The sequence below is a fragment of the Zonotrichia leucophrys genome, unplaced genomic scaffold (genome assembly GCF_028769735.1).
Source record: "Zonotrichia leucophrys gambelii isolate GWCS_2022_RI unplaced genomic scaffold, RI_Zleu_2.0 Scaffold_130_127662, whole genome shotgun sequence".
NCBI lineage: Eukaryota > Metazoa > Chordata > Aves > Passeriformes > Passerellidae > Zonotrichia > Zonotrichia leucophrys.
This window is the reverse complement of record NW_026992335.1, coordinates 13,417-84,919: the sequence shown is the minus strand read 5'-3', so window position 1 is coordinate 84,919 and position 71,503 is coordinate 13,417. Positions and strand designations below refer to the sequence as shown.

General features: G+C 48.4%; 1 protein-coding gene and 1 pseudogene across 1 annotated transcript; one reads left to right on the top strand and one right to left on the bottom strand.

Annotated features, from left to right (window-relative positions):
- Positions 1 to 11,864: 11,864 nt before the first annotated feature.
- On the bottom strand, positions 11,865 to 14,116 carry LOC135460936 (olfactory receptor 14J1-like). The gene is made up of 2 exons (XM_064737911.1): positions 13,619 to 14,116; positions 11,865 to 11,906 (listed from the first exon to the last, which is right to left on the bottom strand). The coding sequence occupies exons 1-2, from the start codon at positions 14,114 to 14,116 to the stop codon at positions 11,865 to 11,867; spliced, it is 540 nt and encodes a 179-aa protein (XP_064593981.1).
- A 24,229-nt stretch (positions 14,117 to 38,345) lies between these two features.
- LOC135460935 (olfactory receptor 14J1-like) lies at positions 38,346 to 38,918 on the top strand (annotated as a pseudogene).
- Positions 38,919 to 71,503: the final 32,585 nt, after the last annotated feature.

The window sequence follows — 71,503 nt, the reverse complement described above, 5'->3', positions numbered from 1 at the left end:
CCCAGTACAGACCAGTGCAATGCCAGTACAGCTCAGTTCATCCCAAGTAGAACCCAGTTCAACCCCAGTGCCCCTCCAGTCCCTCCCAGTACAGCCCCGTCCCTCCCAATAACCCTGAGTTTATTCCCAGTCCCTTCCAGTTCCCTCCAGTGTCATTCACAGGATGCCCCAGTGTCCCCAGTCTTCTCCGCAATGGCCCCAGTGTCTCCAGTATGTCCCAGTCCTCCCCAGTGTCACTCCCAGTCTGTCCCAGTGTCTCCCACAGCGTTCCCAGTCTGTCCCAGTATGTCCTAGTCCTCCCCAGTGTTTCCAAGGACAGTTTCATTTCTCATGGTGGCCGTGGCAGCCAAACCCAGCAGTGGGCTCAGTGCAGTGCCCATGGCCACAGCCCCTTGTAGTGCCCAGTGCAGCTTGGGCTGATGATCCACCCTCACAGCGGGCCCAGGGCAGATCTGCAGTGCCTTTGGTGGCCCCTGGGGCTGGCACACACCTGAGCAGTGTGTCTGTTTGCACTGAGGAAACTCAGCAGTTTGAGATGGCTGCAAAAAACTCCAAAAAGCGAAAACCCCTCTCAGGCTGAGTGCAGCCAGCTCTGCAAGCACAGCAGGGCCCAGGGCAGGGAGGACAGACAGGATGGGGCTGGGCAATGCTGAGCAAGGTTGTCCACACTGGGTCAGAGCTCCAGGCACAGCTTCTGTGAGCAGGCCAGAGCTGCTGAGGAGAGACCCTGGGTCAATATCAATCACAGAGTGCTGCAATCACCTCTGCTCTAAAGGGAAATTTAATCAAAGACACCCTTTAAAATAGGAATGTATATTTTATTACTGCTCTTTGAAATCTTTCTCCATAACTGGACTAGGAAAACTTTAATGACCCTCTCAGGGCTTTGCTGTTGTTTACATCACACTCAGTCCTTAAAAGTGTCTTGAAAAAACTTCTCAAGAACTCAAAGTTAAATTTAAACTCCAAATTTTCTTGAAGTTTTAATGGCTGCCACTGAGGGACACGACTGCCTGCCTCTGCCTGCCCACACAAAGGCTCCTTCTGGGGGCCATGCTGCACTACAGCCCTGCCCTGGCAGGGAAATTCCTTTCTGTTTGGGTCCTGTCTGGCTCTCCCTATCTGCGCTTTGCATTAATTCTTTCTTTCTCTGGCTGTTCTCTATTGTGCCAAAAGGATCCACATCTATGAAACTTCCCTTCAATCCCTCCCAGGTCTCCTCTGCTGTCCTCAGTTTCCACTCCACTGAGCACAGAACTGCTTTGTCTCTGTACATGAATTTGCTATTTCAGACGGTGTCATTTACTCAGGCCTGAGCTCTAGTCAGGGATAACTCCCAACCTCACATGGACATGTGATCTACCAGTGTGTTGCTTATATACAGCCACTTAATGTGAATTACAATTCATCCATTTCCATAAAACCCACCCCAAGTTCCCAGATTCAGTCCTTGTTTTCTCTATCCCTGCACCCTTCAGCCAGATGTCTTCATCTTCTCTTCCAAAGCAGCCCCTGCATACCTTGTTCCTGTGCTGAAAGTTCACAGGCAGGGTAAAAATGGAATGAACCCTTTTGGTATCAGCCCAAGGCTTTGTGTGGGCAGGCAGAGGCAGGCAGAGGCAGAGCTGTCAGCAAAGGAAGGGCCCAGCCAGGTGGGGCAGCCGGGGGATGCCGACAGCCTGCAGGGACAGAGGCGCAGGGCAGGGACACCGTGGGACAGCCTGGGCTGCACAGGGCACAGGGATGGGCAGCAGCTGCAAGACAGCCCTGCCAGAGCCACCTTGGGCAGCACTTTGGCCATGGCTGCTGGGCCTGGGCCTGAGGCCACGAGGGGACAAGTGACCCTTGCAGGGCTGGGGCCTCATTGCCTCCTTGTCCCTGCTCAGCAGCCTGGCAGGGGCCGCCCCATGCTCCTGCCCCTGGCATTGCACATCCCCACATGCCAGTGCCCTTCCCGGGAAGAGCCCTGAGCAAGGAGGGAGGGACAGGATCTGCCTGGCCAGGGGCTGGGGCTCAGGCCTTGGCCCTTTGCATTCCTCAAACACATCCAGCTTTGCTCAGCACCAGAGACACCTTTGCCTTGTTTGTCCCCAGCTGTCATCACTGCCTCCAGTGTTCTGCTCTAACTGGAACCTGGGGACACTTTCCCAGTGGTGTCCCTCTGGGGGAGCCATTAAAACTTCAAGAAAATTTGGAGTTTAACTTTGTGTTATTGACTCTCAAAGATTGAGTCTGATGTAAACAACAGCAAAGCCCTGAGAGTGTCATTAAAGTTTTCCTAGTCCAGTTATGGAGAAAGATTTCAAAGAGCAGTAATAAAATATACATTCCTTTTTTAAAGGGTGTCTTTGATTAAATTTCCCTTTAGAGCAGAGGTGATTACAGCATTCTGTGATTGATATTGACCCAGGGTCTCTCCTCAGCAGCTCTGGCCTGCTCACAGAAGCTGTGCCTGGAGCTCTGACCCAGTGTGGACAACCTTGCTCCACATTGCCCAGCCCCATCCTGTCTGTCCTCCCTGCCCTGGGCCCTGCTGTGCTTGCAGAGCTGGCTGCACTCAGCCTAAGAGGGGTTTTCACTTTTTGGGTTTTTTTTGAAGCAATCTGAAACTGCTGAGTTTCCCCAGTGCAAACAGACACACTGCTCAGGTGTGTGCCAGCCCCAGGTGCCACCAAAGGCACTGCAGAGCTGCCCTGGGCCAGCTGTGAGGGTGGATCATCAGCCCAAGCTGCACTGGGCACTGCCAGGGGCTGTGGCCATGGGCACTGCACTGAGCCCACTGCTGGGTTTGGCTGCCACGGCCACAGTGAGAAATGAAACTGTCCTTGGAAACACTGGGGAGGACTGGGACATACTGGGGACACTGGGAACACTGTGGGAGACACTGGGACAGACTGGGAGTGACACTGGGGGATACTGGGACTAACTGGGGACACTGAGGACATTGCAGAGAAAACTGGGGACACTGGGGCATCCTGTGGATGACATTGGGAGGAACTTGGAATGACTGGGAATGGGCACAGGTGTATTGGGAAGGACTGGAGGGGTACTGGGGTTGAACTGGCTTGTACTTAGGATGAAATGGGCTTTACTGGGGTTATACTGGTCTGTACTGGAAATGGACTGGACTGTCCTTAGAGGGACTGGACGAGGGTGGTTTGGCTGTTCCCGCCTCCACCGCATCCCATTTGCCAAGGCTCCCGCCCATCACCGTTCGCAGTCAATCAGCACCGGGGACACGGGCCATGGGGCGGTGCCTAGGTAGGCGCCATATTTTCTCTTTGCATACAACGCCCGTCATGCCCCGCGCTCCACAGAACACCCTGGCATCCGCCCCCATCTGTCCCATCAGTGTCCCCCAGACCCTCCAGGATCCTTCAGTGTCCCCTCAGGGCCCATTTGAGACCCCCCAAAAGCGTCCCCAGACCCCCTGAGTGCTCCCAACCCCACAGATGCCCGGTACAGCCACTTCTGGGAATTCATCTCCTCTCCTCCACCGCGGCCCCAGAGCCCCTCAGAACACAGTCCCGCGCCTGAAACTCCTGCCATGCCCAGCGCCCTAATTGCCCAGTTAGAGCTCCCCGAGCTCCCCCCAAGGGCTCCCGAATTAAGTTCCCCCGAGGACTTGAAGTCGAGGCTCGGACGCAAAAGTGTCCCCCAAGTGCCTTCTCGGACCCCCAAACATCTAGTTCAAGCCACTTTCGGGACTACAGCTCCCATCATGCTCCACGGCGCACGCCCAGCCCTATTCCAGCCGGGATTTATCTCCCATCATGCCCGGCGTTCCTCCGAGAGCAATTGCAGCTGCGCCTCCAACTCCCGTGATGCTCTGCGGCCTCGTTAAACTGTATGATACCCGCGCCTACAACTCCCATCACCCCCCGCGCCCCAGAGAGCCCCGTTCAAGCCCCCCAAGGGCCCGCCCAGACCCCGAAGGGCCCCAAATTCCCCTCCCTGATCTCCAAGGGCTCCCCTGAACCCCCAGGTGCTGCCCTGGACCCCGAACTGTCCTTCGGAATCCCTGAGTGCCCCTCCAAGTGCCCACCCGGCTCCCCCAAGTGTCCTCCAGGTCCCCAAGTTCTCTCTGAATTCTCTCCCTGGACCCAAAACTGCCCCAAATGTGCCCCAGAAATGTCTCCACGGACCCCATAGTGCTGACCCTTGACCCTGTGTGAGAAAAAGATCATAAAAAAGGTGACAAAAAGACTACAAATATAACTAATTACCATAAAGAGGAAGAAATAAGTCGCCAATATTAATTAATGGAATTGTCTTTCTTAGCATGAGAGACAAATCTTTTTTTGGTTGCTAAAAATGTATAGATTTTTAAAGAAAAATATTTAAATAATGTAATAAAAATAATGAAAAATACTATTATAAATTAGGATAATATAATAATAATTTTTTTATTAATTAAATTTTATTTATGAGGAAAAATAATTTTTTACATGTTTTGGGATGTCAGTCACAGATGGGCAATGTCAGAATATTCAGTCTGGGACTGAGGAGCAGCTTGTCCAAACAGGCTCAGCCTGCAAGGGGCTCATTCTTCTCCCTGCCCAGACCTGCTCAGGAGACATTCAGCATCAAGATCACTTGGGGAATGCTTCTGTGACCGCTTCTCTGAAATAAAAAACAAAAAATGCACCATTGATTAAAAACCAAAAATCAGGATGTGCACTTTGGAATCTCCCTCATGAAGAGAACTCCAAACTGACTCCAATCACTGCACAAGCCCTGGAGACTCAAAGACAATGGAAGGGAGACAAAGAGCTCCTGAGGGCTTTCTGTATTTTAATCAGCCCCACGCTGGATTTGGGGCTGGGTCCAGGACCCTCAGGCATGCAGAGAAGGATGAAGAAGCTGCTCAAGGAATCAGCAGCAGAACTCCAAGTGCCTTGGAGCATGGCTGGGCCCCAGGGAGGGCAGGGAGTGCCAAAGGCTGCCCAGGGCCTGGTGAGAGCAGATCCTTGAGGCCAGGATTGCAGGGAGCCCAAGGTTCTGAGCAGGGAACTGCAATGCTGAGCAAGGCCTGGCAGAGCTGGATTTTCTCTCCTTTCAAGGGTCTCTGGGTAGGCACTGTTGGTTTCAGGTTCATGGTCCCTGTACTGCTCTTGGCCTGCTCTGGGTTAGGGTGACGAAGGCAAAAAGCTCTGACCATGGTCCTGATGTTGTCTTATGTTTTCTCTGGTTAGAAGGGTTATTTTAATTCTTCATTTGCATAGTGGCTTGCTGTTCTAGTGGTTGTTGTAAGGTCATTCTTTTCTGCTAGGTCTTATAGGATTTTCATATTTGGTTATTGGGTGACATAATCCTCTTCTTTATGGTGTCGGGTGGTTCGCCATCTTAGATGAGAGTGGGAGTGATAGTAAAAGGTTTTAAAATCATAGCATTTGGGGAATTAGAAAGAAGCTAGACTTAGTGGGGCCCTGGAAAAATGTTAAAAATAGACTCTGAAAATGTTAGGCTTTGTGTTTGCCAGGTCATGTGAAATTGCATTTACTTAAGCAGTATATGATAAATGATATAATTGTTCAATGTTATGATTGTTTAGTAATTAAATATAATTATTGTATAATCATAAGAAGAGTAATGAGAAACTATGTTAGAAATTTAAGGGGAACTACGAGGAGCTCATGCTTGGATAAAATCTATGTATACCATAGAACAATATATGTTTAATAATTAACATGAAAGTTATATAACGATAGAATATAAAAACATGTTCATCCCGAATGCATGTTGGAGACAGATTTGGGTTTGTACCCCTGACACCCAGAACTCTTCAATAAAAGCACCTGCATAGAATCATTCTCGTGATTATGTGCTTCTGAACGCTAACAGGAGCAGTGGGGGTAACACCTGACAGTGAGGGGATTTACATAATTATAAATCCTTTAACTAATATTGGAATTTGACATAACTATTAAACATTCAACAAACAATCTATGACTAACATTGGAACTTTATATTAACTCCTTTAACAATGAGCTTTATATCAACTCCTTTAACAATCGATTCCCTACAATATCCCTCTCTAATTCTTCGTGAGGATTAAGCCTGCATCAATTAGCAATTACTTCTTCTTGAAAGTACAATTTTCTTACAATTTTTAATATTGGTTGTAAATTTGCTTGGCATCTTCACGTTCTTGATCATTCATTATCATGATTTTTTACTTTTACTTCTTTTAATTAAGCTCTTTTGGTATCATTAAACTTGCTTGTGCAGCAGATGTTATAACTCGGATTATACAGGGGAGCATGCAAGTAGGAGGATTAAACTAGCAATTTCACATAAGATGAAAAAAGGTTTTTTTTCCACCAATTTCCTTTTAATGACCAGAAATTGTCCCACCAGCTGGTATCGAATGTAGGGGTCCACTCTTGTGTTCCAACATAAAATAACTTCCAGATTTCCTTTGACATATTTCTAATTACTTCACTGCAGTCATCCATTTCTAAGCAGCACTTGAGGAGTTAAATTTTCCACATATGCTTCCTTCATCGACCAATAAATAACCTACTGCTAGTCTGATTTGATACACTACAGTTCTAGTCTGGGATAGTTGGTCATTTATGTGGTCTAAAGCTAGAGAGGTTCAGTTCGATACCATTTCAAGTACTGCTTGTAATCTTAGAATCCGATTTAACGTATAAATTTATTAGAAGACTTAGTAGGGGATGTGGTTGGTTTTGACTCTTCAGTGGGAGGTGGTACAGGTCCTTTAATCTGGGTTATATGTGTCCATCCCTTCTCTTGGGTCTGTATGGCTGTATTGGTGGTGAGTAGGACTTGAAAAAGCCTTCAAACTTAGAGGTTAAAGGTGCAGAGTTCCATGATTTAACTAACACCCAGCCCCCTGGATTGATCTTATGTACCTTAGTGTCTAAGGGAGAGGTTTGAGGGAGATAGCCCTTTTTCCTGAGACCTTCTAACATACTTCCTATACCCTTTAGATATTTTTGGGTGGCTGTCTCTCCTTCTGGATAAATTCCCATGCTATATGGGGTTGTCAAGAAGGGGAGTCCAAACATCATTTCATAAGGTGAGACTCTTATACCTGATCAAGGCCTTGTTCTAATTTGTAACAGTGCTAAGGGTAGACATTTAAGCCAATTCATCTGGGTTTCTGCAGTTAATGTAGTTAATGTGTTTTTGATGGCTTTATTCATTCTTTCTACTCTTCTGGAGCTCTGGGGATGCTAATGGGCTGTGCAACCTCCATTTCATTCCCAGGGCTTCAACAACTTGTTGTAAGACTTGGGCAGTAAAATCTGGACCTCGGTCAGAATCGACATTATTTATCAACCCATATTGGGGAATGATGTTTTTTAGGATTGCTTTCGTGTACTTGGGCTGTCTCTGTTTTGGTTGGGAACCGCTCTACCCAATGGATGAGGTGATCCACGGTCACTAATAAGTGTCTGTGTCCCTGAACTGGGGACATTTCTGTGATGTCTACCTGCACACTTTGGAATGGCCACAAGGCCAACTCTCTTCCCCCAGATCAGATAGCACACTTCTCATTACTTTCTGATTCATTTGTTGGCAAGTTAAACATCCCTTGGTAACTGCCTTTGCTATGGTACGTACTCCCATGCACATAGGATCCCTTGGAAAGTGGTCACATAATCCTTGTATTCCCCAATGGGTCAACTCGTGTAACTCCATCATCACCTTTCAGGCCAGAGCTTTATTTAAAATTTGCTGTCCATCAGGGGTCCACCATTCTCCATTTTCTTTTTGCTGTCCTCTCATCTTTTCTAACTCTCTTAATTCTTTCTTGTCAAAGATCGGTTTTTTCTTTTTTTCTTTCCCTACTAGGTGTTTTACCTATCTTAAGAATTTTAATTGGACTTTCCTGTTCCAAAGCTACTTCTTTCACTACTTGATCAGCTAATTGGTTTCCCTTTATTTCAAGGGTGTCCCCTTTTTGATGTCCTTTTGTGTGAACTTTGGCTATCTCTATTGGTTTCCTCAGGGACTCTAGTACTAATTTTCTTAGCTCTTCATATATTAAATTTTTGCCTTTAGAATTTAGGCAACCCCGTATTTTTCTGAATGTATGGATAATTTTGAATGCATACTGGGGAGTTGGGATAGATTGTTCCTTTATCTTTTTCTAGTAAATCTAGCCCTCTCTTCAGGGCACAGATTTCACAGCACCGGGTAGACCAATTTGAGGGTAGTTCTCCTTTTTCCTTAACTTGCATGTTCTGCCCATCTATGCTTGCATACCCTGAGACCTGTTTACTGGCTACCATTTGCGATTATCCATCTGTAAATAAAATTCTCTCATATGGGAGGGGTTCATCTTCCAAATTTTCTCTCACTTTAGTCTGCATTTCAATAATTTCAATAGGCCAAGTTCTTTTTAAGTTCTGGTAGGCTCAGTAAAGGCTCCTGGGCAAAGGACAATTTAGTTTTCAGATTCTGAAGCTGTTCCTCATCATTTGAGGTCCAGGTTACAGGCTCTGACTCTGTCAATTTGTCATATGGAAATTTAACACTTTTAGTATACTGATCCAGCCATAATCTGTATTACCCAAACAAACCTAGTAATTTTCTAACATGTCTTTTGGTCTTTGGGGCAGGGATGGACAGAATTCCCAAAATTCTCTTGGGGCTTGACCTTTTACACCCTTGGGTGATTATATGTCCTAGATATGTTAGTTCTTGTTTCACAAATTGCAGTTTCTTTTGTGATTATTTTAGACTTTTTTCCCCTAAGAAATTTAGGAACTGTATGCTAGAACTTCCAACTTTGTCTTGTTCTCCCCTGATACAAGTAAATCATCAATATATTGTAAAATATGTACCCCATTCTCAGGTTTAAACTGTTCTAGGAGTTCTTCTAGAGATTGCCAAAGAGATTTGGGGATTCTGTAAACCCCTGGGGAAGATGTGTCCACCTTAGTTGCTGTTTTCTTTTCTTTTCAATGTCCTCCCATTCAAAGGCAAACCAGTTCTGGCACTCTTCAGCCAGGGGACACGCCCATAGGGCATCCTTTAAATCCATGACAGAGAACCATGCATGCTTCTGAGGTACTTGGCTTAAAAGGGTGTACGGGGTTTGTACAAGGCACGGGGTGCCTTGTAACCATTCTTTTAATAACTTCTCTTGAATCTTGTGCTAATCAATACCTTCCATCAGCTTTTCTCACTGCTAGTACAGGAGTATTATGTGGAGACATGCATGGTTCTAAAATCCTTCCTTTAATAGCTGGTCAATTACTGGGGCTAGTGCTTTCTTTCCCTCTGGGGAAATTGGATACTGCCTTGCTCGAATGGGGGAGATGTCTTTCTGCATCTCTGCTTTAATTCGTGGCATATTCAAACAACCAATTTTTCCCTCCCCCACCCACATATTTGGGTTGATTTCATCTATGTCTCCTTTAGTTAAGACCATTATTTGTGCTACCATTTTTCCTTCTTTTGGGATTACTCCAGTTCTCAATTTGATTTGTAAATCATGTCCTAATAAATTTGGACAACCAAATTTACAACCAAACTTGGGGATGTAAATGAACTTGGCTCAACACTCTCTTGAATTTCCTCTAATTTCTACATTTTCTATAATCTGGGCCTCCAATGGTTCTCCTTTGGCCCCTTTGGCAGACCTTTTTACCGACTGTGATTCCTGTTGGTATTTTAGTCACACATGACTTGTCTGCTCCGATATCAACTAAAAATTCAAATTCATCATTCTGGGGACCAATCTTGAAATTTACAAAGGGCTCTTCTGGATGATTCAATAAAATTCCCCAGAGCATAGAACCCTTGACACCCCTATTCCGCATACTTCTCGTCTCTTCTTAAGATGTTCTCTAGAGTTTCTTGGTCCCTGGGTATGGCTTTGTCTAATAGGAGTTTCTTACAACTTCCCTTTAGGTGTCCTTTTTCTCCACAGCAATAACAATATTTGTCACTGGGTAGAGCCCTAGCCCCTTTTGGTCCAATAAAACTTTTGTCTCTTCTAAGTGGTTCTACTGGCCCATCCTTGTTGGCTCCTACACTTTCTCTGGCTATGGCTACCAAAATTTTAGCTTTTGTTTTTGTCTTCTTTTCTTCTCAGATATACTCTTATGGCTTCTCTTAGCAGTTCATTATACTTTTTTCCTGCCAGTCCTCTATTCTTTCTAACTTTCATCTGATATCTGGCCAGGATTTAGTTATAAATTGTACCTTGAGAAGGACTTGACCTTCTGGGCTATCTGGGTCAACATTAGAGTAAATCTGGAAGTTCTGCTTTAGGCTATTAAGCCACGGTGCTGGGGTCTCGTCTTTTTCCTGGGTGCTGTCAAACGCTAACCTGGTATTGCTCCCTCTAGGCACTGATTCTTTTATCCCTCTGGTCATCAGGGACCTGTGATCTCTCATATTCCTTCTCCCCTCTTCTTGATTAGGGTCCAAGTCAGGCTCCACTGAAGGCATTTTTTGGTCACCTGGGGGCCAGGGTTGGTTTTCTCGCTCCCAAATTTTCATTCTTGCAGTTCTTATTAATCGAGTCTCTTCTGGGGAAAATAGGATGTTAAAGATACAGCTCAATTCTCCCCATGTATAAATATTAGGGCTAAAAATGGATCAATTTGATTTGCTATTCCTACTGAGTCTTCCACTAAATTTCACAATTCATTCTTAAAGTTTCTAACTTGGGACGCAGTCAAGGGAGCATTTACAAATCCAATCTCATTGCCACCCGCACTATGGGAACTTCTCTGAGGGGGAACAATTTTTCCACTTTAGCCACTTTGGACGGGTGTTACAACATCAGCTGTGGAGGCTGACTGGGAAACTTCACTCTTGGGCATGAGATTCTGAGATGTTGTTTGGCTTCTTTGTTTGTGGTGGGGAGGCAGAGCAGGACGTGCTGGTGAATAAGGGGTGCATGGATGGCAAGGTAAGGGAGGTAGTGAAGGGTAAAGAGAGTAAGGAGAGGGTTGAGGGGAAGGTGGTGGAGGTATAACTGGGTTAGGAGGTGGTAAAGGAATGACAGCTGGGAGGGGAGGAGGAATTGGGTCCACGGAAAGAGGAATTGGAGGAAGGATTGGAGGTACTGCAAGGGTAGGAGGAGGTAAGTGGTCAAGGGGGGTCACAGTTTTTGTCAGCCTTCCCAGCCTCTTCTTCTTATTTTACTTTACTAGTTTGCTTTCCCTCTTTTAATTTATAGACTCTTGTATTTTCCTCCTCTGAGGTGTACTTTAGCCAACAGTCTGTATGTGATGGGCCTTGATGGAAATGTTTAGGGATGTTGTTAGGTCACGGAGAAAGAAAATTAGAAAGGTAAAAGCTTAAGGTTTAACCAGGCTACTCCTGTGAAGGATAATAAAAATGTTTCTATAAATACATTAATGGCAAAAGGAGGTACAAGGACAATCTTCATTCATTATTGGGGGAGATGTGGTTACCAAATATGAGGAAAAAGCTGAGATACTTAACCCCTTCTGAGCCTCAGTTTTCAAGAATGAGTCAAGTTGTCCTCAGGACAAGTGTTCTCCTGAGCTGGTGGATGGGCACAGGGAGCAGAACAGCCCCCCTGATATCCAGGAGGAAGCAGCTGGGGACCTGCTGAGCCACTCAGATGCTCACAGGTGTCACTGGGAGCAGATGGGATCCATCCCAGGGGGATGAGGGAGCTGTGGATGAGCTCCCCAAGCTGCTCTCCATCATTTACCATCAGTGCTGGCTCATCAGGGAGGTCCCAGAGGACTGGAGGTGCCAGTGTGAGCCCATCCCCAAGAAGGGCTGGAAGGAGGAGCTGGGCAACTCCAGGCCTGTCAGCCTGACCTGGGTGCCCGGCAAGGTTATGGAACAGATCACCTTGAGTGCCATCCCAGGGCACCCACAGGATGGCCAAGGGGTCAGAGCCAGCCAGCGTGGATTTCAATATCTGCACTGATGATCTGCATGAGGGGATTGAGTCCATCATGAGCAAATTTGCAGGTGACACCAAACTGGCTGTGAGTGTGGATCTGCTGGGGGATAGGAGGGCTCTGCATAGGGCCATGGACAGGCTGGATCCAGGGCCCAAATCCAACAAGGTGAGGTTTAACAAGTCCAAGTGCTGCATCCTGCCTTTTGGCCACAACAACCCCTGCAGCACTACAGGCTGGGGACAGAGTGGCTGGAGAGCAGCCAGGCAGAAAGGGATCTGCAGGGACTGATGGACAGCAGGCTGGGCATGAGCCAGCAGTGTGCCCAGGTGGCCAAGAAGGCACATGGCTCTGGCCTGGATCAGGAATGGTGTGGTCAGCAGGAGCAGGGCAGAGATTCTTCCCCTGTGCTGGGCACTGGTTAGGCAGCACCTCAAGGGCTATGTCCAGTTCTGGGCTCACTGGAGTGGGCAACAGGAAGAAATTTGTAGCTGGAAGAATAAAGAAAGCAAAGGTGAAGCAAAGGAATTGCTCAGGGCAGTTTGGGAGTGGCTGCCAGGCAGCCCTGGCTCTGAGCAACAGCGTCTGCAGTGGGACAGGAAACTCCCAGCTGATGGGAACAAACTTTCTGGCTGACTGCAGAGGCCAGGACAAACCTGAGTGGTTTCCCTGGTGTCCCCCAGCCCTTGCTGGCCCCAGGGGCTGATGGCATTTGTGTTCCCTCAGGTTCATGTCCCCACAGCAACAGCATGGGGGTGCTCCCCCTGCTGTGTGCAATGCAAACAGGGGCTGCTGAGCCAGTGCTGCCGTGTCTGTGCCTGCAAGGATGGGGCACCTGTGTGAGCTGGGGGAGAGGCCAGGGCTGCAGAGGGGGGATGTTGTTGGCAGCTCCATGAGGATGCTCTGGGACACTGCCCTGGGCTGTGCAGCGCACTGGGGATGGGTTAGCCCCTGCTCTGCTGCTCCTTCCCGTCTGCCCCAGGGCCCTTGCAGGGCCCCAGCCATGCTGTTTGCCCTCAGCCTGCCCATGGCCAGCCTGGGGCTGCTCACGGGGGTTTTCTGTGCTGAGCATTGGCCTGGGTGTGTTCTTGAGAGAGCCTGGGCAAGGAGCCTGGAGCCCCCAGGCCCTGGGCTAAGGCGCCAGCGCTGCCCCAGCAGTGCCCATGGCCTGTCCCTGCTGCAGTCCCGGCACTGCCACCCCCAGGGCTGTGCCCGGCCCCGAGAGCACTCAGGCCCTACAGCAACACCAGGGCCACCAGGGCAGCGGGGCAGGGCCATAGCAGCAGCACTGGCAACACCAAGTGCTGCTGCTGCTGGGCACAGCTGCTGGGCCAGCACTGATCTGCCCCCAGCTCTGCACACAGACATTGCTGCTGCAGCTCCTGAGAAGGGAACAAAAGGGCATCTCTGTAGAAAACTTTGCTGGGAGAGCACTCACATCTTTAAAGCCATCTAGAGCACAGCCCCTCCTTGACACAGTCTGCAGTCATAGAGAAGATGGAGAGAAACTAAAGGAGAAATGGCATAAACAATGACATTTCCTGTGGCACAATGTTAAGTAAAACCAAGCAAAAGAACCTCTAAGATAAAACCAATAAGAAGTACCAAAGATGATTTTTATTACTAGTGATATGCAGAAATTGGCCAGCAGTTTAATGTTCCTGAAAGCATCCAGTCATCAGTGTCCACACTGCAGCCTTGAGCTCCTGGTTCCTCAGGCTGTAGATGAGGGGGTTCAGGGCCGGAGGCACCACCGAGTACAGAACAGACAGGGACAGATCCAGGGATGGGGAGGACATGGAGGGGGGCTTCAGATGAGCAACTGTTCCAGTGCTGAGGAACAGGGAGACCACGGCCAGGTGAGGGAGGCAGGTGGAAAAGGCTTTGTGCCGTCCCTGCTCAGAGGGGATCCTCAGCACAGCCCTGAAGATCTGCACATAGGAGAAAACAATGAACATAAAACAAACAAACAGCAAGCAGGCACTAACTGTGATGAGCCGCAGTTCCCTGAGGCGGGAATTTGAGCAGGAGAGCTTGAGGATCTGGGGGATTTCACAGAAGAACTGGCTCAGGGCATTGCCATGGCACAGGGGCAGGGAAAATGTATTGGCCGTGTGCAGCAGTGAATAGAGAAAGCCACTGACCCAGGCAGCTGCTGCCATGTGGGCACAAGCTCTGCTGCCCAGGAGGATCCTGTAGTGCAGGGGTTTGCAGATGGACACGTAGCGGTCGTAGCACATGATGGTCAGGAGGCAAAACTCTGATCCAAGAAAGAAGAAAATCAGAAAAACCTGTGCAACACATCCATTGTAGGAGATGGTCCTGGTGTCCCAGAGGGAATTGTGCATGGCTTTGGGGACAGTGGTGCAGATGGAGCCCAGGTCGCTGAGGGCCAGGTTGAGCAGGAAGAAGAACATGGGTGTGTGCAGGTGGTGGCTGCAGGCTATGGCGCTGATGATGAGGCCGTTGCCCAGGAGGGCAGCCAGGGAGATGCCCAGCAAGAGGCAGAAGTGCAGGACCTGCAGCTGCCGTGTGTCTGCCAGTGCCAGCAGGAGAAAATGGCTGATGGAGCTGCTGTTGGACATTTGCTGGGGCTGCACATGGGGACCTGTTCATGGAGAAAGGACAGTGACAAGTCAGGAGAGGGTGCTTTGAGCCAAACCTGGGCCATTCCCTGCAGACTGTCCCACTGGGACTCACCCACCCTTGTTCCTGCTCTGTGAAAACCTTCACCCAGGTCCCTGCCTGAGCTCCAGTTGTGCTGGCTGAGTGTGCCAGGAGCAGCCAGGCCTGTGCATGGGGGCTCTCGAGGAACCATCCCTGCCCCACTGCCCTGGGTTTGTGGCCGTGGGGCAGAGGGACAAGGCTGGATCTTCAGGATTTGTCAATGGAATCACTCCTAACGCAGAAAGGCATGGTAGCATCTGCACTCCCACTTTTAAAGGATGGCAGGAATTTATTATAGGAATTGTTTTCCTACATACACATCATTCCTGGCTCTCTGAGGTCAGAAATCCCCAGCATTTCTACTGCACTTTGAGTTTGCCGCTGCGAGATAGGAGAGCCAAAGGATTCCCTGTGGATGAGGGAAGATGAGGGGCTGGATGGGCTTGTTCCCAACTGCCATGGCTTTGCACCTTTGGCTGCAATCAGAGCAAAATCACACTCCAGGTTCACCCTGGGATAAACCAGACCCTGCCCAGAGCAGAGGGATCCCTGAATGTCTCACCCTCTCTCAAGGTCCCTGGGCAAGGTCTCAGCACCCCCTTGTGCCAAGGACACTCATGGCTCCCTTGGCAAACCCAACAGCATTTCCTCAGCTGTGGCAGCTCTGCCTTTCCCTTTGGGACATTCAGGGAACTCCCAGAGGCTCTGGCACAGATTTGCACCCAGGAGGGCAGCTCAGAGCTTGGAAGGGCACAGCAAGGAGATACTTGGCTGTGCCCATGATGGGATCTCGGGGAGAGGGCTCAGCTCATTCCCCTTTCCCATGGACTGCTTTGCCCACAGCCCCACTGGTGCCAGGGAAGCTTGGACACCCCATTCCCATGGACAGCCCTGCCTGGCAGGAATGCCAAGGGCAGTGCCTGACTCAGCTGCTGCAAATGCCAGAGCCTCCCTGAGAGCAGCAGATAACAGGGCAGGGCAGAACCAAGAGAAGATGTTGTGGTGCTGTGCCTGAGAGGGCAGGGCAGAGACAGCCGGGCACTCAGGACAGTGTTCCCGTGCCCAGCTGTGCCTGGCACCTCCCACAATCCAACCGTGCCCTCATCCTGCCCCCAGCACTGCTCTCTTCAGCCCTCTCTCCTTCCCTGAGCATCTCCCTGGGCCTGGATGTTCCCTCCTGAGAGGAGCCTTGTCCCTGCCAGCACTCACAGAGCCCATCCCAGCCTGTGTGCCCTGGCCGGGGCCCTACAGAAACCTGCCTGTGTGCAGGGCCCTGGCCGGGGCAGGCTCTGTGTGCAGCTGGGCAAGGGCAGCTCAGGAGAGCCCTGCTGGGCCCTGCAGAGGTGATGCTGCTGCTGTCCAGGGCTGAGGAGTGGCTGAGGGCCCTTTGGGAGGCTCCCAGCAGAGAGACTGACCACCCAAAGTTACAGTTCTGCAGTCCCTGTAAATGTTCAAACACTCCTTTGATGATCCTGTGTGTCCCTTTCAACTCAGAATGTTCTGTGATTCTGGGATTACAATTCCTGTTCTGCTTCTCTCATCCCCCTGTTGTCTATAATCTAAAGAGAAAAAAAATCCCTTGCAACAGTGTTAGAACAGTAAAGTAAAACCCAGACATTTATTGGAAGATTCCAGGTGTCCCCGTGGGAAAGGGCACATCCAGCTCCTGATTTCAATAACTTATTAAGGTTGATAATTAGGATATTTAACAGGAATATCCAAAAGGAGATTCAGTTTTCCTAGTTACACACCCCTGGGTCAACCCATTGGAGTAGGTCCAAAGGCTTCTTTGCCTTCACTCTTTATAATGACTGCTCATATTCTGCTCATTTTCAAAACCCAAAATGTTGCTATAGGTCCACTTCCTATAAGACTATATAGTATTTCAGGACTATATAAAAGAATAAGACTATATAGCATTTTAGGAATATATTTAGACAGTCAGGGTTTTGAGAGAAATGTAAGGAAATATACTAGAGTTAATTAAGGATTAAAGCTATATAAGAATATAATAGTGGTTTAATGGAATTAAGAGTTTAATAGAGTTAAGTAAGTATTAGAGTATTATAACTATATAATAGTAATTTCGAGAGCTATGAATATATAAAAATGTATAAAATACAAAAATCTTTTTGTCACCACCCCAACATCCCCATCTTTCTCCAAGTAGGAAATTGAAAACACTCTCAGGAAAGCTCCTGATCTTTACATCAATCCCAGGCCTACCTTCTTTGGCAAGTGTCCTCTGGAGCTGTGCCCAGGCTGGTCTGGAGCTGGGAGCAGCCGTGCCCCAGCCAGCCCCTCTCAGCAGCAGCCCCTGCCCTGCTCAGGGTGGCTCCTTCCCCCCACAGCTTCTCTCCAGTGCTCGGAGCAGCTGCCAGGGCTGGCTGAGAGCTGTCCCTGGCAGGCAGCAGAGTCCCTGCCCCAGCACAGCGCCCTGGGCTGCAGGACCCTGCTCTGCACGACAGCCCTGGGCACCCCTGGCTGCAGCCCCGGCTGCTCAGCCCTGCAGCAGAGCCTGGCAACAGGAGCTGCCTTGGGCTGTGCCTGGGCTGGGGCAGCAGGGAAAGCCAGCCCTGCCCCAGGGCCGCAGCCCTGCCCTGGAGCAGCTCTGAGAGTCCTCCTGAAAGGTCCTCAAAACTGTGGGATGTGCCAGCTGCAGGAGATTCCTACAGGAACTGCAGCTTCTCTTCCCCCAGCCAGGGAATGACTGTTTCAAACCTGGGCTGATTTCTGCTCTAGTGAGCTCTGAGTGAGCACCGCTCTGTGCTGCCAGCCCAGGCTGAGTTTAACCCCTCTGTGCTGTGCCCGGGGTGGCTGCAGGCAGAGCCCCAGCCCTGCTGGGCTGTGCACAGGAGCTGCTCCTGGGCAGAGCTGTTTCTCTGCAGTGCTGCCCTTACCAGGAGCTGCCTCTGGGCCACGAGCCTCTCTGCAGGTTTTTCAAAGGACTTTGGCTTTGGCTTTTGCCTTGGAGTCTCTGAGAGGTTTGTGCAATCATGGCCTCCAATTACTGCTGTAATTAGTCCCTGGAGAGGCTTTGTCAGTAACAACACTCAGTGGGCTCATTAATGCTTCAGGGTACTTCCGTTTTTTCAAAATACTTGATGTTTCCCTTTTGATACAGACTCTGTGAGAGGTTTGTGCAATCATGGCCCCAATTATCTGCTTTAACGAGTCCCTTGAGAGTTTTGTACTGAAACTTAGCAGGGCTCATTAATGCTTTGAGATACTCAAGGTTTTTAAAGGTATTTTAGGGATTTAAGAATACTTTTAGGTACTTTTTAGGATTTTCCTTTCTTCACTGAGTCTCTGAGAGGTTTTTGTGCCATCCTGGCCTCCAATTCTCTCCTCCAAGGAGTCCATGAGGAGCCTGTGTTGGGTATCTTCCCCCTTTCTGTTTTACAACAAAGATGGAACTGAAAGAATTTTGTAAGACTTTCTAAAAGCATTCAAACAATCATGGGAAAATTAACAATACAACAACAACCACTAAGAGAATGAATAGTCCTGTTTTAGCTAGACATCATCCAACCCTTTAGTCCCTTGGATTGGAAGAGTTTATTGAACCAGTCTTTTTTTTCCACTTGAAGCTTCTTGAATCCTTCAAGTACCTGAATGCTCTTGTGGATTGACTCACTGTGGCTGGAGAGGTTCATGCAACACATGCCCTCAGAGTCTACACAGCCATGCCCATGTGCCCAGAGTAAAAACTCTATCGCTGTTCTGCAAGGTGGCATGTCTGATGGTCTCTATGTCTGAGAGTAGGCCACTCAATGTGAGGGATGTGGCATTGGTTTGCTTACTTAACAGGCACCCAAGATGGTCTAATTGTCCTAAAGCTTTAGCTGCAGCCACCCAATGTAGTCCACACTGGGGATGCTACCATCCAATACCTGGATTAAAGCTTGCAAAGCCATCTCTTTGATATCATCCAATACTTCTCTAGAGATACCTGCTGCTTGGTCATCTGGTAGGCTGTGTTGTCCTTCTCCAGCTAGATGGTTGATTCTGCCCTTGCCTCATTATTAGCATAGTCTGCTATTAATTGATTTAGTAAATACTTCCATCCCCCTTCCCCCAGGGTGTATTCTGTAGGTGACAATACAATGGTCATAAAATATTTTAAATCATAGGGAGTTAAGACATGTGCTGTAAACATGGCCCTCATTAGGCCATTAAAACAGGGGAAGTCCCTCCTATGGTCTTTAGCTGCCCTACACAGATCCTTGATTTTCCCGCAAACCAATGGCTGATACCTGGGATTCTGCCTCTTTCTTTCATAACATACCGGGGCAATGAGGAGTTTCGAGACTATTTGCCAATCTCCTTCCTTAACTGCTTCTTTCCAGATCATTTCCCAGGGATCTTTTAGGGCTAAAGGGGTGAGGTGGCTCTGGGGAATCCAAACTGTTTTCTAAGGAGGAAGAATAACTTGGAGGAGAAACATTTGGATTAGAAATAGTGTGACAGTTGGGCTTAGTATCTTTGACCATGGGGTCATATTGTTGCCGGAGGGTTAGGCAAAGGGCATTGCCATTTTGTCAGGTGTTGGGGAGGAAGGTCCTTGATTTAGGATGGCAAACAACTGGGCTGTCGTTCTGGAGGCATCGCCCAGGGTGGAGGTGGAATGATTGACAGTGGGGGTGTGACCCACAGTTTTGGGGGTGGAGTCTGGTGGTTCATTCAGGGCGGAAGAGAAGGTTGTGGTAGCAGGAAATGGAGGAGCCAAGATGGGAGGGAGGATGATCGGGCTCTCGAGCCACGTTCAGGCTCCTTCCATCTTAACTCTCCAGGGCATGATACTCCAAGAGAGCATGGCCATCGCCATCTTGGACCATTGTGGAACGTCTGATAAAGGCAGGTTTGGGGCAAGGTCCTGAGTTAGGAGTGACCAATGGATTGAGTATTCAACACACTGCTGGCTGGTGAAGGGTCTCAAGGGTGGTGTGGAAGATGGGGAGTATGTGGGATGCAATGGAGTCCCTTTTGATCAAAAGGTTGTACAATTTAACTTCCACTTAGTCTCAAAATTCAGTAGTATGGATTTCGACACCACAGATGTCTGGAAATTTTTTCATGATCCACCTCGTGATTGATTTTTATTCGTTCTTTGAAAATATTTCATCATGATCAGTGAGAAAGCATCCATATACACTCCTTTCTACTGTGGACATCTGGCTGACCATTTTTCTTTCTTTGCCTTATGGAGAAGAGCCACCGCAACACCTCAAATTAATTATGGGACATGGGTACATACTGTTAAAACACAGTGGCAAAATGGGCAATAAATATCTTGCATTTCCCCAAACCCACCTGCAATCCTGTGCAGGTGAAACCATCGTTGTCCCTGCCGATCCTGGGCAAGGTCCCTTGCAGCAACGATGAATCCGCCAGGCCTGGCACAATCCAAAATCCCAGGGTGCACTGGCCTATCCATCAGCTAACCCCAGCTGACATGACTGACACAGAGAGCCCTGAATATTACAGCGACCTGAGGGGGTCTCCATGGTGAGAGAAGGACGAGAATCTTGTTCCTTGATCAGAAGGCTTGATTTATTGATATAGAATATATAATACATTATAACTATACTAAAAAGAATAAAGAGAGAGGTTGCAGAGAGCTGCAAAGCTAAGAATAGAATAGAAAGAATGAATAACAAAGTTCTGTGTCCAGGGGACCTTTCCCTGAGCTGCTCCTGTGATTGGCCCTTAATGGTACACATGGAAGATGAGCCAATCACAGGATCACCTGTCACATTTCACAACAGCCGATAACAATTTGTTTACATTCTTTTTCTGGGGCTCTGCTTCCCAGTAGATGGACAAATCCCAAAGAAAGGATTTCTATGAAGAAATGTCTGCGACACCTGAATGCCATGGTGCCTGTTTGGGCGCCAAATGTCACAATGAGGGTGGCTGTGACAAAACCTCTCTGGCTCCCTGAGTTCAGGGTGAGTGTGGTGAAAATGAAAAAGAGCAGGATCAATGGAGTTGTTTAAAAGGAACTTTAATAACAGGGTGAAAAATAATAAACATGGAGAAGTCCAGCACAGTACAAGGGGCAGGATTCTAAAACCTGAGACAAAGGGGAAGCAACAACATAGACATTTGGGGCTAGAAAACTAGAACAATAACATATAGAAGAAATAAGTAACCAATAAACCAATAGGGATGTAGAATTTGGACAACTTAGCATAACAACACTAAAGGCTTATGGGGGATTTCTCAAGCTCACCCTAAGTTAAAAGAATGATTCCTAGGACTTGAAACTCATGCCCAGTTCTTTTGGGGTAAAATCTAGCTGACTCTGAGTTACAGCCGGGCTAACTCACACATTGCTGATTTGCACTGGCCCCTTGGGACCATGCAGCCCAACAGAGCCACAATGATGTCCTTGGTTCCACGAGGCTCCACAGTGTCACAATGGTCCCTTGGATCCATGGTGCTTTGCAGTGTTCCAATGGCTGCTTCATTTCACAAGGCTCCCAAATGTCACATTGGTCTGCATAGGAAGAAAGCCATGGAGCCCCCATGTTTCAGCAGCTGATGAACGGCAACCACCAGAGGCCAAGGCAAGCCTGACCTGTCTGTCCTGGCAACTTTGCTGGCAGCAATCCTTGCATACACAGAAATTTGGAGGTGGAATCCAAATTTTGCCCATGGACGCCTGGAAAAAATGGACAGTTCTTTTCCATGAAAAAGAAGAGCCCAGAGCCTCAGTGTTTCAGGGGCAGATGGGAGTGGCCTTCCACATTCCAAGGTCAGGCAGACCTGTCAGGTGACCCCTGGGAGACCAAGGCAGTCATACCTATTTCATGTTCCCTTGCTTCCACAGGGCCCTGCAGTGTCACAATGGCTCCTTGCTTCCATGATGCCCTCAGGTGTCATAATGGCCCCTTGGTTACACAAGTCCTTAAGGATCTTAATGGTATCTATGGCTCCACAAGGACCCACAGTGTCCTAATGGTCTTTGGGTGCCATGAAGCCCCTCTTTATCACCATGGCCTCTTGGTTCTATTGGGGCCCAGGCAACAATGATCCTCTTGGTTCCACAAGTTCTCATAGTGTCACAATGGACCCTTCCTTCCATGAGTCCCTGCAGGATCTCAATGGCCCTTTGGTTCCATGGAGCCCCACAGTGTCATAATGGTCTCCATGATTCCATGGGGCCTTGCAATGCTCTCCATTGATCCATGGTGCCCTGCAGGATCACAATGGCCCTTTGGTTCCACAAAGCCCCGCTGCTTCACACTGGCCCCTTGGGACCATGCGGCCCACCAGACCCACAATGATGTCCTTGGTTCCATGAGGCCCCACAGTGTCACAATGGTCCATTGCATCCATGGTACTCACAGTGTCACTGTTGGAGAGTTTTGTTCAGACATGGCTTATAGAAAAAGGCCATGATCACATACAGCTGGTTAAGCAGTAAAAAGCAGCTGTAAGTATTAAGTTCTCAGCCTTCTGATTGCAAGAAAAACAAAAACACTGTCCTTGGTTAAATGATGAGAAAAACATGGTGAAAACATGGAGTCCTTGAATGTAGTCAGCAGCAGGATAAAAAACAAGTATTAGTCTCAACAGGAAAGCCACAAGTATTAGCAACAAAGGAGGAGTTGACATGTAATCTGTAACCAATGATGAGCTCAGCTTTTACAATATGTATGAGCTTAATTAACACTACTATAAAATTATGTAAGCTGGATCAATAAATTCGAGACAAAGATCATCAATAGGATGTGTGCAAGTCTCCCTTCACTTGCCTCAAACGTTGACCTCGATCGTGAAACAGTGACAGACCACGGAGGAGTGAAGAACCAGGTCAGGTCCTGAAACAGCCGGGACAGCAGAAAAGCGTGGAGAAAAAAAAAAAAAAGGAGAAAAAAGAAGCTGAGACGCGCCGTGCTCCGGGTGGGGTGATCGTACAGGCAAGCCTGGCTGAAAAGTGCTGCTGCGACCTTGAAGAGCTGCAAACAGCGCTGACAATTTAGGTATGGAAAGACAAGCAGCATATGATTTATTTACTGCCTTTTTACAAAAACGGCAGGTTAGGGGAATAGATTTGCAAAAGGATTTACCAGGGCTTTTGGCTTATGGCTATGCTAAGGGAGTTCTTATTAACCCCCATACTGTTCATGAGTTAACGGAGTGGCATAAATTCGGTGATTTATTGTGGGAGGCTACTTTAGAGGACGGTAAAACTGCCAGGAAGTTAGGTAAATTATGGAGGGTGGTTCACAATGAGATGTTAAAGCATCAGGCTGAGAAAAAAGCAGCCGAACAGGCAACAGCTGCACATGGCCGTAATAAAGACTATAATCAGGAAGCGGGTACTCCCCTCGTGCCTGCAGCTAGGACGGTTTTCTTGCCTGCTTTGCCGTCCTCCTCTGCTTTGGCAGGACTGGGTATAGAGCGCACTTCTGAGGCTTCCACACCCGCTTAAGAACAGGACCCATGGCCAAGACCACCCACTAAGCTCCTGCAAATCAATGAGCCAATCCCTGGGGCGGTAAATGACCGAGCAGAGGCTATTGCAAGGGAGCAGAGGGGATGTTGGGCTGTGCTTGCAAGAGAAGCCATGGTAAAAGGGGATGATGAGGTTATCAGCGCTGCTACCCAGCTGGCTTGTCCTGTTGTATTCAATCCGCAGGAGGGAGGGGGCCTGCAGGCTACCATTACAGCCCTTGATTAGAAATTACTGTCTCAGCTGAGGTCTACTGTTAGTCAATTTGGAGTGAAAAGTGAGTCAGCCAAACAAATGTTAGACTATATCTTTGACACCAGTCTTCTCTTGGTAAATGAATGTTGGGGAATAGCCAAATTGATATTTACTCTGCCTCAGCAATTGTTATTCAATGCTCATTGGCAAGGGCTTGTAAATGAATGCGTAGCACAATTAGGGCTAGGCTTACAGGAACAAGCAGGGACCTCTCAGAATCGTGTGTTAGCTGCTCTTGCACCACTTCAAGCGTCAGCTGCACTGGAGAAATGCCACTCGGACACCCACAATATGGGCGCTTGCAAGCGGAGATTGGGAGGCTTAATCAGGAGCCCGACCCGCAGCGACCGTGCACCGACACAAGTCATCGCTGCAGCATCAGCACCCTCTCCTGTCTCCAACCCGCCACAACAGGGAGCCTCGGCTTGGACCTGGCAGCTGCCGTAGATGTTACGTTGATGAACCCGCACTCACGAAAAATCCCGACAGGGATTCACGGACCTATTGTTATACAGGGTCAAGCTGGGTGCTCTGCTTTTCGGAAGATCATCTGCGTCTATGTTGGGATTATTTGTTTTGCCTGGCGTCATTGATGTGGACTATATGGTTATGGTGCATACCCCTTTCCCACCACTCCAAATTAACAAAGGACTGAGAATTGCTCAGCTGATGCCACTTGAACAAATGACAAAGGGATTACCGGCTATAAAAGGACAAGAGAGGGGGGAAAATGGTTTTGGATCCACCGGAAGACTTGCCTTGCTGACTTTGAACCTTTCTGAGAGACCCAAGAAAAGGGTGGAAGTGGAATTTTAAGGACAGAAAGGATCATTTTCAGGCTTGCTGGACACTGGAGCATATTCCAGCATTATTAGCCCTTGCTGTTGGCCTCAACACTGGCCTTTGCAGCCAGCAGCCACCACAGTGACTGGGGTTGGAGGTTTTACCCTGGCTAGCCTCCGGGTTTGCATGAATGGGAAACAGCTAACAGCTTTCTTTTACTTAGTCCAATTACCACCTACCGTGCAATGCCTTATAGGGCGGGACATTATGGCTTGGTTGGGGGTGGTCTTAACCCTTTGGGGTAAAAGCCATTGCTTGGACCTAGGCTGAGGAACCTTGTGACATATGCTATATGGATACTAGGTGTGCTTTTAATGCTTTTGCATATTTTACCTTGTATTTTTATTTGTATTCAAAATATGATCAGTAGAATGATAGAAAAAACCTGGCAGACTAACCTCCTTGGCGCAAAAAGAAAAACGGGGAATATGTTGGAGAGTTTTGTTCAGACATGGCTTATAGAAAAGGGCCATACAGCTGGTTAAGCAGTAAAAAGCAGCTGTAAGCAGTAAGTTCTCAGCCTTCTGATTACGAGAAAAACAAAAACACTGTGTCCTTGATCAAATTATGAGAAAAACATGGTGAAAAACATGGAGTCCTTGAATGTAGTCAGCAGCAGGATAAAAAACAAGTATTAGTGTCGACAAGAAAGCCACAGGTATTAGTAACAAAGGAGGGGATGACATGTAATCTGTAACCAATGATGAGCTCAGCTTTTGCAATATGTATGAGCTTAATTAACACTACTATAAAATTATGTAAGCCGGATCAATAAATTTGAGACAAAGATCATCAATAGGATGTGCTCGTTTCCCTTCACTTTCCTCAGGTTTGATTAAAATAGAGAAAGCACTTCAGGGCTCTTTCTCTGGCTTCAATGGTTTTCAGGTCTTCGGGGCTTGTACAGCTCCCTGGAGTCAGTTTGGAATACTTTTCAAGAGAAAGATTTTAAAGTGCATCTCATGACTTTTCTTCTTTAATAGAGTATTTTTTTATTTTTTCAGTTCACAGAAGAGCTGATAGAAGCATTCCTGTCGTGGTTTGACCAGGAAGGAGTGGGAATTCTGGGAAGCTGTGGTCAAACCAATGAAGGTTTTGGGTTTGAGACTGGCGTCCGGTGTGGCCAGTGGGGTTTGGACACACCTCCGAGAATAAACAGGGGTTAAAAGCAAGGCACTGCCCTTGGCACTTCCTCTTTTGGACATCGTCGGGCGAAGAGGTCAGATCTCTTCCCCTGCCCAGCCCGCTGCTGCTGGGCGGGGGAGGGGCCGGCCATGCGGTAGGCCTGGGGCCTGGACAGAGATGGGGTTGAGGGGGCTTCGGGGGGGCTTCGAGGATGGAAGGGTGGAAGATCCCAGAGAGTCAGCCCTCGGGCAGCCCCCCCCCCCCCCCCCCCCCCCCCCCCCCCCCCCCCCCCCTTCCCCCAGGAGAGCAACCAGCCAGAAGGAGAAGGAGGGAGGAAGACTGCCCGGCCGGAGCGGCAGCGTGTGGGCAGCGTGCGTGGGAGTCGCTCCAGGACCGACAGCAGAGACTGAAAACTTTTAACCCTTTCTTGCATGATTGGGGCCTTGCAAAAATGCTAATCCTCCTCGAAGCTGAATAAGAAGGGAGATAAGAGATGAGATGTGGAGATGATTGGATGGGGAGAGATGATTTGGAGTGGCCTTTTGGCTGGACTTTTCTCGTGGCTATGGACTCAGTTGTTCCTGTGACACAGACTGCATTTAGGGGGAGGCAGTGCCTCAAAACCAGGAAGGTTCTTCGTGAGGACCCCCCGGCCCCAGGGGGTTGGAAAAATATGGGGGGGACAGATGTCCCAAAAGCAGAGACTGTGCCTTTTTGGAGTGAGACAAGGCATCCTTGAAAGACAACCCTAAAAGCAGCTCTGGTCCATGCCGTCAGTGGTGAGAGCACTGGGCATGGAAGGAAGATGTCACAAGCGGCAAAAGGACTTTTTTTTTTCCCGGGCGGTGCCGAAGTGACAAGGAAGCATCCGAGGTTTCAGTGTGTTTCCAGGAGAAGCCTATGGAACGAGAAGGACTCCTTTCCTCTTCATGAACTGATGTTTGAGTATACTAAAGTGTCGTACCGGGTGTTTTGGGAGAATGTATTGGATTGAGAAAGTCAGGGAGTGGGGAGGAGGAAAGTGGCTTTTTTGTAAGGTTTTCAATTTTTTTTTTCTTTCTTTTCCTTATAGTCTTTCTCTATTTTCCTGTAGTTTAAGTAATAAAGTGGTCTTTATGTTTAAGTTAGAGCCTGTTTTGCTTATTCCTGGTCACATCTCACAGCAGACACCAGGGTGAGGCATTTTCATGGGGGGCACTGGCTCTGTGCCAGGCTCAAACCATGACAATTCCCCAGGTGATCCTAATGCTGAATGTCTCCTTAGGAGGTCTGGGCACAGAGAAGAATGAGCCCCTTGAGGGCTGACCCTGTTTGGACAAGCTGCTCCTCACCCCCAGCCTCACCATGTCTGACATGGCCCACCTGGCACTGACATCCCTGTGACCTCCAGCAGAACCTTGTCCCCTGAGCTCTGCAGGTCCATGCCCCAGCCCATTGCACCATGTCCCACCTGCTCTCCTCAGGACTCTGCCTGCACACAGGCCCAGGAGAAGTTTTCCTGTTGGGAAGGAAAGAATGGAAAAGCCTGAGCAGGTTTCCTGAAAGCAAACCCCACTCAGGAACCACCTGCTCAGTCCAGGCTGCATGGAATGGTGTCACCTTTCTACAAGGGACAGTGTGAGCAGAAATGATATCTGGGAGCAGAATTCTCTGAGTCTCCCAGCTGAATTCTCTGTCCCTGTCCTTTCCCTGGATCTCTGTTGCAGATGGAAGCTCCTGGTGCCATCCTCACCTTTAACCTCTCTCTTGAATGCAAACAGATGTTCCCAGCTGTGTTCAGCAGGATTTGCTCAATGTTTCTACAAACTTTTGTGTTCCTCATGGAATGAAGGGGCCATTTTGGCACTGGAGCGGGCGATGTGGAAGCAAGGAGTCAGTTGTGATCCTGGGGTCCCATGGAACCAAGGGGCCATGGTGACACAGTGTGGCCAGGTGGATCCAGTGGTCCATTGTGACACTGTGGATCCAAGGAGACCATGGAGACAACCTCAGGACCTCATGGAACCAAGGAGTCCACGGTGACCCAGTGGGGCTGCATGGAGCCAATGTTCCATGGTGACACTGTCCATCCAAGGAGTTCATTGTGACACTGCGTAAGCTCATGGAGGGAGGGAGGCCATTGTGACACTGAAGAACTTCATGGCACCAAATATCCATGGTGACACAGCAGGGCATCATGGGAACCAAGGAACTGCTACTGTCAATATGGAAACTCATGGAACCAGGGGCCCTTGTGGCACTGCAGAACCAACAAAGGTGCTGGACCTTGTCCCCTGGCCCTGCACAGCTCCTTGGGAGGCATGGCAGGAGCAGCGCCCTGGGAACCTCAGGAATGCCTCTCTGGGATCCATGGCACACACTCCCAGGGGCTGGAATTCCAGTTCCCAGACAGGAAAAGATGTTCCTGCCCTTGAAAGCAAAGCTCTCAAGAAGGAGCCAAAAGCTAAGTGGAACAAGATCTTACAGTGACACTCACAGAGAAACAGAACAGGCAAAGAAAGGCAGCAAAGAAAGGAGGACACAAACACAATAATTTGAGAAGGTGGCAGGCTGAAAAATAAACTGGAAGTGATGGAAAATGATTGAGGCAGAAATAATTCTGGAAATTTTATTTACTATCAAAACAGATCCCATACAACCAGCTGTTGCCATTTGTCGACGGAAGGAGACCAGGACATCCATTGATCATCACAGGCCCAATTTTATTGATCATTACGGCGGGTTAAATACAGTTCATAATGAACTTCATGCATATTGCAAAAGTTGAGCTCAGGATTGGTTAGTTACATATCAGCAACTACACCTACTTCTGCATTCCTATGGTTCTACTTTTGATACTTTTTACATATTCTCAGGAGATATTCAGGAATAATCTCAACTCCCTATCCCCCTGTTGCAGCAAGGTCACTGATTGCTAATTGCTGACATCCCGTTTCAGCTTGCTGACTGCTGACTTCCCTCTCTCAGCTTAACCAGCGGCATTATCTCAGTATGGCCTTTCTCAGCTAGCCAACTATTAATAAAACTCTCCACACCCAGCCCCACATAATCCTGGTCCAACACCCAAGAATCTGGATCCCACTTCTCCCAGTCTCCTTCCAACCCCATCACACCCTGGAGGCTGTGGAATTTAATAATTTTGACATGGGACTGAGGTTTTTTTTAGGTGGGAATAAGACAATTTTAGGTGGTGTTGAGCTCTTTTGGGGTAAGATTGAATTGTTTTTGGTGGGACTGAGTCAGTTTGAAGTGACAAATCAATCCATCTTGGCTTTTAGAGTGCAAAGATATGGAGAACACTTCCTGAAATCCCCCAAGAATCCACAAATCCTACAGAACATGTCCCCAAACCATAAATTCCACCTGAAATAGCTGTGAAATCCTTGATCAATTACTTTCTTTTTAGTCTTATTTCATGTGTTTTTAAGTGATAAAAATGAATCAAGGGGAACTTGGGGCCAAACCAAAAGGAAAACCAGCCAGGTGTCCTCTCAGCGCAGATCACTGGGAATATGGGTCACCAGGGCTCTGACCAATGTGGATCCTTCCAAGAAGGATGAAGCTGGAGTGGTGCATGAAGCTGTTCCTGCAGTCAGGGCATTTGCAGGGCTTCCCTTATCATTGCCTTCATTGGTGTTTGGTCCAGTGAGAGCTCTGGGTGAAGCTCTTCCCACACTGGGGACATTCGTAGGGCCTCTCCCCAGTGTGGATGCACTGGTGCGAGATGAGGTTGGAGTTGTGCTTGAAGCCCTTCCTGCAATCAGGGCAGCGAAAGGGCCTTTCCTCAGTGTGAATCTGCTGATGCTGGAGGCTATTAGAGCTGCTCTGAAACCTCTTCCTACACTGTGGACACTGCTAGGGCCTCTCCCCAGTGTGGATGCGTTGGTGGATGACATGGGCAGAGCTGCATCTGAAGCCCTTCCCACACTCCCCACACTCATAAGCCCATTTCCACAGATCATCTGGTGGCTGATCAGGGTCCTGCTCTGCCTGAAGCTCTTCCCACACTCCAAGCACCTGTGGGCCTTCTCTCCATCATGAAGCTGCTCATGGACCACCAGCTCTGAGCTCTGGCTGAAGCTCTGTCCACCTTCCTGGCACAGGGTGGGTATTTCCTCCTCAGAGCACCCTGGGCTGGGTTTGCAGCCCCTGCTCCTGTGGGATCTCTGGGGATTTTCCTCCCCATTGGATTCCTGTGCTGTGGAGCCAGTCAAAACAGCCTCTTCCATGAGATTCTGCTGAGGAGATTTGTCCTTCCTGGTCTCCATCTTCAGCTCCTTGTCTGGGGCAGGAAGGACAAGGAAAGGATGAGATTTGCCTCTGTGCCAGAGGGAAGGGTAAGGAGATCCCCCCAGTGCATCCCCAGCAGGACGGCGTTGGCAGTGGGGTTGTCCTGCAGCCTGGGGCTGTGCTGGGTTGGGAGATGGAGCAGGAGAGAGGGGGAAAGGGGCACTGAATTCCTCCTCACCTGCCTGGTAATCCCAGGGCTCCTTCCTCTTCCTCGCAGCCTCCTCCTCCATCTGGTGAAAGTTTGGGGATGGGAAATCCTGTTTTGGGAGGAAAACAAGGGATGAGTACATTGAATTTTGTACTGGTTTCAAGGCAAATCTGTGGGAGAGTCTAAGCCAGAATAACAATTTAATAAGAAAATTTAGATCAAGGCAATGATACAGAAACCCTGCCTTAAACTGTTCTCTGACCCCAAGTGCCTTTGACAACAGAAAGGTTTCCTCCTTTGAGCAGGTTGTTTTTCTCTCTGGAAGAACTCTTGGAAACTTGGACACAGCTTCCTCTGAGCAACTTACGGGAGAACTGATGAGGAAAATGGCTGTTGTGGGTGGCCAGTGTAAAGAAAATATTTTGTTGTTATTCCTTGAAAAGTTTGTTAAAATCATTGGAGGAAAGGGAGCAAATGATACCAGCAAGACTGACAAGGTTTATTCACCCAATGGTGAGGAACACAAGGCTGTTAAAAGTCCCCCAAGAAGCCCAGCTCAAGTAGCTAAATTCCCGAAAACTACTGAATTCCAAGGCTTGGATTCTGTGCCTCAGATTCCCACACATTTAATATAAAATCCTTTAACTCTTAACATGTGAAGTCACCCCAAAATGTTCCAGGTAAGTAGGATTAGAAAGAGAAGGAAGAGAACAACAGAAAGACAGAAGATCCATAGAAAGTGCCAATTGCTTGGGTTCCAGCATCACCAACAGAGGAACCCCAGGAGAAGGCAGGATCCAGACCCTGGGCTGGGCTCATGCTGTGGCTTTTAACCCCCTGGGCCTTCGTGGCCCCGCCCCTGGGGTGGGACTGCCAGCTGCTTGTCCAATCAGAGTCAGGGTAGGCACCAGCTGCCTAAGTGTGATTGATTGATTAACAGCTCAGCCAATCAGAGCTGGGTGAACACCATCCTCTGCTGTGTGATTGAAAGCTCTGCCAGGCCAGGGCTGGGGGCAGGGCTCTGTTCCACCACAAACCAAGGCCTGACCCGGCTCTGACCCTACACAGGCATTCCGAGCATCGGGACATCGATCTCATCCAGACTCTGACAGCAACCACGGTGACACTTTGGAACCTTCTGGAACCACGGGTCAGTTGAGACAATGGAGATCCAAGGAAAAGATTGTGAGACAATGGAATCCAGGAATCATGGAATCAAGGAGACCATTATGCAACTCAGGGGCCCTATGGATTCAAGGGTCAGTGATAGAACTGTTTTGTCCATATAAAAAAGGAGCCCTTGTGACACAATGGGGCAGCATGGAGCCAAGGGACTCCTATGACTCTGTTGGGACTCATGAAATCAAGAAGCCATTGTGACATTGCCAGACCTCATGGAATCGAGACCATTGTGACAATGTGGGGTTCCATGAAATCAAGGGAACATGGAACAGGTCTGCCTGGTTTGGCCTCCTGGGGATTGTCTGACAGGTGCCACTGAATTTGACATGCCAAGGGCCATTTCCCATCTGACCATGAAGCACTGGGGCTCTGTGCTTTTATTCCTGTGGGAAAGAACTTTCTTTCTTATCTAGGCATCCATGGCCAAAATTGGGATTCTGCATCTAAAAATTCCTATATCCAGGGGTTACTCCTGGATGAAAGCTGCCCATACAGTCAAGTCTGGCCAGACTTGGCCTCTGGTGACTGCCTCTCATCTGATCATGCATCACTGGGGCTCACTTGTTTCCTTCATATGGAGACCATTGTGACACTGTGGAGCATTGTGGAACCAAGGGGCCATGGTGACACTGCAGACCCTTGAGGAGCCTGTTACTCTGTAGGAACTTGTGGAACCAAGTGGAACATTGTTACCCTGCAGAGTACCATGGATGCAAGGGGCCACTGTGACACTGTGGGGCCTCATGGAACCAAGCACATCTTTGTGGCTCTGTGGGGCCGCATGATCCCAAGGGGCCAATGTGAAGCAGTGGGGCTTCATGGAACCAAGAGGCCCTTGCTGCACTTCAGGGCCTCGTGGAGCCAAAGGGCTGTTGTGATCCTGCAGAGCACCATGGTTTCATGGAGAGCATTGTGGCATTGCAAGGCCCTGTGGAATCATGGAGACCATTGCGACCCTGCAGGGCCTCATGGAAGGAAGGGGCCACTGAGACACTATGGGTACTTGTGGAACCAAGGGAATCATTATTGCACTACTGGGCCCCCATAGAACCAAGGGGCCATTGGACACAGCGAGGCTTCATGGAACCAATAGATCATTATGGCACTGTGGAACCATGGAGACCATTAAGATCCTTAAGAACTTGTGTAATAAAGGGGCTATTATGACACCTGAGGGCATCATGGAAGCAATAGAACCACTGGCACTGAAAGGCCTCATGGAAGCAAGGAGCCAATTTGACACTGCAGAGCCCTGTGGAACCAAGGCAACATGAAATAGGTGTGGCTGCCTTGGCCTCCCAGGGGTCACCTGACAGGTATGGCTGACCTTGGAATGTGGAACGCCACTCCCATCTGCCCCTGAAACACTGGGGCTCTGGGCTCTTCTGTTTATGGAAAAGAACTGTCCATTTTTTCCAGGCATCCATGGCCAAAATTACTATTCCACCTCAAAAGTTTAGTCAATGAAAGGATTACTCCCAGACAAAAGTTCCAGGACAGAGAAGTCTGTCTGGTCTTTGACTCCTGAGGGGCAGCACTCACCTATTTTCCAAGCACTGGAAAGGGCTCTGTGCTTTTTTATGAAAAAAAAAAGAACCCCTATCCCTCTTTACCAGGCACAAATGTTTTAAATTGGGACTCTGCATTCATAATTTCAAATATCCAAGGGTTGCGCCAAGCAAACCTTCCAGGACAGACAGGTCAGGCTTGCCTTGGCCACTGGTGACTGCTGTTCATCAGCTCCTGTACATGGGTCTCTGTGGTTTCCTTCCTATGGAGACCAATGTGACACTTGGGAGCCTTGTGAAATGAAGGGGCCATTGTGACACTGCAGAGCACCATGGATCCAAGGGACCATTGTGACACTGTCACTGTAGAGCCTCGTGGAACCAAGGACATCATTGTGGCTCTGTTGGGCTGCATGGTCCCAAGGGGCCAGAGCAAATCAGCGGTGCGGGAGTTGGCCCAGCTGTACCTCAGAGTCAACCAGATTTTACCCCGGATAAACTGGATGTGAGTTTCAAGCCCTAGGAATAATTTGTTTAACTTAGGGTGAGCTTCAGAATTCCCCCATAAGCCTTTAGAGTTGTTATGCTAAGTTGTCCAAGTTTTCCTCCCCTATTGGTTACTTGTTTGTCCTGTATGGCTATTGTTCTAGAGTGTTCTACCCTGAAGTGTATATATCGTTGCTTTGCCTTTATCTCAGGTCTTTGAATCTCACCCCTTGTACTGTGCTCAACTTCTCTGTTTACTAAAGTTCTTTTTGGGAAACTCCATTGATCCTGCTTGTTGTAGCATTGGGCAGTAGGATGGTTGGGACAGATGGAGATGAGAGATCTCTGAAGCCAGGTCTTGGAGCTTGTGGTTTATTGCAAAGGGTTTTGGGTGCAGGGCCTTGTTTGGAGCTGCCAGCCACAGCTTGGAGGAGGCCCAAAAGAGGAGCTAAAAAGTGGAACTCAAAATGGATGCCCGAAAGAGGAGGGGAGTTCCCGTTACAATACAATAAATCTTCTTCTGTGCTGCATATTCTAATTTTCACTAACCAGTATAATACAAGATACAAATCTTATAGCATTTATATATAGCCTATAAGAATCATTACATTACCATACTGTGTTACATTTTAAACCCTAAAAACTACTCTTTCGACCCCTTTTTTGACCTCCTTTGTCAAGCTAGTACGGTCTGCTCTGACCCTTGGACCTGTCTGCAAGCAGAGGGTATTGTTTCATCAACAGAATGTTACCTTCAGCAATACCATTGTTTTCCAGTTGTTCAGTAACTAAGGCTTGGTATCGCAAAGCTTGCTTTCATTTCAGTCTGACTTATAGTTTCCATATTTTCAAAATCTTTTGCCAGGCAATCATATCTTTAAGGCTTTCCTGTTTCATCTTCCCCAGCATCTGCTCCTTTTCATTTTCACCACCCTTGCCCTGAAGTTGGAGAACAAGAAAGGTTTGTCACCGCCAACCTCATTGTGACTTTTGGCGCCCAGACAGGGACCCTGACATTCAGTCACGTCAGCTGGGGTTGGCTGATGGATAGGCCAGCGATCCCCAGGATTTTGGATTGTGCCAGGCTGGCAGATTCATTATTGCTTCGAGGGACCTCGGCCAGGATCCACAAGAGACAACAGTTTTACCTGCATAGGATTGCAGGTGGGTTTAGGGAAACACAGTAAAAATTATTGCCCATTTTCTCACTGCCTTTTTACAATACGCACTGATGTCCCGTAATTGATTTGGGGTGTTCCAGTGGCTGTTCTACCTAAGGCATAGAAAGAGAAAAATGGGCAGGTAGATGTCCAAAGTAGAAAGGTGTGTATATCGATGCTTTAAGTTAATTCTCACTGATCATGACCAAATATCTTCAAAGAACAAGTTAAAATCAATCCTGAGGCGGATCATTAAAATTTCTCCAAAGGCCCCTAAGCCTGACCATCCTCCCTCCATCTTGACTCCTCCACTTCCTGCTACCAGAACCTTCTCTTCTGTCCTTAACAAACATCCAGATTCCACCTCCAAAACTGTGGGTCATGCCTCACTGTCAATCATTCCACCTTCCCCCTGGGCCATGACTCCAGATCTCCACCCTGGAAGTTTGCCATCCTAAATCAAGGCCCGTCCTCCCAGCACCTGACAAAATGGCAGTGCACTTTGCCTCCCCCTCTGGCAATGATATAACCCCATGATACAACATACTCTGCCCTGCTGACAAAGTATTTCTAATCCAAATGTTTCTGCTCCAAGTTATTCTTCGTCCCCAGAAGACAGTTTGGATTCCCCAGACCCATCTTTTCCCTCAACCCCAGAAGATCCCTAGGAAAGGATCCAGAAGGAAGCAGTTAAGGAAGGAGAGTGGCAAATAGTCTCAACACTCCTCGTTACCCCCGGATGTTATGAAAGAAGGGGGCAGATCCCAGGTATCAGCCATTGGTTTACGGGGAACTCAAGGATATGTGTGGGGCAGCTAATGACCATAGGAGGGATTTACCTTGTTTTAATGGCCTAATGAGGGCCATGTTTACAGCACATGTCTTAACCCCCTATGATTTAAAATATGACCATGTTGTTGTCACCTACAGAATACACGCTGTGGGAAGGGGGATGGAATAGTTTACTAAATCAATTAATAGCAAACTGTGTTAATAACAAAGCAAGGGTGGAATTGAAAATCAACCATCTAGCTGGAGAAGGACAACACAGCCTAGCAGATGATCAAGCAGCAGGTACCCTCAGAGAAGTATGGAATGATATCAAAGAGATGGCTTTGCAAGCTTCAATCCAGGTATCAGATTGTAGCAACCCTAATTTGAACTACCTTGGGTGGCTGCAGCTCAAGCTTTAGGACAATCAGACCATCTTGGGTGCCTGTTAAGTATGCAAACCAATGCTACCTCCATCACATTGAGTGGCCTGCTCTCAGACACAGAGACCATCAGACATGCCACCTTGCAGAACAGCGATAGAATTTTTACTCTGGGCACATGGGCATGGCCGTGTAGATTCTCAGGGATGTGTTGTATGAAACTCTCCAGCCACAGCGAGTCAATCCTCAAGAGCATTCAGATACTAAAGGAAGGGTTCAAGAAGCTTCAAGTGGAAAACAAAGACTGGTTCAATAAACTCTTCCAGTCCTGAGGACTAAAGGGTTGGAGGATGTTTACTAAAACAGTTGGGGTGACGACAAAAAGACTATTAATTCTCTTAGTGGTTGTTGTTATCGTATTGTTAATTGTGACGTTTGTTTGAATGGTTTTAGAAAGTCTTAAAAAATTCTTTCAGCTCCATCTTTGTTGTAAAACAGAAAGGGGGAAGATAATCAACACAGGCTTTCATGGACTCCTTGGAGGAGAGAACTGGAGGCCAGGATGGCACAAAATCCTCTCAAAGACTCAGTGTGGGAAGGAAAATCCTTAAAAGTACCTAAAAAGTACCTTAAAGTACCTTAAAAGTACCATGAAGTACCTTAAAAACCTTGAGTATCTCAAGGGGTTAATGAGCCCCACTGAGTGTCAGTACAAGGCTCTCCAGGGATCAATTAAAGCAGATAATTGGGCCCATGATTGCTCAAACCTCTCACAGAGTCAGTATCAAAAGGGAAACACCAAGTACCTTAAAAAAACTGACGTACCCTGAAGTATTAATGAACCCCACTGAGTGTTGTTACTGACAAAGCCTCTCCAGGGACTAATTACAGCAGATAATTGGAGGCCAGGATTGTACAAACCTCTCAGAGACTCCAAGGCAAGAGCCAAACCCAAAGTCCTTTGAAGAAACTGCAGGCCCTGGGAGCATTCAGGAGTCCCCAGAGCCATTGATGAGCAAGGCTCCCCAGGGACTCCTTCCAGCAGATCCTTGAGGCCACTGGAATGTGGGCTAGGGGGGTGGTGAGGGCAGGACAAGGGGCTGACAGTGCCCAGCCCGGCTGGGGCTGTGCCAGGAGGCCCCAGGGCCTCAGGACAAGGTGTCTCCTCACAGCCCTTGGTGGAATAGACCCTGCTGCTGTGCCCCAGGGCACCAAGACTTGGCTTCTCTTTGTCCCCACCTGTCATCACTGCCTCCAGTTCTCTGCTCTGCCTGGGGTCTGGTGACACTTTCTCAGTCGTGTCCCTCAGTGGGACCCATTAAAAGTCCAAGAAAGCTTGGAGTTGGATTCTGCCTTGGAGTTCTGGAGAGGTTTCTTCAGCTCCCTCTCAGGGACTGATGTTCAGGGCCTGAGCACAAAGATCCAGAGGCTCATTAAAGTCCTTGTGCTGTGTCTGTGCTGCTGAGTTGAGCCTGGCACAGAGGCAGCTCCTGGTAACCAAGAAGAGCTTCAAAAGCACATTTCTCTTGATGAGCAGCTCTTCTGCCAGCCCAGCAGGGCTGGGGCACTGCCTGCAGCCATCCCGGGAACAGCACAGAGGCACAGAGAGCTTCAATCAGTCGGAGCTGGGAAGGTGCTGAGAAGTGCCTGGGGCAGAATCACTGCCAGCCCTTTGCACAGGAAGCTCTGGCTGCAGGACAATGCAGCTGCAGCTCCTGAAGCCATCTCCTAAAGCTGGAACATCCCAATGCCTACAGACACTGTGAGTACAATTCTGAGTATTTCTGGTGCAGGGGAGGTGAAATGTTCATAAAGCTCTGACATGCTGAGGGTTTTTGATCAGTCATAGAATATTTCCAAGACAAGGATTTTTTAAAAAAATGAGTAAATTTCTGAAGACTCTGGATTCAGTTTCCTACTATTGTACCGTGGCAGGGAGGGGAAGATAATTTTTTAAAGCTGATTATGATTTGTTTATTATTAATTTTGACAAGTGCCTGAGACATCCAAATTGTACCTTTTAGTGATCAGTAGTAGATCCCTAAAGTGCTTTCAGCCACTCTGCCCATCGACAGCAGCAGCATCACCTTTGATGGAGCCATCAGGCTCAGTCTGAGCTGTCCTTTCTCCAAGCTGCAAACAGAACCTGCCCCCAGCCAGTGCCCTGCAAACAGGCAGGGTTCTGTCAGGCCAAGGAGAGGGCACAGAGATTTGGGGTCTATGAGTGGTGGGCAAGGAGAGATCAGGCACAGGGAAACACCTGCAGGTAGGAAATCTCCAGGAAGCAGAGGGAAGATTGGGCAATGAGAGAAAACAAAATCCAGCAATGCTGTGGCAGGGAGAGTTTAGAGAGTTCCTCAGGATCCCCTCCAGTGCAGCCGCTCCCTCTGAACAAGCCCCCTTCTTCCTGTGTCCCAGCCAAGCCTCTGCCCTCAGGGCCGGGGCTCCAAAGCTGTCAGCCCCTCCTGTGTTACCATTCCTACTCTCTGGCACTGGCGGTGCAGATGCTGACAGAGCCTTCTGTCTTAACAGGGTTTCAAAGTGGAAAATGAGGACAGGACCCTGTCCTCCTCCCACATCTGCAGAGCAAGGCTGAATTATAAAAACCCTGTGTGTAGCTGCGCTGAACCTGATGTCCCACTAAGTCAACATTAGCCAGGGCTTCCCACTTGGAGCTAAAGGAAAAGCTGATAGAAAATTAGAGGGTATCAAAGGGTTACAACAGAAGAGTCTGTCAGAAAAGTCTTTAATTTTGCTGGAAGAATATTGTCCTAAAGTGTCACTGACTTTTCTCCATTAACATCTCCCCAAGGCCTGACACAGCAAATGTCCAACAGCAGCTCCATCAGACACTTTGTCCTGCTCGCAATGGCAGACACTTGGCAGCTGCAGCTCCTGCACTTCTGCCTCTTGCTGGGCATCTCCCTGGCTGCCCTCCTGGGCAACGGCCTCATCATCAGCGCCGTAGCCTGCGGCCACCACCTGCACACACCCATGTTCTTCTTCCTGCTCAACCTGGCCCTCAGCGACCTGGGCTCCATCTGCACCACTGTCCCCAAAGCCATGCACAATTCCCTCTGGGACACCAGGACACCAGGAACATCTCCTACACTGGATGTGCTGCCCAATCGTTTTTGTTTTTTTTTTCATTTTCTGCACTGCAACAGAGCTTTTCCTGCTGACCATCATGTGCGATGACTGCTACGTGTCCATCTGCAAACCCCTGCACTATGGCACCCTCCTGGGCAGCAGAGCTTGTGTCCACATGGCAGCAGCTGCCTGGGTCAGTGCCTTTCTCACTGCTCTCATGCACACAGCCAATACATTTTCCCTGCCCCTTTGCTAGGGCAATGCCCTAGGCCAGTTCTTCTGTGAAACCCCACAGATCCTCAAGCTCTTCTGCTCAAATTCCTACCTCAGGGAACTTGGGCTTATTGTGTTCTCCATATGTTTAGCTTTTGGCTGTTTTGTGTTCATTGTTTCCTCCTTTGTGCAGATCTTCAGGGTTGTGCTGAGGATCCCCTCTGAGCAGGGACAACACAAAACCTTTTCCACCTGCTTCCCTCACCTGACTGTGCTCTCCCTGTTTTACAGCACTGTTATGTTTGCCTACTTGAAGCCCCCCTCCATGTCCTCCCCATCCCTGGATCTGTCCCTGTCAGTTCTGTACTCGGTGGTGCCTCCAGCCCTGAACCCCCTCATCTACAGCCTGAGGAACCATGAGCTCAAGGCTGCAGTCTGCAGATTGATGACTGGATGATTTCAAAAACATTAAACTGCTGGTATTTCTGCAAAACGCTTGTAATAAAAGTCATCTTTGGTACTTCTTGTTGGTTTGGTTTCGGTGGTATTTTTTCATTTGTGTTAGGTATTCATATTGTCCAAAAAAAAGCAACTCTTTGTTCCATTTCTCATTTTGTTTCTTTCCATCTTTCCTGTGGCCACAGACTGTGTCGATGAGACGCTATGCACTTGGTGGCTTTAAATGACTTAAAGGATCTTCCAGCAGAGTTTCCTGCAGAGATGCCCTTTTGTTGCCTTCTCTGGAGCTGCAGCAGCAATGTCTGTGTGCAGAGCTGGGGGCAGATCAGTGCTGGCCAAGCAGCTGTGCCCAGCAGCAGCAGCACTTGGTGTTGCCAGTGCTGCTGCCATGGCCCTGCCCCGCTGCCCTGGTGGCCCTGGTGTTGCTGTAGGGCCTGAGTGCTCTCGGGGCCGGGCACAGCCCTGGGGGTGGCAGTGCCGGGGCTGCAGCAGGGACAGGCCATGGGCACTGCTGGCTGGGGGCCTGGGGGCTCCAGACTCCTTGCCCAGGCTCTCTCAAGAACACACCCAGGCCAATGCTCAGCACAGAAAACCCCTGTGAGCAGCCCCAGGCTGGCCGTGGGCAGGCTGGGGGCAAACAGCATGGCTGGGGCCCTGCAAGGGCCCTGGGGCAGATGGGAAGGAGCAGAAGAGCAGTGGCTGATCCATCCCCAGTGCACTGGACAGCCCAGGGAAGCGTCCCAGAGCGTCCTCATGGAGCTGCCAACAACATCACCCCTCTGCAGCCCTGGCCTCTCCCCCAGCTCACACAGGTGCCCCATCCTTGCAGGCACAGACGTGGCAGCACTGGCTCAGCAGCCCCTGTTTGCATTGCACAGAGCAGGCAGGAGAACCCCCAAGCTGTTAATTTGGGGACATGAACCTGAAGGAGCACAAATGCCATCAGCCCCTGGGGCCATCAAGGGCTGGGGGACAGCAGGGAAACCACTCAGCTTTGTCCCTGCCTCTGCAGTCAGCCAGAAAGTTTGTTCCCATCAGCTGGGAGTTTCCTGTCCCACTGCAGACGCTGTTGCTCACAGCCAGGGCTGCCTGGCAGCCACCCCCAAACGGCCCTCAGCATTTCCTTGCCTTTACCTTTGCTTTCTTTACTTTTCCCTGGTACAATGTGTTCCTTTTGCTCACCACGGGGGGCTTAGAACTGGACACAACACTCAAGGTGCTGCTGAAGCAGTGCTGAGCACAGGGGAGGAATCCCTGCCCTGCTCCTGCTGGCCACAGCATTCCTGATCCCAGCCAGGAGCCATTGGCCGTCTTGGCCACCTGGGCACACTGCTGGCTCATGTCTAGCCTGCTGTCCATCACTCCCTGTACATCCCTTTCTGCCTGGCTGCTCTCCAGCCACTCTGTGCCCAACCTGTAGCGCTGCAGTGGTTGTTGTGGCCGAAGTGCAGTACCTGGCACTTGGAGTTTTTAAACCTCATCTTTCTGATTTTGGGCCCTGGATCCAGCCTGTCCAGAGCCCTGTGCAGAGCCCTCCTACCCTCCAGCAGATTAAACTTGCACCCAACTTTGTGTCAGCGCGGTTCCCCTGAGTGTCCCAATGGTCTCCATGGTTCCATGGGGCCTCCCAATGTCACAATGTCCCTTTGGTTCCATAGAACCCCTTGGTATCACAAAATCGCTTGGATCTTTGGCCCTGCAGTGTCACAATGGTCCTTTGGTCCCCCCAGGCTCTGAAGTGTCACAGTGGATCCTTGGTTCCATGAATCATAGAATCACATAATTTCTAGGTTGGAAGAGACCTTTAAGATCATCGAGTCCAACCCATGTTCTAACACCTCAACTAGATCATGGCACCAAGTGCCACATCCAGTCTTCCCTTAAACACATCGAGGGATGGTGACTCCACCACTTCCCTGGGTCAATGATTACAGTATTACCACTCCTTCTGTGAAAAATTTCCTCCTTAATTCTAGCCTCTATCTCTCTTGGCGCAACTTGAGACTGTGTCCTCTTGTTCTGTCTGTTGTTGCTCGGAGAAAGAGACCAACCCCAGCCACCTTTCAGTAAGTTGAAGAGGGTGATAAGGTCACCTCTGAGTCTCCTTTTCTCCAGGCTGAACAACCCCATCTCCCTCAGTCGTTATTCATACGGCCTGTGCTCCAAGCCCCTCACCAGCCTCGTTGCTCTCCTTTGGACACGCTCAAGCATCTCAACGTCTCTCCTAAACTGAGGGGCCCAGAACTGGATGCAATACTCAAGGTGTGACCTCACCAGTGCCAAGTACAGGGGAAGAATGACCTCCCTACTCCCACTGGCCACACCATTCCTGATACTGGCCAGGATGCCATTGGCCTTCTTGGCCACCACAGCACTCTGCTGGCTCATGTTCAGCCGACTGTCAACCAGCACCCCCAGGTCCCTTTCCTCCTGAGCACTGTCCAGCCACACCGTCCCCAGCCTATAACGGTGCAGGGGGTTATTGTGGCCAAAGTACAGGACTCAGCACTTGGACTTATTAAACTTCATCCCATTAGATTTTGCCCATAAATCCAACCGTTCCAAACCCCTCTGCAAAGCCCTCTGTCCCTCTAACAGATCAACACACGCTCCCAGTTTAGTGTCATCTGCAAATTTGCTAATGAAAAACTCTAAGCCCTCATCCATGTCATCAATAAAAATATTAAACAGAACTGGCCCCAGCACAGACCTCTGAGGGACACCACTGGTGACTGGCCGCCAGCTGGATGCAGCACCATTCACCACCACTCTCTGGGCCAGGCCATGCAGCCAGTTCTGCAGCCGGCAAAGAGTGCTTCTGTCCAAGCCACGGGCTGCCAGCTTGTCTAGGAGTATGCTGTGGGAGACAGTGTCAAAAGCCTTGCTGAAATCCAAGTAAACAATATCTGCAACCTTCCCTGCATCCAATAGGTGGGTTACCTGGTCATAAAAGGTGACCAGGTTTGTTAAACGTGACCTACCCCTCCTAAAACCATGCTAGCTGGGTCTGATACCCTGGCCATCCTGTAAATTCTGTGTGATGGCACTTAATATAAACTGTTCCATTATTTTGCCAGGTAGTGAGGTCAGGCTGACTGGTCTATAATTACCATGATCCTCCTTTGCACCCTTTTTGTGAATGGGTATCACACTGGCCAGCTTCCAGTCATCCATAACCTCACCAGTGAGCCAGGACTGTTGGTAAGTGATGGAGAGTGGCTTTGCAATCTCATTTGCCAGCTCTCTCATTACCCTGGGGTGGATCCCGTCTGGTCCCATAGATTTATGAAAATCCAAGCATTTCAATAGTTGTATGACTGCCTCCTCTCGGATAATGGGGGGACCATTCTGCTACCTGACAGCATCAACCAGTCCAGGCGGGCAGGTGTCTTGAGGGCGAGTCATCTTCCCACTAAAAACTGAGGCAAAATAGGCATTAAGCACTTCTGCCTTTTCCTCATTTTCAGATACTAAGTTCCCAGCCCTTGTCCAATAAAGAACAAAGGCTGGTCTTACCCTTCCTTGTAGCATTAATGTATTTGTAAAAACATTTTTTATTATCCTTTACAGAAATCGCCATTCTAATTTCAAACTGAGCTTTGGCCTGCCTAATTTTTTGTCTGCATGCTCTAGCAGCCTTCTTGAACACTTCCTTAGAGACCTGACCCTCTTTCCAAAGCTGATACATCCTCTTTTTATTCCTAAGTTCCTCCAAAACCTCTTTGCCCAGCCAGGCTGGATATTTACCCCATTGACTGATCTTTTGGCACACAGGGACAGTCTGTTCTTGTCACATTTCTTGTCACAATCTTCTGCCACATTTCCCCAGCACAGGCACTCCTGTGTGCACACAGACACCAAGAGTCAGTGCCAGGCACCTGTGAGCAATTCCCCTGAGGGCAGGAAATGCTCCCTGTGGATCCTTTGGCATCTCCCCAGTGGGCAAAGGGTTGAGCCTGGAGGAGTGGGGGGATCGGCCGAGGCTCTGTGGTTGTTCGGGATCCCCGAGTGCAGCAAATGGGAGAGTTCCCAGCTGGGAGAGGCCCCACTCAGAGGGAGTCGCTGGGCCAGGAGAGCTCCAAGGGCTCCTTTTGGAACGCTGTTCGCAGGGCCCCAAGAGAGGGGCTTCAGGCCCAGCAATGGTTCATCCTGGCCGCACTTGGCACCAACAGCGATGTTGTGCCACTGAGGGAACAAAAACATTTCCCAGGGCTGCTTGTAAAGGAAGCAGGAGCTGGTTGGGCAACAGCAGCGCCTGGAGCAGACAGTGTTTGTGATGAGCTGCAGAGGAGCTGAGCCCAGGGGCTGTTGGCCAAGGCCGAGGCCCAAGGAGCATTTCTCAGCTGGCAGGGCAGCCTGAGAAGGGGAGGGGGAAATGCAGCAGCACAGGGCCCATGAAACCAAGGGACGATTGTGACACTGTGGGACCCTGTGAGACCAAGGAACCAGTGTGACACTGTGGGGCCCTGTGAGACCAAGGGACCATTGTGACACTGTCTGGCCTTGTCACATCAAGGGACCATGGTGACACTGTGGGGCCTCATGGAATCATGGAGGACTGTACTGATGCTGTGTGGCTCCAGGTAGTGTAGGGATTTATGTGACACTGAGGGGCCCCATCAAACCAAGAGTGCATTGTGACACCACTGGTCCTCCTGGAACCTTGGAGACAATTATGACACTTTGAAGTGTCATGGAACCAAGGAGCCATTGTTACACTGTGAGACCCCATGGAGCCAGAGGTCCATTGTGACATTGCAAGGCCTCATGGAACCTTGGAGAGACCATTAAGAGACTTCAAACCTCATGGAGTCAAGGGGCCATTGTGACACTGAGCAGGCATCATGGAACCAAGGAGATCATTGTTACTCTGAGGGGACTCATGGGATCATGGAGACCATAGTGATACTGTGAGGCCCCATGGAATATGCAAAGCATTGTGACACTGTGAGGCCTCATGGAACCTGTGAGACCCCTGTGACCCTGGGGGTATCCACAGAACCAAGAGGACCATTGTGATACTGTGGGGCCTGGTGAAACTAAGAGGTCTTTGTGACACTGCAGGGCTGCATGGAACCAAAGCTCCAGGGTGACACAGAGGGGCCTCCTGTAATCAGTGGTCCATTGTGACACTATGGAGCCGATGGAGACCATTGTGACGCTGCAAACCCCCAAGGTCCAAAGGTCCATTTTGGCATTGCAGGGCTAATGGAATAGAGGAGTCACATGACATTGTGAGGTCTGGGGAACCAAAGACACCATTGTGACACTAAGGAGCCTCATGCAATCATTGGGAACCATTGTGACACTGCAGGACCTTCTGGAACATAGAGGCCCTTGTCACACTGCTGGACCCCATGGAATCAAAGCATCATTAGGACACTGCAGGGCCCCATGGAACCGAGGGGACCATGGTGATATCGCAAGGCCTCATAAAAGCAAGGGAAGAAGGAACGGGTCCGGCTGGTTTGGCCTCCCTTTGATTCCCTGACTGGTCCAGCTGACTTTGGCATGTTGGGGGTCTCTTCTTATCTGCTGCTGAAACACTGGGGCTCTGTGCTTTCCTTCCTATGGAAAAGATCTGTCATCCTCCTCCAGGCACCACTGGCCAGAATTGGGATTTCACCTCCAAATTTCCTTATATCCAGGGATTGTTCCCTTAGGAATATTGCCAGGACAAGACTGGCTGGCAATGGTTTCATGGGGTTCACTTCCCCTCTATCCACAAAACACTGGGCAAGGTTTTTGGCTTTCCTTCTCATGCAAAAGAATTGTTCTGCTTCTCCAGGTGCCTATGGCCAAGACTGGGGTTCCACTTTCAAAATTTCCGATATCCAAAGACCGCTCCCAGACAGAATCTGCCATTCCTGACAAGTCTGGCTGGCCTTGGCCCAGTGAGGCTCTCACCTGCCTTCCAAACACTGGGGCTCTGTGCTTCCCTTCCTATGGAAAAGAACTGTCCTTCTAGTCCAGGTGGACATGGCCAGAATTGGGATTTCACCTCCAACATTGCCAACATTGCCTATTGTGACAGACTGGAGGAGATTGTTGGCGCTAAACATTTTGTGTGTGGGGGAGGAAGGGGCAGGTCCAGCCCTGCCCTGCCCTGGAACCCCAGCCCTGCCCTGCCCTGGAACCCCAATCCCCCCAGAGCCTCTATCCCAGCCCAGCAGTGGCTGCCAGTCCCTGGCACAGCACAGGCAATGCTCCACAGCCACCTCTGCAGCCCCAGCCCAGCTCCTGAGGGACCAAATGAGCCCAAGTCCCACCTGGGGGAAGGGCCCAGGAAGACCAAGAGGTATTGAAGGCTGACCACAAGGCACGCACACATCTTGACCCTACCCCCTCTTGGAATTTCTATCTGAACACTGCTGGAATCCAGGAGTTGGTAGCTTTGTGTGGGCTTCTCTGTTTCTTTTTTGTCTTTCTTTCTGTGTCTTCTTCTGCTTCTGCGCTCCTGCAAATTTTGATTAACATTCAATTGAACAGGCTTAGAGTTTGTGAAGTTGAATGGGCGAAGTCAATGCTTTGAGAAGTGCTTTTTGTTGATTGAAAGTCTGTCATGGTTTGACATGGGAAGAATTTTCAAAAGTACTACAAAACTTTTTGTGTAACGGACAATCTGTTGAACCACTAAGATACTGAACACGCCTCTGTGAAAGACATATGTTAAAGATGAAAAAACCCAGGAACCTCCTCTTTCTTTTCCAGCCAACAAAGTAGCAGCGGGCCCTGGCCCCTGTGACGGTGTTCACAGGGGTCTTAGGATGAGGGAAGAGACGAGGATCTGACTCCATGTTTCAGATGGTTTGATTTATTATTTTATGATATACATTATATTAAAACTATACTAAAAGAATAGAAGAAAGGATTTAATCAGAAGGCTAGCTAAGAATAGAAAAAGAAAGAATGATAACAAAGGCTTGTGGCTCGGACTCTCTGTCCAAGACAGCTCACTGTGATTGGCCATTAATTAGAAACAACCAACATGGGCCAATCAAAGATCCACTTGTTGCGTTCCACAGCAGCAGATAACCATTGTCTACATTTTGTTCCTAAGGCCTCCCAACTTCTCAGGAGGAAAAATCCTAAGGAAAGGATTTTTCATAAAAGATGTCTGTGACAGGCCCTGGCCCCCTTCTCAACCAAACCAAACCAAACCAAACCAAACCAAGCAACCATGCCATGGGCCGAGCCCCTTCCCCCTTCCCCAGGACCCCCTTCCCACCAGCCCTATTCTAACCAAACCAAACCAAACCCTAACAACTACCAAACAGGAATACAAAAGAGGCTACAAAACCCCAACCAGAACAAAGCCAGCCACAGCTATTAAAATCTTACCAACAAGTCCCCTCCACCCAATACAAGGCACACCAAAACCTCCTACAACCTACAACCCACAAAAAATAACCTTGAAACTAAAATTAAAGACAATAAAAAATCCTAAAACCAGCCATAAAACCAATTTTAACACAACCCAACCACAATTTCCACTTCAAATTACAGGTGGGCAAGGTGTTAATCCTTTCAATACTTCAATCCCCCCTCAAGTAAAAGAAAAAAACAAAATATAAGCATATAAAAAGACCCATAAAACCATCAAAGTCAGTAAAGAAGTTATATCCTAAATAAAAAAGAAGAAAAAAAGTACCTTAATCTAAAAGTTAAAATCCTCTAACAAACTACGAATAAAAACCTCTTTTTCTTTATAACACATAAAACAATTAAAAAATTTCAAATTCATATCAAAGAAAAGCCTCCACATTAAAATAAACAAATGTTAAAATGACTGTAATTTCATAAAATTTTAAACAAGGAAAAAAAAAAGAAATCCAGAATCCCCAAAAGAAGATCTCTATTCTCAGAGATAAAAATAATGTTAAAAGTAAATAATAAAAATTTTTACCTTTAAATAACTCATCTTTTAAACAACACTCCATAAGTCAACACGCTCCATCAATAAGCTGTAAAAAAGTTTGTAGCAATAAAAAGAACTTCACAATAACAAAGTTCCCCAGAAAACTGTTATCCATGAAAAAATTAGGAACCAAAAACCCCTTTTTTTCCTCATATAAAAAAAAATTCCTTAATCTTTACAAGAAAAACTTCTCTCCCAAAGTAATATAAGAAAAAGACCATCCTAGAAATAGTAAATTAACTAGAAATTGTAAGTTTAGTTCCTTTACATTGTCAGTAAAAAGAAAAAGTTGTAAAGAAAGAAAAATTGCAACGAAGAGTTTATTTTAATTCTTACTGCCTTTTTTCTGTAGGCTGCTTTTAGAGAAATTTTCTTTATACCCTTAGTCTACTTGACCTTTCTCATAGTCCTATCTCACAACAAAACAAATGCATAAATATTTAACCAACACGCAAACCCACCACACTGATCAATACATTAATAAGAAATCTCAAGAATAGAAAAATCTTAAACTAACAAACCAAAACCACTGCAATGTCATAAACTTTTGCCAAAGTTTCTCTGATTTTCTACAGTTCCCACTAAAGGCTGCTTGTTGTTTTGAGGTCCTGACAATCCATTGTTGGTATTTCTCCAGTGCATCCAACTCTGAGGACACAAAATTATTGTAATTCCTTTTAAATGTCTTCTTGAGAGAATTGTTTGGGCGATGGGAGTCAGGGCTTGTCTGTCCTGCTTGGCTCAGGCAGGGCTTTCCCAGCCACATTCCACACTCCATTTCCCAGCTGGAGCCCCTGTTGCCTCTGAGTTGTGCTGCCCCAGCCCCAGGGACGCTCTCCTTGTCTGCCCATTCCCCCACGGTCTCTGGGCAGGGATGGCCTCAGTGGGGGCTGCTGACATCCGCAGCAACTTGGAGGCTGCTGCTAAATTTTCCTGCTCCAGGGGCTTGTTCAGCCTGCAGCTCTTCAGTGCAGGAATTCAGTGTCCCAGGGTTCATTAGCATTCAGAACACTTTAACAAGCCAAGCTTCTGGGAATAATTTGATTTCCGTTTTAAAATCATTTGTATTTAAGTAGATCTCAGTAGTGTATTCAAAGTGAATATATGATATTTAAAAAACCAGCGAGAAAATATTTTTTATGTCCCATTTAAGTTTGTTTTAATCCTGTTAATTTATTGATATGTGCAGTCTCCAACTGATGCTGAATCCAAGTACCTCCTTATGCAGTTGGAATAGATATTAAAATCAAGACCCTTCACGGCAGACAATCAATCAGACTCTTTCTCTACCCCCACCCCTCCATTTCCCCCAACCAAGCCCTGGCACTCAGAGCAGCCCTGTGCAAATCTGAGCTCCCTCCAGACCAGGCTGCACCTGCAGCTTTCAGCTCCTTGGCTCCAACTCCCACCTGCTTTCCTTGGAGAAGGAGCTGCCCGAGACACAGAGGGATGTTCATTTCTTGTCAGCCAACAAAGCCAAGGGAAGGCACAGCTCCATCAAATGCAAAAGTCATTCCTCTGCTGGATATTAAATCCACTTTCCACAGCAGACATTCTCTGTGGAGCAATGGAAAACACCTTCTGTGCCCAGCACAGATCCCAACGTCCCCCCCAAACCCTCCCTGCCCCAATTCTGCCCAGATTTACTCTTTGCACACATGAGTCACAGGCTGAAGTGAGGAGCTCCCTCCATGCCCAGAGGGCGAAAAAGAGAGAAAGGGGATGAAGAGCTCTCCTGTGCAGAGCCAAGGTGCAAGTGCAGCCCCTGCAGTGGGAACCACAACTCATCAGGTTTGTGTCCTTTGGGCTCAGGGCCTGGTGACACTCAGAGGCACAGAAAGGTTTATTGCTAACAAACACAAGTTGAACATTAGAACAGTTTAATAACCATCACAGCTTTCCCTCAGCTCTCTTTGATGTCTCAGCAGCATCTGACATGTCCACCATCCCCCAGGGATTTCTGTACAGGAAGAGTTTTAGACAAAGACATAGAAAAGGTAATTCTAGGATAGTTATAAATTTAATTAGGATTTTCAGTATTGTGATATTTATTTCAATTTCAGAAATATTGAGGAACATCCTGAAGTTCAAAGCATGAACCCAGTCAGTTGCGAGGCACTCAAATGACCAGAAAGCATCTGGAGGAGGAAATCTGAGAGAAATGGAAGGGAAATAGATCCAGCTGGTCAAGTGATGTCCTTCGACATGGCCATTTATCCAGGAGACCTGGAAAAATCTGAAAGAAGGAGTGTCATGAAATATTAGACTGAATATTGATGGCAAAGGCAGAGGGGAAGATCAGTATTTCTTCTCCTGCCATCACTAAAAGGATCCACTAGACGCAGGAAATTCCTGTTCCTGGCGGGAAAAAATTGCCATTTCTTAAAAGTATTTAAATGAGATAGATAATAAAAATATGCTTGTATATTATGAAACCAAGGGTGTTAAAACCTGTGCCCCTTTCCAGGCAGACATCAGCTGTGTGCCCATGAACAGGCAGTGCCACTTGTGCCCTGAGGTGTGCCCCATGGCCTCCCTACTGGGCAGCCTCTGCCAGCTCCTGCAGAGCCCCTGGCACCTGTGGGGCTGCACAGACAGCCCTGCCCTGGGCTCTGCCAGCCTCTGAGCCAGCAGAGAGGCAGCCAGGGCTGGCCATGGCCGGGAACAGGCCCTGAGCCCTGCAGGAGGATTGGAGCTGGGCCACAGCCAAACTCAGCCCAGGCCAAAGCTGGGCTCAGCAGCCAGGGCTGCCAAGGGCTGGGCACAGAGGCTGGTGCTGACAAATGTCCTGGGCCCCCTCCCTGCTCTGTCCATGTCACCAAGGGCACAGAGCATCCTCCTCTCTGGGCCACTTGCCTGTTTGCAATGCCTTGCACAGGCACTGGCCCTGCCCCACAAGGCCTGGCCTGAGTCCTGCCTTTGCACGCTCAGCCAGGCTGAGATGGACACTGATGGTTTCTGGGCCAGGCTCTCTGAGCCCAGCCCAGCTCCCTTCAAGCTCTGCCAGCTGCCCTGAGCTCTGGGCAGCACCAAGGGCCTCTCCCCAGCCCAGCCCAGCCGGCTCTGGCCCCACAGCTCTGCTCAGGCCAGGCTGCTCTGGGCACTGCCCCACGGCCTCAGCCCCTGGCGAGGGCACAGCAGCAGCTGCAACTGCCACAGGACTCAGCCCCAGCCATGGGGGAAGGTGCTTGGCCAAGGCCAAAGGAGGCTCCCTGGCTGCCCTGCTCCCCTCAGGCTGAGGTGCTGAGAGCTCTGCAGCCCCTGCTGCCATCCCATCTGCCAGGGGCAGCAGAAGAGCCCCAACCTTGGGGCCCTCAAGAGCTGCTCCTGTTCCAGCCCAGGGCCCATCCCAGAGCTGGGGCAGCCAAAAAGCTGTGCCCATTTCTGTTCATTGCTGCTCTGATGGGGATGGATCATCAGCCACTTGGAGGTACTGTTGAATTTTACTGTTCCAGAGGCTTCTTCTTTCTAGAGCTCTTCACTGCAGGAATTCAGTGGAAAAGGCTCATATGTTTGTGATATGTCAACACGCGAATAAGAAAATCATGAGGAAAACATGCAGAGGAGGGCGAGAACTAGCCTTAGGACCCTTTCCAATTATCCAAGTAGACTTTAGCAAGCTTCCCCAGGTACAACAGTGGAAGATTTTTGGCAGTGATAGTAGACCATGTGACTCATTGGGAAGAGGTGGTACCCACTGTGAAAGCCAATGCCAATGTTGTGAGTAAAACACTTCTACAATCAATCATTCCCTGATATGGATGGCAAACAGGATTGATGCAGAAGGGGGAATTCATTTCATATCAAAGATATTGCAGAAAGTTGTTCAGGCCCTGGGAGTGAAATAGGAATTACACACTCCATGGCATCCACAGATTTCCAGTAGGGTTTAAAGAATGAATCACACTTAAAAGAGCTCTTGTTAAGCTGATGATTGAAACACAAATGTCATGGATAAAATGTCTCCCTTTGGCCTTACTAAGAATTAGAACCCAACCCCAGTCAGATCTGGGTGTCTCACCCTATGAAATGATGTTTGAGTTAGCCTTCCTGACCTCACCCCAGAAGGTTGCCACCTATAAGGAAGGGGAAGCCAATGCCAAGAAATAAGTGATGTCCATAGCACAAACCTTAGAAGGGCTAAGACATAAAGGGGCAATTCCTCAAATTACCATCCTGGATTTCAGAATCCATAATATTAATCCTGGGGATTGGGTGACGATCAAGCCATGGAGAGATGAGGCTCTAATTCCTCAGTGGGAAGGTCCCTTTCAGGTACTGGTCACCACCAAATCGGCCGTGAGAACTGCACAGGGGGATGGACTCGTGGCAACAGAGTCAAAGGCCCAGTAGAAGAACCCAAAGAGTGGTCTGTAACAACCAGGACTGGTCAAACAAGATTGACTTTCAAGCAGAGACTGAGAGACAACCAGAAAAACACCAAGATGCTCAAAAGGCAGAGTCAAGGTTCCACCAAGCAGCTTGAGAATTGTCTTCCTGTTTTAACAGGGGAAAATTACCAGCATGTGTTGAGGAGAAGTACACATGGGGCTGTAAAAGGTAATGGGACAGCTTCTTTAAGAAAATAAGACAAAGGAAGGATGGCAAGACCAGGTTGGCCCCTTTGTTTGCTACCAAGAAGGCTCCATAGCCCTGCTGTGGGTAGCAACCCCGCAGGCATAGTAAGGTGGGGGCCCAAGGCCATACCAGACCTCTATCATTCCTCAGTTGTCTTTTAATTCAACAGGGACTGGAGGGCAGGACCGAGTTGGCCTCTGTACTCACCCCTAAGATACACTGACTATGGGTAGCAGTCACATAGGCATGGTAGATGGGACTCAAAGCCATACTGGACCTCTTGGATGCCCTTTTGTCCATTCCAAATAAGTGTGTCTAAGGAATTCCTGAGGTTTTTTTCTCCCATTCCCACTGTCCTTGCCCACATCAACACATGCTGGTATGACTCGTTCAAGAGAGAGATAAAATTTTACACATAATTGTTCAAGCAAAATGACTTATAAAAAAGAAAAGGGAGGCTTTTTATAGATGAGTAATTCTATGGTTGGCTCTCACGATTAAGGGGTGAATATTAAATATATGTTAAGGATAATTTTGTAGATGTATAGTTATCCTTCCCCTCCCCCTTGCATTGTTATCACAGGATGGCCTCATTAGTTGGGGCATTTGGGAGGGTGGGCTTGTTACTATGGCAGCAACTGACCTCCAATCAAGGTGTAAGACAGTGATCTCCACCACTGGAAAGGGAAGAAGGAGTTGATTGACAAGATTTTGGGAGGGGCTAGAGGTTTAAAAGACAAAACATCCATTTTGTAGATGAGACACAGTGACTGAATTCTTTGCTCTTGGTGCTGTATTCTTTTCTTTATGCAGTCTTCTGTTGTATTTTGATAAGGTCTTAATAAAGCATTTACATTTTTGAAAGTGAAAATCATTTCTCACACGGGGTTGGGGAATGTGGGCCAAGGTTGTCCATACTGGGTGAGCTCCAAGGTACAACATCACTGACCTGGCCAGTAGTCCTTAGGAGAGACACTGGATCAATATCAATCATGGAATACTGCAACCACCTCTTCTCTAAAGAGAACAGTTATAAAAAACACTCTTTAAAATAGGAATACATATTTCTTAGAAGCTCATTGAAATATTTCTTCATAACTGCAAAAGGAAAACTTCCAGCTGAACTGAACTAGACCACAGGGAAATCAAGGCAGAGCCATGGTTTGTCAGGCCTTGCTTGATCCTAATGAGCCCCGTGGTGCATTTGGAGCTGAGCCCTTGAACCCTGGGCCTGACGGGAGATTGCACAAACCTTTCCAGGAGTCAAAGTCAGTGGAAAACCCCAAAGTTCTCACGGCACCAATAGGTCTCACTGAGGTCGATCTCCAACACAGGCTCCTCAGTCCTAAAGGACTCCTGGGAGGAGAGAATTGGAGACTAGGATGGCACAAAAATTTCTGAGAGGCTCAGTGTAGAAAGGAAATTCCAAAGTACCTTTAAAACCTTGAGTAACTCAAAGTATTACTGAGCCCCACTGAGTGTCAGTACAAAGCTCTCAAGGGACTCGTTAAAGCAGATAATTGGGGCCATGATTGCAGAAACATCTCAGAGAGTCTGTATCAAAAAGGAAACACCAAGTACCTTAAAATAACTGAAGTACCCTGAAGTATTAATGAGCCCCATTAGTCCCTCTCCAGGGACTAATTACAGCAGATAATGGGAGGCCAGGATTGCACAAACCTCTCAGTGACTCCAAGGCAAAAGGCAAACCCAAAGTCCTTTGAAAAACCTGCAGTCCCTATAGGGAGCATTAGGGAGCCCCCAGGGCCATTCCTGAGCAAGGCTCCCCAGGGACTCCTTCCAGCAGATCCTTGAGGCCACTGGGATGTGGGCTAGGGGGGGATGCTGAGGGCAGGACAAGGGGCTGACAGTGCCCAGCCTGGCTGGGGCTGTGCCAGGAGGCCCCAGGGCCTCAGGACAAGGTGTCTCCTCACAGCCCTTGGTGGAATAGACCCTGCTGTGCCCAAGGGCACCAAGACTTGGCTTCTCTTTGTCCCCATCTGTCATCACTGCCTCCAGTTCTCTGCTCTGCCTGGGGCCTGGAGACACTTTCTCGGTTGTGTCCCTCAGTGGGACCCATTAAAAGTCCAAGAAAATTTGGAGTTGGATTCTGACTTGGAGTTCTGGAGAGGTTTCTTCAGCTCCCTCTCAGGGACTGATGTTCAGGGCCTGAGCACAAAGCTCCAGAGGTTCATTAAATTCCTTGTGTTGTGTCTGTGCTGCTGAGCTGGGCCTGGCACAGAGGCAGCTCCTGGTAACCAAGCAAAGCTTCAAAAGCACATTTCTCTTGATGAGCAGCTCTTCTGCCAGCCCAGCAGAGCTGGGGCACTGCCTGCAGCCACCCTGGGGCACAGCACAGAGGCACAGAGAGCTTCAATCAGTCAGGGCTGGGAAGGTGCTGAGAAGTGCCTGGGGCAGAATCACTGCCAGCCCTTGGCTCAGGAAGCTCTGGCTGCAGGACAGTGCAGCTGCAGCTCCTGGAGCCATCTCCTAAAGCTGGAACATCCCAATGCCTACAGACCCTGTGAGTACATTCTCTGATTGTCTCTTGTGCAGAGCAGCCAGGGGTGCCCAGGGCTGTCCTGCAGAGCAGGGTCCTGCAGCCCAGGGCACTGTGCTGGGGCAGGGACTCTGCTGCCTGCCAGGGACAGCTCTCAGCCAGCCCTGGCAGGTACTCCCAGCACTGGGGGACAAGGTCTGGGTGGGAGGAGACAGCTGGTAAGGTGGAAGTGTTTTCTTTGTGTGGTGAGGATGCTGCATTGTCCAGGACTGCTCCCATCCCAGCAGGACATTTCCATTAACCGCAGAACATTTCCAAGTAGATTATACAGGGAGCACTGCAAGGCAGGGGCTGCATAAAAGGGAAAAATTTATTATTCTACTGCTTTGGTTTGCTGGGATGGGAAATTGCACATAGATATTCATTTCTCGGTTCATGTTTAGAAAAAGTAAAAAAATTTATCTCAGCTCTGAATAAAGCAGGCAGTGACAGAAATCAGCACATGACCCTTCACAGGCAGTGTCAATGTCACTCTTTCAGCCTCCTCAGGGTTGCACTGATGTTGGATCACAGCCTTCAGAGCCAGAGCTGCCCCTGGGCAGTGCCAGAGCTGGGAGGGGTCTGCAGGGCAGAGCTGAGCCTCCCGGGCTTGGCTGGGCTCTGGCAGCACTGGCAGCGCCCAGCCCTGGACTCAGGGAAGCAGCTGCTGGCAGGGACAGCTCCAGGCAGCAGAGCCCTGGGCAGGCAGAGGGGGGAAAGTGCCCCCACGCTGTGCTGGGATATTTCAAGTCCTCTCCAAACCCAACTATTCCATGGTTACTTTTTTTACAGATCCCCATGCCAAGACTGCGCAAATGTCCAACAGCAGCTCCATCAGGCACTTCCTCCTGCTGGCATTGGCAGACACACGGCAGCTGCAGCTCCTGCACTTCTGCCTCTTGCTGGGTGCCCTCCTGGGCAACGGCCTCATCATCAGCGCCGTAGCCTGCGGCCCCCACCTGCACACGCCCATGTTCTTCTTCCTGCTCAACCTGGCCCTCAGCGACCTGGGCTCCATCTGCACCACTGTGCCCAAAGCCATGCACAATTCCCTCTGGGACACCAGGGACATCTCCTACAAAGGATGTGCTGCTCAAGTATTTTTCTTTGTTTTCTATGCTACAATGGAGTATTTCCTTTTGACTGTCATGTGCTACGACCGCTACGTGTCCGTCTGCAAACCCCTGCACTACGAGACCCTCCTGGGCAGCAGAGCTTGTGCCCACATGGCAGCAGCTGCCTGGGCCAGTGCCTTTCTCACTGGTCTCGTGCACACGGCCAATGCATTTTCCCTGCCCCTGTGCCATGGCAATGCCCTGGGCCAGTTCTTCTGTGAAATCCCACAGATCCTCAAGCTCTCTTGCTCACAGTTCAACCTCAGGGAACTTGGGCTAATTGCTGTTAGTGTGTGTTTAGCATTTGGCTGTTTTGTGTTCATTGTTTTCTCTTATGTGCAGATCTTCAGGGCCGCGCTGAGGATCCCCTCTGAGCAGGGGCGGCACAAAGCCTTTTCCACATGTCTCCCTCACCTGGCTGTTGTCGCCCTGTTCGTGAGCACTGCAGTATTTGCCTACCTGAAGCCCTCCTCCATCTCCTCCCCATCCCTGGATCTGGCCCTGTCAATTCTGTACTCGGTGGTGCCTCCAGCCCTGAACCCCCTCATCTACAGCCTGAGGAACCAGGAGCTCAAGGCTGAAGTGCGGGGACTGATGACTGGATGGTTACAGAAACATTAAACTGTTGGTCAATTTCTGCAAATCACTTGTAATAAAACTTATTTTTGATACTTCTTGTTGTTTTCATTTTGAAGATCTGTTTTCTTTGTTTTAATTTTTTCATATTGTTAACAAAGTAAAACCATACCATTTGCCATTTCTCATTTTGTTTCTGTGGTGGTTTGACCAGGAAGAAGTGGGAATTCTGGGATGCTGTGGTCAAACCAATGGATGTTCGGAGTTTGATACTGACACCTGGTGTAGCCAGTGGGGTTTGGACACACCTCCGAGAATACACAGGGGTTAAAAAGGGGGGCTCTGGCCCTGGGAGGCTCTCTTGGGACGTCAAGGCGAAGAGATCAGATCTCCCTCCCCTGTCCAGCCGCTGCTGCTGGGCGGGGGAGGGGCAGCCATGCGGTAGGCCTGGGGCCTGGACAGAGATGGGGGTGAGAAGGCCCTCAAGGATGGAAGGGTGGAGGAGCCCCAAGAGACATTGGGCAGACATTCCCCCCCCTCCCCAGGAGGGAGAGATGAGAGCCGGCGACACCGAATGTGATAGCAGCTGGCCCAGGAGGAGAAGGGGGGGGAAGAGTGCCCGGCCGGAGCAGCGTGTGTGGGAGTGCCGCAGCTCCGGGACAGACAGAGACTGAAAGTTTTAACCCCTTTCTTTCATGATTGGGGCCTTGCAAAAATGCTAATCCTCCTCGAAGCTGAATAAGAAGGGAGATAAGAGATGAGATGAGACAAGGACCTGGCCCGAAGAACGTGGAGATGATTGAATGGGGAGAGGTGATTTGGAGTGGCCTTTTGGCTGGACTTTTCTTGTGGCCATGGACTCAGTTTGTTCCTGTGACACAGAGACTGCACTTAGGGGGAAGCAGTGGCTCAGAACCAGGAGGGTTCATCGTGAGGACCCCCCGGCCCCAGGGGGTTGGAAAAATATGGGGGGGACAGATGTCCCAAAGCAGAGACTGTGCCTTTTTGGAGTGAGACAAGGCATCCTTGAAAGACAACCCTAAAAGCAGCTCTGGCCATGCACGGTGGTGAGAGCACTGGGCATGGAAGGAAGATGTCACAAGCGGCAAAAGGACTTTTTCCGGGCGGTGCCGAAGTGACAGGGAAGCACACGAGGTTTCAGTGTGTTTCCAGGGGAAGCCTATGGAACAAGAAGGACTCCTCTCCTCTCCATGAACTGAAGTTTGAGTATACTAAAGTGTGGTGCCAGGCTGGGCAGTTGGTGATTTGGGAGAATGTATCGGATTGGGAAAGTCAGGTAGTGGGGAGGAGGAAAGTGATTTTTTGTAAGGTTTTCAATTTTTTTTCTTTTCCTTATAGTTTTTCCCTATTTTCCTGTAGTTTAGGTAATAAAGTGTTCTTTATGTTTAAGCTGGAGCCTGTTTTGCTTATTCCTGGTCACATCTCACAGCTGACACCAGGGTGAGGGCATTTTCATGGGGGCACTGGCTCTGTGCCAGGCTCAAACCATGACACTTTCCCTGTGGCAACAGACTCTGTCAATGAGGGGATGCGCTCTTGGTGGCTTTAAATGAACTAAAAGATCTCCCAGCAAACTTTTCTGCAGACATGCCCTTTTGTTGCCTTCTCTGGAGCTGCATCAGCAATGTCTGTGTGCAGAGCTGGGGCATATCAGTGCTGACCCCACAGCTGTGCCCAGCAGCAGCAGCAGCACTTGGTGTTTCCAGTGCTGCTGCTGTGGCCCTGCCCCACTGCCCTGGTGGCCCTGGTGTTGCTGCAGGGCCTGAGTGCTCTCGGGGCTGGGCACAGCCCTGGGGGTGGCAGTGCCGGGGCTGCAGGAGAGACAGGCCAAGTAATATAATTAATTCATAATATAAATAATTTGTAATATAAATAATCTTTGATAGTTCTTTTGGCTTTGTTCTTTTTTTCCCCTGTGTATTAATTTTTCAATATTGTCCATAAAATAAAAGCATTGTTTTGACATTTCTCATTTTGTTTTTCTCCACCTTCCCTGGAGCCACTGACTGTGTCAATAGGAGCTGCACTGTTGGTGGCTTTAATAGAAATAAAGGATCTCCCAGCAGAGTTTTCTTCAGAGATGCCCTTTTGTTGCCTTCTCTGGAGCTGCAGCAGCAATGTCTGTGTGCAGAGCTGGGGACAGATCTGTGCTGAGTACAGCAGCCCTGCTCCTGCTGGCCACACCATTCCTGATCCAGGCCAGGAGCCATTGACCTTCTTGCCCACTTGGGCACGCTGCTGCCTCATGTCCAGCCTACTGTCCATCAGTGTCTGCAGGTCCCTCTCTGCCTGGCTGCTGTGCAGCCCCTCTGTCCCCAGCCTGTAGTGCTGCAGGGGTTGTTTTGGCCAAAGTGCAAGACCCGGCACTGGGACTTGTTAAACCTCACCTTGTTGGATTTGGGCCCTGGATCCAGCCTGTCCCAGGCACTGTGCAGAGCCCTCCTGACCTCCAGCAGATCCACACTCACATCCAGTTTGGTGTCATCTGCAAAAATGTCCTTGGTTCCATGGCGCCCCTCAGTGTCATAACGGCCTTTTGGTTACACCAGGCCCTGCACTGTCACATTGGTCTCCTTAGCTCCACAGGGCCCCAAAATGTGACAGTTGACCCATTGGTTCTGTGAGACTTCACAGTGTCATAATGTGCTCATTGGTGCTGCAGTTCCACAGTGGGCCCTTGTTTCCATGAGGCTCCAGAGTGTCACAATGGCCCCATGGTCACATGAGGTCCCACACTGTCACCATGGTCTCTGTGTTTCTATGAGTCCCCTCAGTGTCACAATGGACTCCTTGTTTCCACAAGGCCAAACAGTGTCACAACATTCTTCCAGATTCCTTGAGGCCCCATCCTGTCACAGTGGCCCATTAGTTACACAGGATCCTGCAGTGTCACAACGTCCCCTTGGTCCACTGGGCCCTGCAGTCTCCCAATGGTCTCCTTGGTTTTGCAGTGCCAAAATAGTGAAACCCCTTGGTTACACAAGGCCCTGCAGTGTCACAATGGTCTCTGTGGTTCCATGAGCACCCAGAGTGTCATGATGCACCCCCTGGGTCCATTTGGCCTCACAGCACAACAGTGTACCCCTAGTTCTATGGGGCTGCACAGTGTCACCATGGTCCTATTAGTTCCACTAGGCCCTGCGGTGTCACAATGGCCCCTGAGTGCTCCAGTCATCATAAAATGACAGAATCAAATAGGCTGGAAAAGACCTTTGGGATCATCAAGTCCAACCAATGCCTTAATACTGCCTTGTCATGCAGACCATGCCACTAAGTTCCCCTGGGGAGGGACAGTGACTCGAACACCTCCTCCCTGGCCAGCCCATTCCAGTTCCCACTGACCCTTTCTGTGAAGAACTTCTTCCTATTGCCCAGTCTGAACCTCCCCTGGTGCAGCTTAAGGCTGTGTCTTCTTGTCCTGCCCTCCAGCAGATCCACACTCACACCCAGCTTGGTGCCATCTGCAATTTGTGAATGGTGGACTCGATCCCCTCCCCCAGATCATCAGTGAAGATATTAAACAGGACTGGGCCCAACACAGATCCCTGGGGGACAGCACCAGTGCCTGGACACCAGCTGGGTGCTGCACCATCCCCACCACTCTCTAGGCCCAGCCTCCAGCCAGCCCTCAAATCTCGCAGTGAGGAGGGAACCTGCCCAAGCCGTGGGCTGCAGCTTTTCCAGGGAATGCTGTCAGAGAGTGTCAAAGGCTTTGAAGTCCAGGCACACAACATCCAAAGCCTTTCCTGCATCCACAGGTGGGTCACCAGGTCATAAAAGGAGACTTTGGTCAGGCAGGACCTGCCACCCCTAAATCCATGCTGGCTGGCTCTGATCCCTCGGCCATCCCATGGGTGCCCTGTCATGGCACTCAAGGTGATCTGTTCCATAACCTTGCCGGGCACCCAGGTCAGGCTGACAGGCCTGGAGTTCCCCAGCTCCTCCTTCCAGCCCTTCTTGGGGATGGGCTCACACTGGCACATCCAGTGCTCTGGGACCTCCCTGCTGAGCCAGCACTGATGGTAAATGATGGAGGGTAGCTTGGGGAGCTCATCCACAGCTCTCTCATCCCCCTGGGATGGATCCGATCTGCTCCCAGTGACACCTGTGAGCATCTGAGTGGCTCACCAGGTCACCAACTGCTTCCTTCTGGATTACAGGGGCCTGTTCTGCTCCCTGTGCCCATCTGCCAGCTCAGGAGAACATTTGTCCTGAGGGCAACCTGTCCAAATACTGAAAATTGACAAACAAGATATTAAGTAGCTTTGTCTTTTACTTATTCTCAGTTACTTTATTCTCCCTCCTTCTCCCTTCCGTTGCTATAAATTTTTTAATAAAAACATTTTTCATTCTTTTTAGACATGCCTCCAGGTTAAATTCTAATGGAGCTTTCACCTCTCAACTTCACTTTCTTCATAACCTAATGACATCCTTATACACTTCCTGCAATTCTGGTCCTTTCTTCTCCTGAGTTCCCAGAAAGGCTGATGGGAAGCCAGGACAGTCCTTATCCTTACTAGATCATGTTTTGGCACAATGAGAAAGGCTGCTCCTTCCCCCTTAAGATTGCTTTCTTAAAATGTGTCTATTCTTCCTGACCCCCTTGTTTTTAAGGGATGTTTCCCTTAAAACAATCAGTACCTGATTTGGTGCTCCCCAAATCAGCATCCTAAATAGGCCACAGTCTGCCCTTCCAAATTCCAGTGCAGAAGTTTTGTTGCTGCCCCTCCTTCTTTCCCAGAACATTGAACACTTGATTATTTCATGATCACTGTGCCCCAGGCTGCCTCCAACCCCCACATCTGCCACCAGCCCTTCTCTGTTTGTGAACAGCAGGAGACAGAGCTTTCCTTGGCAGTGGGAGTGTTACCAAAAATTTGGTAAAACAGAAAAATCCTTAACACTACTGTAGCATTGAGAAGCAGTATTCTTTATTCAGCTGGATGCATGGGGGGTAGCTCCTCCCAAAGCTGTGCATGCTGAGAACAGGAAAATTTTTGTTAATTTTCTGTATTTTGCACACATATTCATTGATTTTCCCAGACTAAACATAAATATGATAATGGTTTCCCCAAAATCAGTAACATATTTCCCTTCCCCTTTACCCATGCATTCTGGTGTCCTGGAGGTCTCTCTGGTGGTCCCTGGTGGTTGTGGACCCCAATGTTCCAGTGGGCCTGGGTGTGACATTGTGTCCTGGGGTGACGTTATGATGCTTGTATCCCCATTCATATGTCACAAGGGTTGCAGGCGAAAAGAGAGGCGAGAATGTTGATCCATGATCAGAAGGCTTGATTTATTATTTTATTATATATATATACTACACTATAACTATACTAAAATAAATAAAAGAAAAAGGTTCTCAGAAGGCTAGCTAAGCTAAAAATAGAAAAAGAAAGAATTAATGACAAAGATCTGTGTCTCAGAGAGAGAGCGAGAGCCAGCTCTGCCGTGACTGGTCAGTACATCCAAACATCCACAGGAGACCAATCACGGATCCACCTGTTGCATTCCATAGCAGCAGATAACCATTGTTTACATTTGTTGCTGAAACTTCTCAGCTTCAGCAGGAAAAATCCTAATGAAAGGATTTTAATGAAAAGATGTCTGCGACACCTGGCTGAGCTGCGGGACACTGAGGCTGGTGTACTTCCAGTTCCCCCTTCTCACACAATGGGCATTGTGTGGTTTCCATAGATCTGGGGTTTTGGAGAAAAAGCTCCAGATGTCAGCAAACCTGGTGTACACGATTGATCATCTGGCAACATGAGGCTACAGAGTGGGTTATGTGAGGTCATCAAGAACTATGACATCATAGAACTGAGTCTGTGACATCACATGGCAGAGGTCTCACATCACAGAGCTGGCCGTTGTTTTGCGGAGAAAAGAAGAAACCTCTCAACTTGCAAAAGTTGTAAAGCCCGGTATGCTTTATTACGACGCGCGCCGGACGCAAGACTCCCCAAAAGGGCATGCGTACCCCTGAAGATTTCAGACCTCCTTTTATCCCCCTTCCAAATGCATATGCATACAGTTTCACAATAAGTTCATACATATTCATCTTGCATGACGCTTAGCCCTAATTCTTCTTTATCGGAGGAATTCCTAGGTCGGGGGCAGATTGACCTCGTGGTTTTTCTGTTTTTCTTTCTCTGTCTCCTTGCTGTCTCTGGAACGCGGCCTCTCCTTCAGCTTTAGCTCCACAGACCCTTCACCTCTCCCAGACACTTCACCTAGTTCAGGATGGATCCTTACTCTGTCTCATTCCCCCCTTTCCTAGGAAATAAGTAAATTCTTTTACTGAAGGAAAATTTCCATGACAATAAGTGTCTTTTAATGCTTCACTATGTACGTTTGATAAAGAGGTTAGTACAGCCATTCGTTGTAGTATTCTCCAGTTCCAAATTAACAATGTAGTAGATAATCCTAAGCTTATCTCAACTAATATTAATAAAACTACAATAGGGTGGCACAACTTATTAAAGATTCCATTTGCAGTTGGTGATCACTCAAAGATCATATCTCACCAGTGATTATCCGTATTTTATTCTTTGTAGAACTCTGGTTATTTCCTTTGTATCATGTTGGACAGTAATTAAGGTTTTCTTTCCATTTTCTCGGATTTCTTTCAAGACTTCTAATAGGTCTTGGTGCTTAATTAATTGTTTTACCAATGTAAGGTTCGCCCCGATAGGGGTAGGTGGTAGTCTGTGATACATTGTGTAATTGGCTGTAATCAGCTGGTGGGATGTTACTGGTACCAAATACGAAAAATCACACCCAATAATCTTAACAAAATTACAAATACAAATACAGAGATTAGAATGGTTTCTACTAGACAGAATAACATCATTGCTATCAATTTGTACAGCAGCATAAGCAGTTCTCAAACATACACCCTTTTCCAGTATATACGAGCACAGTTTTCTGGTCAGTGACTGGATGAATTTCAAAGTGACAAATACTCTGTTCAGTGTCCAAACACATCCTGGGCATTAGCAGTATTGCTTTCACAAATGAATCCCATTTGTTCTCTAGTAATGCAGGATTCTAAGTTTACTATCTGCCACTTTTCATTCATCTTTTCGTGCCCACACTCTATGTTCTGAAGGATAGAGTGTTGTTTCTTCATGGTTTAATCTTAGGGCAATGATGGGATGGATAACATAAACAGTGGCATTACATATGGTAAGCACAAAGGCAGTGGCCACATTAGAAATAGGATCATAGGTGAAATTCACCATAGTCCACCAGGATTAAAACTTCCTTTCAAAATCAATTGCATTATCCCATTCAATTTTCTGAATTTCAGCTGGAAAATTACCTTCACCCCTTTCCTATATGCTCAGAGCTGCTGTTGCTTGTATCCATAACTGTGCTTGTATACAACTGAAAGCTAAAGACACATTATCTTGAACTATACTAAGTGCTTCTACTATCAATTTGTGGTCTTGGTCCCCGGCCTGTTCATACTTCTTTACTTTGGCAGTACTTTTGAAATCTGTCACTGGCTAGTTCCTAATGCCAGTAGAGATTACTATAAAGGCTGCTTCAATTTTGTTAGGCTACCTGCTGCAGCAGCCAGTTTATTCATCAGTATTTCTGAATCAATTCCATTTAAAACTCTTAATCTTGACCCTAATATGCCAGTTAGATGTTTGTTATGGGGAACAGGAACTGCTTTCTGTCCATGATCATCCCTCCCTGCCAGAGGGATGTGCTGGGCTCATACTACAAATTCAGACACACTTCACAAGTGTATCTGACAGAGGTTTAAGTCATACTTGAGGCAGATGTTTGTTCTGAAATGTAGAGACGTCAGGGAATCTAACCTCTCCCTCTCCCTCCAAAGCACCTGATTTCTCAGATGTGTGGCAAGCAGGAATGTCTCTCCTGGTCACCCACCTTGCCCCTAGCTAGGATCAAGCTGTGGACTGTGTTCAGGGCAGAAGATAATGGAGGGGAAATCTTGAGAGAAGAGCCTAAATTCATTGCAGTGCCTCAAGAAACTGGGATCAGGTTTCTGCTACTTGAAACACTCAGCACAAAAGTGATGCTCAAAATCTTACAGCCTGCTGCTGAGCTCTGAGGGGGTCTCTCTCTCTACCTCTTTTAAGCAGAATCCAACCGCCTCAGACTGGGACAATCACTGATCCAAATCTCAGTAGGAAAAGGGATAGCTATAAATAAGGAAAATCACCTTCCTTGCTTGGGTTCATTTACCACCTGCAGTTCAGCACCCTTTACCAGCTATTGCCTGGGGGTTCAGCCAACCAGCTTGGAAAATGACTTAAGGAAACTGATTTCTTGGTGTTCCTGGTTCTAGGCACCAGGAGAGCTGGCTCCTTCCTTTCTTGTTCTGCTCCTGAGATATGCCTGTTTTTGTGACCATGTTTCCAGCCCTCAAAGGAAGTTTTTAGGAAGGAGGAGCAGGCTGGTTGGATTTTTGAGATGTTAATTTGCATTATCAACTCCACACGTTTGAGACACCATTCTGGATTGAATAATAGCTGTTGTTCAGTCACATTCTTTACTACGTTAGGTCTAAGTTTGGAGTTTGGGTAGAGTCTGAACTAGTATGGGGTGTATAAGGCCCCGCTGTGGTAAAACGTGCAGTGTCCACTTTGAATTCAAATGAAAGTCTGACAGTAACTGGAGTTCAAAGGCAGGTCACTTCTACAGGCTGTATCACGGTGAAATTACACCAACTGTCTGATTCACTTAGGTCATCACAGACTTCCTGGTGTTCATATACACCAGGGGAGGTTCAGACACTAATTACATCTGGTCTCTCATAAGCCATCCTATTGATGACTAAGCACTTTACTTTGATTTCTTCTCTTCAGATTCCTTGAAGTGTTCACAGCTCCTGTTCTTGCTATTCTTACTCTTCACATACTTGATTCTCGTGGATTACTACAGTAGATATGTTTAATATAAACCTTCTTTATCTCAGAAGGTTTTCCTATGGATCCAGTACACTGATTAAATTCCAGGGACCAAGGCCATTCAGCATTGCTTTGGGTAGAGGTACTTTCTAGTTCTAAAACTTCAGTTATAATTCCATACAAAACAATTCTGTACACTAAAGTATGAGCTACTCCCGACTGCAATATACTCATTTTGCCCGAATAAGTTGTAGTCTCAGTTCATTGTCTCCTGGTGTCACTCCTGAAGGGGCTTCTGGGCCTTCTTCACTCGAGAGTGATGGATCCAGCATTCTGCTCCTTGATTTTGATTGCAGTGAAGGTGGTGAGAGGTATTTGCAGTGGTCTCTCGCACTGTGGTTCCGAAGTCTTCTCTGTAAGAGACTTAACATATACATCAACCCCAGGCTATCCAACTCCCTGCTCCGAGTTCCAGCCACAAGTTTCTCAATTACTCTGAGCTGTTTGCTTAATGCCACCATGTAAGTGGACATTCTGGACATTCCCCTTGTATTCTATGGTCTTCCATTAGGCATTCCAAAAGGATTCAGCATTCCTTTAGCTCAAAAGGTTTAGTTTGAATTTGCAATAGTGCTAGTGGAAGAGCTTCTTGCCCCAGTCTTATGATTTGCTGCTTAATCAAATGATTCATTCTCTCCCCCTGGCCGCTTGATTGGGGGCGGTATGGGGTGTGAAGTTCTTAATCTATGCCCTAACAGATGGCTACTAATCTGTTGCACTATTTTGGAAATGAAAGGTGATTCTTTATCTGAGGATATTGTGGCTGGAACTCTGAAGCGTGGTATTATTTCTTGTAAAAATGATCTGGTCACCTCTTAAGCTTTGACAGTTCTGGTGGGGAATGTTTCTGGCCACCCTGAAAATGTATCTATTAATACCAGTAAATACTGATACCCCCCTTTGCTTGGGAGTTCTGAAAAGTTGATTTGCCACTGCTGTACAGGCCCATGGCCTCTCCAAGTCTGACCAAGTTTTGGCCCGGGGGTATTTTGAGGTTAGTCTGGAGGCAAGGATCACATTATCAGCTCACCTGAGTGATAGTGGCATATAGATTCCTGACAATGATACAACAGTCCTTTCAATCAGATGTGTGTTCTACAAAGCCTGTGGGAATTACTACTTCAAAGTCAACACTTCATTCCAGTGCACTCTGTATCACTCGCAGCCTTGGTCATTTTGAGAAAGGAGCCACACTCTATAAAAGGCTTTAAGTAATTAGGCCCTAGTGTGTTTTCTAGTGCCCTTCCTTCACTAGTAACCACGAAAATGGGAAGGGATTACTAGCTCTCTTTCAATGGTAGCCCACGTCATGCAGTTGTACGTCTCTTTTGATTAGTATTATTGTATTATGGCTTACCTTAAAAAGGTAAAATCAGAGGAAAAAAAAAAATTACAGAGGAAAATCTGTACCTCACCCTTTGCTGCTTTCTTTGCCTCTCCATCCGCCAGCTCATTTCTTTCCTCCAATTTTAAGCTCACTCTCTGGTGTGCCTTAATATGCTTTTTCAGGTAGCTGAACTGCTTCCAGCAGCTGGATTGTCTCTTCTTTCCCTGTGAGGTCAGCAGTCCCCTCTCCTTCCAGATGGCTCCATGTGCATGCACAACTCTGAATGCCTTTTGCTGTTTCTAAAGCATGGGTCCATGCATTTATCTCAGCATTCTGTGCAGAGGTACCTGTTGGTAAGGGTCTCTATTACCTCTCTGCAGGTAGTCACTGTGAACTTTGCAATGTCGCTTTCTTGTCAGTGAACCAGGTCTCTGCATCGTCCGGAGGAGTGTCCTTTAGATCTGGGCGGCTGGAGTAGGTAGCTTCAGTGGTCTCTAGGCAATCATGGTGTACTGCTTCTCCTTGATTCCACTGAGAAAAGAAGCTGGGTTGACAATATTAGTCACCACTATCTCTCCATCATCTTGCTCTACCATGATGGCCTGGTATTTCAGAAACCTCTCTGGTGAAAAGCCAGTGGCCACCCTTTACTTCCAGTACTGCAGACACTGTGTGGGACACTAGCACAGTCATTTTTGTCCCAGGGTAAACTTGTGTGCCTCTTGAATGTTCAGCACAACTGCTGCTACAGCTCTGAGGCAACCTGGCCATCCTTTGGCTGTTGCATCTAGTTGCTTAGAGAGGTAAGCAACTGCCCTCCGGTATGGACCCAAGTCTTGAGCCGATATTCCCAGAGCAATTCCTTGCATGGAAAAATAGAAAGAATGCTTTACTTACATCTGGAAGTTTCAAAGCTGGAGCCGACATGAGGGGACTCTCTAGCTGGCGAAAGGCCCGTGTGGCATCTCTTGTCCACTGGAGATCTCAGTTCCCATGGCAATAAGAGCATAGAGGGGTCTGGAGATTACCTTCTGTTTCACTACCTGTGCCTTTTTCTTTGAGACTCTGCGTCCTTGGAGTCCTAGGAAATTCAAAAGGCTTACCCGTCCAGGCTTCTCTCACTTCCCTCGTCTGAGTGGCTACTAGAAGATCATCTATGTACTGCAACAGCCTCCTTTCCTCTTGTGGAGCTTCCTGGGACTCTGGGTCTTTGCAAGCTGTTCTTCACTCGAAGTGGAGAATTTTGAAGCCTCCAGGCACATGGACTATGTGAGCTTGTGTTTGAATGCAAAAATGTTCTGGCTGGCTTCGTGGATAGGGAGGCAAAAGAAGGCATCTCTTAGGCCTAAAACAGTGAACCAGGTTAGCTCAGGTGTTAAACAAGGTTAGTAAGGTCTATGGATTTTCTACCACAGGGTACAAATTCTGTGTTATCTTATTGACAGCCCTTAATCCAGTACTACCAGTTATTGGACTGATTCCTTCCTTACCTTCCTTTTGAGGGTACTACTCAGTTCTCACTGGTTGTGTTCTTTCATTAAGCTTGATGGGGGAGCATCCCATGGGGGAGCATCTTTCACTCTCCCTGGTGCAGCAGAGGCCCATACCCTTGAAAACACTTATTTACTTATTCTAATATCTCCTTACTAATGTCTTTCTTAATTTCAGTGTCTGTTAATATTAAGCCTAACATCTTTATATTATTTGCCTCCAGAGTAACCTTTCTCACTTGAGAATGTTTAGCAAATTGAGCGAATTGTACAAAAGCTTTTAGGTACACATAGTACACATGTTACTTTAAAGGTTTGCAAAAGTATGCCTTCTCAGACTGGCCAGTTGTTCATTCCCCACACTACAACATAAACATTCTCCACAGGTACTAAAGCTTTATTTAAAACTGAACACATGACCCTTGTGCTGACAAAAATTCTTCCCTTTTGGGAAGGTTACCTTTACCCCTCCTCCCTTACCTTGGGAGGAAGCCTTTACAAATCATATGTACTCATTTTGCGAACTGTGATTGCTTCGCATTTCAGCGTGATAATCCTTGCCTGATTTCATATGTTGCTATCTTATGCTGCTTTCTCTTTGCCTTGTTTTCCTTTTCAAGGGCCAAGACCAGAGAGCGGTCTGATCTCACAGTCTCTTTGTCATTCTGGGTGATTTCTTAAAACAAAAGACATTTCAGCATACAAAAACTATCCCATTTATCTTCCTATTATAAAACAGTACTAACAGCAATGAAGCACTATAAATCATTTTATTTTCTGAGCTGCTCTTACTGGCAACCTCCTCCCAGCAAGCCCCTCCCAAAAGGGTCTAATTTAGGAACATGTTTGCTCTGGTCAGTTCTCATTATTTATTTCTCCTTGCCCTATCTCGCTTCCATTTGAACCTTTTTACAGACCTTCACAGTAGTTTCTCAGTTTTCCTCCTATACACACAGCTCCAGGTGGCAGGTATCAGATGTGATTCCCACACACAAGCTCTAAGACCTTAGGTTCTGAATCCGCTTGACCAGAAACCTTTAATTTACACTCGGGGCGTGTACCCTGACACTTATTGGAACAGCAAAACAGCAATACCAGTGTTTCTCATAAACACCGCACTGCAATAATGCCTGCACATCCAGCTTTTGCCCACAGGCCATTCCCATGTTCCCTGGGGAGGCAGGGCAGCCAGAGCTGTCCCTGTGCCCAGGGCGCAGCCACTGTCACCTCACACAGCCTGCTAGCCTCTTGATGTACCAAAGGCTCCCCGAAATTGCTCACAAAGGCAGGCTATTCTGTTTGTTACGGAGAACTTTAAATCCCTACAGCAGATTGTTTCCAGTAAAGACTTACTGCAGTACCAACTGAAGTCTCATAAATCTCATAAGTCTCATTAACTAATTCATCTCATTCACCTCTTCTATATAAACTCTGTTTTACAAAATATCAGTCTTTTCTAGTTCTCTTCTTGCACAATCTAATTAAGCACTGTGTCTACTTACACTTGTTTTGCTGCTTTGCAAAAAGGCTGTGCTAGTCACAGCTGAAACTCTGATATGCCCACAGACACACACTCACTCCCCCCCCTCCCCCTTATCTCAAATTCACTAGAGCCAAGGCTTGAATTACTATGAGGGGGAGAATTCTTGGAATTCCTTTAACTCGCTTTATCGAAGTTAAACATAAATCACCGTACTATAGTTCTCCTATGTAAAATGCTACTCTTGTTGCAACAAAATCTTAAAATCTCCACAAACACCACTATACAATCTGAGAATCAAATTACCACAATGCAGCGGAAGAAAATCACCACACAAAATCACTGGGAAAGGGCATATTTCTCAAAGTGCTCACTTTTCTCAACACAACACAGCACACCATAATTCGGCATTTACTCAAATCAATTTTTCCTGGACACAATCAAAATAACAGCACACAGTCTAGAGATCAAGTCCAAACATCCAAGGCAAAGGAACTCTCTGAGTTCATACTCACGGTTAAAATGTACCAAATCACACAAATCACTACATTCAAACACGATAAATACCATCACTGACATTCCTCCACTCGCTTCTCCGCAGGGCACTTCTCTCCCTGCCCCCGCAGCCTGCTGCAGCTGGCGCCTCTGGCCTCACTCGGCTGCTTCAAACACGGGGAGTACTGACTCCCCCCGCACTGTAGGGCACTGTAGATTTACTCTCTTTTATACACCATCATACACTTATCACCTGCACGATCACAAACACAGTGCACTGGCCACACACATTAACCATACAGCAACACAGTGTCCGGACATCACACACACGAACAAAACACACACGGGCTCACCAGTTCTGCTCTATCAGAACTATGAATTCCCAATACACATGTACACGGGTTCACCCGGCTTACCCCCAAAGCCGCTAGCGGTCTGCTCTATCAGAACGATGAACTCCATCTCTAATACAGCTGCTCTATCAGCCGAACCCCGTCTCTAATACAGCTGCTCTATCAGCTGAATCCCATCTCTAATACAGCTGCTCTATCAGCTGAACCCATGAACCCAGACGTCTCTGGGTGGTTTACTCCCTATCTCTCCTTCCTCCCCCCCTGGGGCCCCATAGTACATACCGTATTCTCCTCCGCAGGCCTGCGGGTTGTTGTCTGTCCTCGCAGGTGGCAAGTTGAGACAAGCGGAGCCCCACCAGGAAAAAATCCTGGGGCGCGCCATGGAGGTCCGTCTATCCCCCCTGCCCCCGCGGGGACAGAGAACTCCTGGCTTGGCTCGCCAAAATGTTTTGCGGAGAAAAGAAGAAACCTCACAACTTGTAAAAGTTGTAAAGCCCGGTATGCTTTATTACGACGCGCGCCGGACGCAAGACTCCCCAAAAGGGCATGCGTACCCCTGAAGATTTCAGACCTCCTTTTATCCCCCTTCCAAATGCATATGCATACAGTTTCACAATAAGTTCATACATATTCATCTTGCATGGCACTTAGCACTAATTCTTCTTTATCGGAGGAATTCCTAGGTCGGGGGCAGACTGACCTCGTGGTTTTTCTGTTTTTCTTTCTCTGTCTCCTTGCTGTCTCTGGAACGCGGCCTCTCCTTCAGCTTTAGCTCCACAGACCCTTCACCTCTCCCAGACACTTCACCTAGTTCAGGATGGAACCTTACTCTGTCTCACACTGTCACACCAGGTGCGTGCAGGTGACAACATGACCCTGCGCTGCTCGGTGCTGGTGGGCTCAGGCCCTGTCACCTTCACCTGGCTGCACAACGGGCACGAGGTGGCCCGGGGTCCCCTCCTGGAGCTTGGGGACATCAATGTGGGACATTCAGGCACCTACAAGTGTATGGCCTCTAACAATCTGGGACAGGACGGGCACCATGTGTTCCTGGCACTCAGCCCACCCAGTCACTCCAGCTGGCACTGGAGGTGACACCTGGCTCATCTGGGGTCACAGGTGGGGTCACAGAGGGTCACCAGGGTGTTCAGGACCCTTGGGGTTCAGGGTGACCCCAGTGTGTCCCCCTCTGTCCCCAGCAGTGGCTGTTAATGTCGGCAGGACCCTCCTGTTCTTCCTCCTGCTCCTGACTGTCATCGAGGGCTGTCACTGGTGGCACTGCCATGGTGGGTGTCAGTTGAGGGGGATAGAGAGTCCTGGAGTGAGGGGAATCCCCCACAGTGGGGGCAGAGATCAGGGATCCAGTGGGAATTGGGGTCCAGTGGGGATTTGGGCTCCCATGGGTGGTTGGAGCTGCTGAGGTCCCAGAAAGGTTCAGGGGTCCTGGGGTCCCCTCGGTCACCCCCTCCCCTTTCCCTTGCAGCCACCAGGAATTTCCAGGACAGGTGAGTGGGGGGCTCAGGCTGGGACTCCCCTTTTCCTCTCCCCAGACACCACCCAGACCACCCCCTCCACCCCGCCCCGGACCTCCCCGCAGGAGGGGGCTGTGCTCAACACCCACATCATGGGCACTGAGGGAGCAGAGGGTGAGTACAGGGGGAGACGGAGACGCGTCACCCACGAGTGTCACCCCCTTACCCAGGTCCCCAGAACTGGTGTCACTGTCAGGGCCCCCACAGGTGT

Coding starts and splice junctions, on each gene's coding strand:
- LOC135460936 (XM_064737911.1), bottom strand. CDS start 14,116: ATGTGCTACGACCGCTACGTGTCCATCTGCAAACCCCTGCACTACAGG. Junction 11,907..13,618: donor TGTACTCGGTGGTGCCTCCG/GCCCTGAACCCC, acceptor CCCCTCATGCAG/ATCATCAGTGCAGATATTGA.